The 71,574-nt window shown below is 45.0% G+C and overlaps 3 protein-coding genes across 4 annotated transcripts in view; all 3 read right to left on the bottom strand.

Moving 5' to 3' along the window:
* BUB3 (BUB3 mitotic checkpoint protein) overlaps window positions 1-11,754 on the bottom strand; it is a 15,492-nt gene extending 3,738 nt beyond the window's left edge. For both annotated transcript variants that reach the window (XM_081193134.1, XM_081193133.1), the window contains exons 1-5: window positions 11,602-11,754; window positions 8,292-8,486; window positions 6,863-6,932; window positions 4,717-4,868; window positions 1,279-1,437 (exon numbers count right to left, since the gene is read on the bottom strand). In XM_081193134.1, coding sequence (XP_081049260.1) covers window positions 1,279-1,437; window positions 4,717-4,868; window positions 6,863-6,932; window positions 8,292-8,486 — 576 coding nt within the window. In that variant the 5' untranslated portion in view covers window positions 11,602-11,754. The remainder of the gene's footprint in view (window positions 1-1,278; window positions 1,438-4,716; window positions 4,869-6,862; window positions 6,933-8,291; window positions 8,487-11,601) is intronic.
* Window positions 11,755-16,064: 4,310 nt separating this feature from the next.
* HMX2 (H6 family homeobox 2) lies at window positions 16,065-49,525 on the bottom strand. Its single transcript, XM_081192111.1, has 3 exons — window positions 49,309-49,525; window positions 18,365-18,657; window positions 16,065-17,103 (listed from the first exon to the last, which is right to left on the bottom strand). The coding sequence occupies exons 1-3, from the start codon at window positions 49,452-49,454 to the stop codon at window positions 16,559-16,561; spliced, it is 984 nt and encodes a 327-aa protein (XP_081048237.1). The 5' UTR covers window positions 49,455-49,525; the 3' UTR covers window positions 16,065-16,558.
* Window positions 49,458-52,628, bottom strand: HMX3 (H6 family homeobox 3). The gene is made up of 2 exons (XM_081192110.1): window positions 51,689-52,628; window positions 49,458-50,211 (listed from the first exon to the last, which is right to left on the bottom strand). Exons 1-2 carry the CDS (start codon window positions 52,041-52,043, stop codon window positions 49,553-49,555), a joined length of 1,014 nt encoding a protein of 337 aa, XP_081048236.1. The 5' UTR covers window positions 52,044-52,628; the 3' UTR covers window positions 49,458-49,552.
* Window positions 52,629-71,574: the final 18,946 nt, after the last annotated feature.

Genomic DNA, 71,574 nt, shown 5'->3' with positions numbered 1-71,574 from the left:
GATGACTGAGCATAGGGTTTTGTCTTTTCTTTATGAACTGCTCTATGTCGATGAAACATTTATAAGATGTGTACATCTTATGTACACATGTCACATTTAACTACTGAGAGGCACAGGTGCACTCTGAGTCCTAAAGGTTTGTAAAAATGTCTGAGAAGATTCCAAAGGGAATTATAGATTATTCTCTTAGCATTGTGTCCTGATAAAGAATGTTGCATTCCAGTTCTGACATTAACTCTAAACAGGGCACACACTAATGCCTTTTAGAAAGTGAGAACAGATTCCAAATGAGACCTCATTGGAGGAACCATTTTGATTATAAATAACATCTAACAAAATTCGCTTTCATTTAATGCCTCCTCTGCATAAGACAACTCTATATCTGCTAGGTATATCTTGCTATCTGACATCAATAAAAGTCTGTTAGGCTTTTCCTTTATATTTTTCCCACCTCAAGAAGAGCAGAAAATAATGGCTAAACACTACATTGAACCCCAGAGAAGGGAATGATGAGAGAAACAAAGACACTCTTGTTCTTCTGTTAATTCTCTTTGTAGCTTTGATAGATCCAGGAAAGAGCCATGCCCAGCACAGAAAATGACTCCTAAGCAAATAGTTTTTTATCTAAATCCTGTAACAGTATTTCCCAGAACACTAATTTTCTTGGCGCATGGCATTTATGCCAGTCTACTGCTCCTGCATAATTCAGAGCTCTGTGATAATTTTAGAATTAAATACAATATTAAAGTTCCTCTAGTTTCCAACTCCATTAACAGCTTCAAAACCTTAGGAAAGCACAGCAAATAGATCATTTGTTTTAGAGATAGCAATAAAATTAGCAAGATTCAAAATAAACTTTTTGAGTCAAGATAATCATAAATATCAAAAGCTGGTATAATTGAGACTATTTTTCTACAAACTTTCATTTGACAAGCCACTCTGAGCCCGGCCTTGGCTGGGCAGGGCGGGGTATAAATAATAATAATAATAATTATTATTACAGTGGTGCCTCGCAAGACGAAATTAATCCGTTCCGCGAGTCTCTTCGTCTTGCGAAGCATGGCTATTAGCGGCTTAGCGGCTATTAACGGCTTTAAGAAAAAGGAAACAAACTTGCAAGAACTCGCAAGACGTTTCGTCTTGCGAAGCAAGCCCATAGGGAAATTCGTCTTGCGGAACGACTCAAAAAACGGAAAACTCTTTCGTCTTGCGCGTTTTTCGTCTTGCGAGGTACCACTGTATTATGATGATGATGATGATGAAGCACAATTTAAATACCTGTTTGTTAGGGAATGCTCTGATGCAACGTGTCTGATATTTAAGACTTGATTCTCTTCTTTGTTGAACATAGCCCATGTTTCGCAAGTCCCACACCAAAACTCTCCGACCAGCTGTTCCCACTATCAATCTATCACCAGACACAGACAATGTATACACCTTGGAAAAAAGTTATAAAGTGGCATTACATTTTCCACATTCAGTACTAGGATTTCTACTTTAGCAGCATAAAGGTAGAAGGAAAAGATTACCTGTTCCATTAACATGTTCAATGACAAAAGATTTTTAAAAGTAGAAGTCTAGCAGACTTAACTCTCCATGAAACACTAAAATGCATTCTACATGGACTATACAAGATTACCCATGTTAGAATACCAAAATTTTACATACTAAGCCTTGCTATAGAGATGCAATTTTTCTTGTTTGTCCTCCTTATATCTGTCTTGTTCCTGCTAAGAGTTCTCCATCCTCAAAGGGAGACCATTGTTTTCCCAACCAACCTACAAACCTAAAAAGCTAATTCTACCCTTTAAGTTATAACAATGTCCTTGCCAATTCATCTAACCCCAGCTTTCACAAATCCTCAGGAACTATAGTTAGCACAAACTATGGATTGCATATACATTTATAATCATAGTTGTGGTTTGGAGCTAACCATTGTTAGTACATACACACAAATAATTTTTAAAAACCCAGGTGCCTATGTAATGTTTTTAGGCTCTGAAAGCAAAAAGTGAATTTTAAATTATTTAAATAAAATGTGGGGTGGGAAGGGGAAGATCCATCTGCAAGAAGTAAGGTGAGATAGTGCTCAAGCTCACAGATTGCTCTCAATCTCTTATCCATGGTTAACAGATCAAGCATCATTACATCTGTGTCATGATTACATAAATAATTTTAAAGAAAGTTTGTCTATTGTTTCAGAAAACAATAACCTACCTGTCAATTACACACAGAGAGAAAAATTTGCTGGCAGGAACATCAAAAAATATATTACACTGAACACTCAACTCATTATTTACTCTTGCCATTTCAGCATGCATAACTAACCACTAAAAAAAATTTAATGGTTGTGATAAACAAGAAAATGTTGCTTAAATCAGTTTAAACTAAAAACAAAAGTTGTTTAACTAAGCAATGAATCTGTTATCAGGTAAAACTCTTTCAAGTAACAGCTACTAGTTACATATTAGATATTTCAACTTTACCTTTCTAAAAAGATACATACTATACATGCTTTCATTCCATATGCTTAACATGTGGTAGATCTGGTATCTAATTACAGATCCTTCATTTATACTAGGACTAACAGAATGTAAACAGAATGCACGGGCTACCGATTAGTTTCCAGGCCCAGGCCCAATTCAAAGTGCTGGTTTTAACCTTAAACGGCTCAGGACTGCAATACCTCAAGGACCGCCTCTTTCCATATGAACCTACCCAGACCCTGAGATCATCTTCTGAGGCCTTTCTTCATGTGCCTTCTCCTAGAGGTCCAGAGGGTGGCAACACAAGAATGAGCATTCTCTGCAGTGGCTCCCTGTCTGTGGAATGTTCTCCCCAGGGAAACTCGCCTGACACCTTCATTATACACTTTTAGGCGCCAAGCAAAAACATTCCTTTTTAACCAGGCCTTTGGTTGATTTGATTGACATCCTATGTCCTTTTAAAATGTGGGTTGGGTTGTTTTTATTTTGATTATATATTTTGTGGTTTTATATTTTGATTTTGTTCTGTGAACTGCCCTGAGAGCTCTGGGTATAGGGCGGTATATAAATTTAATGAATTACTTTATTTATTTATTATTATTATTATTATTATTATTATTATTATTATTATTATTATTGATGATGAATTGTCAATGGCTCAAACAACAGTGACACAAAGCAAATTACTATACAAGAATGCATACAGTATAAAATGTGATAACACAAAAGCAATGTTATAGAAAAATATATACAGGAAAAACTGCATCAGGAGTTTTAACTACCTTAAATCTTCTTTACAGACTGGTGTCATACCTGTGAAGTATTCTTTACAGCACCCCATAGCCATAAATCAAATGAAACCAATATCATGAAATAGGCTAGGTATACACATTTATCAGAGATACTATTTAAAAAAGTGACATAATGAACCTTGCTATACCAATAAGAAGTTTGATTCAGTGTGACTGTCTATTATATGGCATTCTGCGAGCAATTCATCACAGTTTTCTACATGCTACATGCAACCATAAATCACAAGTAAAAAACAACATTTTTATCCTGATCAAAGATCTCGCCAATAGATTCAGATTATGTAGTGCCCACATTACTGGGCTATTTAGACATGATGTGGTCTAGACTGACAGCTCACCATTGTGATTAGAAAGTATCTGAAGTAGTGACAAAAACTATTTGCATGTATCTGCCTATGAAAATGAAGACTGGCGAGAGATCATAAATAAAAATTTAAATACTGTTAATGCAACTGCTGTTTAGTGAGCTGAAGAAGTTAAAGCCTCATCTCATCCATTTATCAAAACATGCAGCTATTCATACCATAAGGCTGCACTAACATGTTAAAATAAAAGTTACACCGTTCAAGTTACTCTTAAATGCATAACTCAAGGTTTATTGTTGGCCGTAACTTTATCCCATCACTTTGTTTACAGTATTTGTAAGCCAAAGTTACAGCAGGCTGCAAATCAGCTGCTAGGACCTTACTCATGGACCCTGAATAAGAAGCTGAAAGAAATTAAGCTGCAACAATCAAAATTTCCTGTTTACATTGGCATAAATGGATACACCAACAAAGCCCTTCCTATATTAGTGTATTGACACCACAATATAACATAGGCAATACTACCAGCTGGGTTTCTGGAATATACCTTCAGCAAAAGGATCTCCCTATTGTATCCAAGTCTTATCCTGGTTTGTTAATTAACAATGGTTTCTAAAAACCAGTTTACTAAAGATTGAGCAATGGGGAAAAGCAGTTTAGAAACAAAAGAAGACTAAAGCTTTAAACCTTGTCCCTTTGTGGGAGGAGCACACAAGTCTAAGGTTTGTGGGGCTCAAGCCCTTAACAACAAACCATGGTTTTGTGTTATGTCTGAAGAGTGTCATTATATTTTCCTGGTGTAGCTAAGCTTGCATTAATTACTGAGAATAACTACAGAGTTAACTTTGTATTTTTCTGGTATTTAAGTAGTACTTGTTAATCATGCAAAAACTCACTTAAGTCTGTAATTTTACCCTCATTAATAGTGTTTATAAATTTTTAATGCAAACAATGAACTGATCTGAAAGATATTAATACTTTAATTGCTCAAATGTATTCCTTAACCACATAAAAAATGCAAGTCTACTAGAAAAAGAGCCCCATTGAACTTAACAGTGCTTACTTCTGAGTAGGCATGCAAAGTATTGTATTGTAAATTGCTTAAATACAAACCTTTTCAGGCTGAGAAAATGTTCCCGCATTACAAGGTGTTCTCGGATCCCATAACTTGACTGTTTGATCCCAACTTCCTGTTACCATTACATTGACCTCTGGACAATATTCAACACATCGGATAGGAGCATCATGGGTGCCAACAAGATTGTCTGTTTTTTTAAAAAAAGATTAGTAATAATGTGAACACATAGTTGCACTATATTTTTGATAATCAAATTTAATAAAAAGGACAAAACAATATTCATACAGAGTTAACAGGGTCTGATATACCATTCACTAATGTATGTGCATGCTGGGACATCTTTCAAAGGACGCTTGATCCTCTAATCTTCTCAATAGACAGACACTTCTGAAGTGTTAAATGTAGACTAATAGATATCAACTCAGTATTTCAAAGAAGCTTAGGGGGGGTGTTGGTACCCATGCAGAGATTTTCAAATGAACAAAAGAGATTTGTGCACCTAACTCTGTTGGGGTCCTCTGAAAATCCTAGTCATGAATGGTGTGTTTGAAAGATCTAATAGTAGGTGAATGTAGCATGACCACATTAGTTCATGCCTTTGCCACTTGTGAGTAATTAGGCACTTTCAGCAAAACTGTCAATAAACCTTTATTCCACAGCATCATCCATTTTAGCACTGTATCCTGTAGTATTAAACTGTTTTAGAAGCTTTTAAAGTGATGCTGAATACTAATCCTGTAATACTTCAGATTCTTTCTCCAACTTAGAAAATAAATCAGTACTTTTTTTTAATCCTCTAGAATTTATTCTAAATAGCTTTCTCCTCCAAACCCAATTCTCCAGTATCTTTCAAGACATCAAGCAACCATTGCCTGGAAACATCTTATCCATTTACAATGTCACAGCATCTAATTTCATCCTCTACAATGATGAAAAGCAGCTTTCCTGACATTCAGTTACTCTGCTTCCAAACAGCTAGGTGTCTGATCCTATTATCCCTGCATCAACTACAATGACTATTTATCAATATTGTAGGGTATTTGTAAAGGGAGTGGATGTTAAATGTCCTCTTATCAAGTCAGAACGTGCAATCATACTCACACCTTAAAATCTCACTCAACAGATGTCCCCCCAGATTTCTCTACTACCCCCAAAAATATATATAATCACAGTTTAAGGATTTCATATTTAGAATCATAGAATTGTAGAGTTGGATGGGACCACAAGGATCATCTAGTCCAGTGTTTCCCAGCCTTTTGAACTACAATTCCCATCATCCCTGACCACTGGTCTTGCTAGCTAGGGATGATGGGAGTTGTAGTCCAAAAACAGCTGGAGGCCCAAGGTTGGGAAACACTGATCTAGTCCAACCCCCTGCAATGCAGGAATCTTTTGCCCAACATGGGGCTCAAACCCATGACCCTGAGATTAAACGTCTCACAGCTCTACCGACTGAGCTATCCGTTTACAGTATTTTCCCCATTGTCTCTTAAATCAATTCAAGCCCCACACGTTACTCTATGAACTCATAGTTCATATGCACATGTATGCGGAATAATGCCCTTCTGCCAAAATCTCAGGCAAGTCTAAATGACTATAAAAACAAAGTTGGAGCTGTTAAATAGCCCATAAATACATTTCTAAAGGGAAAAGAACAAATGAAACTATCAAGGATAGAAAAAGTACTGCATAGAACTAGGTCATACAAGCAATATTGACAGTTTCGCTTTCTCAACACTCAAGACTAGAACTGTAAATAAAACAAAAAGATTGTTTTTAAATAAAAATGTACCACCCTGCAAATATTTTTAAATACTCAGTTAAAGACAAAACACCACAAGGTTCTTATCATGGAATACTAACTCTTTCCTTAGCCTAAAAATCTGCATTGACTAATAAAGCTTTAAATGCACTAAATAAAATCAAGAGCAACACTATACAGAAATAAATGGAAGTTACAAAAAGTGCAGACATAAAACCAAATGACATAGTAAATATGAACTGTACAGAAAAGAAACACATTTAATTTGCACTTTAATGCTGTCTGTATTTATACTGTAAGAATTCCAGTCATAATACTTTTCTATTTCACGACACTATTTTCAGTGAATTAATCTACTGTTGAAACAATCTATTTTCTCCTACTTCTGCAGATTCTACTATACCTATCAATTAGCTTACCTTGATCAGTGTTCAAGTCATGCATTTTTAACTGCCGATCCAATCCTCCACTCCAGGCATGTGTAGGGTCCTTCAAGAGAAGAAAGTTGTTCACTTATGTTCTACATCTGTACTCAAAGGAACCAACAAATATTTGATAAAGGCATTATTTTTGCTTTAAAAAGTCTTATCCAACACTGTCAGCAAGGGATCAACAAACCATGACCCTTTCAAAGGCATACATATAAGAATTTGGGATGGCGCTGCTCTCCTACTGCCTACATACCCATTTTATTTCCACAAGAGTACAGGGCGACTGAATGACAACAGTAGCACTACCGCCAAAGGTCACCCACAATGGTTACTATAACTGTGGGAAGAATTTGAACCCCACCCCTGTGCAAGGGGCTTCAGCTCCTTCACTGGGGCAAAAGCTACGCACAAAATTATGAAACCGAAGATTAGAAAATAAATTCTGTTATTAAATGTGTTTTACAACGCTAATGTGATATTGCTTCCAAAATAATTAATGTTGATAAAATCCTGCAGCATAACTATTATATAGGAATGAAATAGTGTACTTGACTAGGCAACAAAAAGATCAAAAGACAGTGGATGACATCCAGTGATGTCCACCCAATTGTGCAGCGGACTTCAGCTCATGGAACAAAATGCCCCATTTTTGCATATTATCGCTACCACCACATTCTCTTCCAGTAGATTGGCAGACCCTCCAAAGATGATATTGGAGATATTCAGGGAGCTACAAAGTGGAGGACAAAGCAGAAGTAATGCATGAGCAGAAGACCACTGATACAACACAATTTTACTGGTTTCCCAATTTTCCATACAGGCTTATAATCAAAACACGTAGTTTTAAAAACAGAGCTGTCAATCAATTGAACAATTCTGTTCAGCCATCTGTCTTAACCAATTAAAATTAAATATTAACCTGCTGCACTGGCTTATTACTAAAAACCTCAGTAAGGGTACCTTTAAAAAAATGATAAAGATAACCTCTATTTTTAAATGTTTTCACTGGTTGCTGGAGAGCAAGACTATCTTTAGCATTCTTTTTTTCATTCCCCATTACAACAAAACATCAGGCCCACACAAGCATCAACACAAGCTTAACTTACTTAACTTAAGGCATACTTAACTTAAAGCTCAATCATTAATAAAAGGCCAGGCTAGAGAAGCCCATGTGCAATTCCAAAGTGTTTCTGAGCACAGAAAGGGTGGTGGGTTGCTCCAGAGGGCCTCCCAGTCTTCAAGAGGTAGTTTCTTGTCAGATGGGAGGAGCTGAAAACCCTGTCCGTGCAAAACACTGTGCATGGCACTTTGGAATCCAGCCTAAAGACTTCAGTAACCTACTAATTAAATCAGTTACACCTTGTATCCCCTTCTTATAACTTCAATAGTAAAACACAAAGTAGTAAAAAAGACTTACATAAAAAGCACAGTCAAGTACAGCTCCTGTATGTTGATACTTGAGTCTCATGGTGTTGGCAGGAACATCATACAATCGAACAGAAGTGTCCCAAGATGAAACAAGCAGAAACTGAGATGTGTTAGGACTAAATTTCACTGATGAGATTCCATCTTCCGGTGGTTGGTTCAACTTAAATTCATTTGACCCAGTCATCTGAATAAGATAATACAAAAGTTATGTATAAATTATTATTTTTTTCTATAATATCATTGGTAGATTTTAAAGAGAAATTACAACAACAAGAAAAGCCTGCTGGATGGGCCACTGGCACATCTGGTCCAGAACTCTGTTGTCAATATACAATATGCTGATGACACCCAGCTTTATCTGTTGATAAACAGCCCCTGACTCGGCCCTGGACACACTGAACAGATGTTTGGAAGCTGTGGCTAGATGGCTGCGTGAAAACCAATTGAAGTTAAATCCTTCAAAGATAGAGGTCCTCTGGCAGGGTCAGGACAACATGGGGTTGGTGGGCCAACTCACATCTCTTGCAGGGGCTCAATTAGTGCCAGCGCCTTCCGTCAGGAGTTTGGGTGTAACCTTTGACGCCTCCCTCTCTATGGAGGTGCAGGCTGCAGCTACAGCAAAGGTGGCATTTTTCCACCTTCGCCATGCTAAGCAGCTGGTCCCTTACCTTTCTTGCCCTGATCTAGCCACAGTGATCCAGGTGACGTCACCTCTAGGCTCGATTATTGTAACACGCTCTACGCGGGGCTGCCCTTGAAGCTGACCCAGAAACTCCAGTGGGTGCAGAATGTGAGGCTCCTTATGGAGTCCTTGCCATGGGACCACATTCATCCAGTGCTATACCAGCTGCACTGGCTCCCAGTGGAGTACAGGGTCAGGTTTAAGGTGCTGGTTTTAACCTTTAAAGCCCTATACGGCCTAGGACCCTCGTACTTACAGGACCGCCTCTCCTGGTATGCCCCATGGAGGACCTTACGGTCTGAAAATAATAGTATCTTGGAGGTCCCGGGCCTTGAGGCTAAACTGGCCTTAACCAGGGCCAAGACCTTTTCGGCTTTGGCCCCAGCCTGGTGGAACGCTCTATCGCAGGAGACCAGGACCCTGCGGGACTTGACATCTTTCCACAGGCCCTGCAAGACAGAGCTGTTCCGCCTGGCCTTCGGTCCGGGCACAGTTTGACCCCCCTCTATGGGACCCTGTAAGCTACCTCTTTGGCCCTTTTATTGGCTCATGTGGGACCAACACGGATAACTGGCCCTGATGAATACTTGATGAATACTTGAGGTTTCCAACCCCTATAGTTGTAATTTGTGGGCAGTCATTTAATTTCATCCTGATTCTAATTTTTAAGCTGTATTTTAATCAATTGTCTGATTGTGTTTTAATGTATTTGATATTTGATGTTAGCAGCCCTGATCCCGATCTTGGCCAGGGAGGGCGGGGTATAAATAAAAATCTACTTACTTACTTACAAGTACAGTCATACCTCGGCTCCCGAACGCCTTGGGAGTCAAACATTCTGGCTCCTGAATGATTGAAAACCGGAAGTGAGTGTTCCAGTTTTCAAACGTTCATTTGGAAGCCGAATGTCCAACGGGGCTTCTGCAGCTTCCGATTGGCTGCAGGAGCTTCCTTCAGCCAATCAGAAGCCGCGCTTTGGTTTTTGAACGTTTCGGAAGTCGAATATCTGGCAAATTACTGAGCAGCCTGTAATGTAACATCTTATTTGGAGGGGGGAGGAGAAAAGAAATACCCCCATAACAGTAGAAATGTGGCCCCAAAAGAAAGGTGGGAGAAGCAGAATTAGCAAGTTCTGCTCTTGTGCATTGCTTATGCACAGGCTATTTTGGCTCTGAGAACATCAGTGCCCAGCTATGAGTCGTGAAGGCCGTTCCCTGCAAGGCCATTTGCACCTGGCCTAGGGAGCGGGGCCCAGACTCACCCAGCCCTATCAAAGAGGCTCCTGGTGAGACCAGAGGGACATCGCTATGCCTGACAACAAACCCTAATTATTGATTCTTTTGCCCCATCTTTCTGTGCCTGCCAAACAGCCATATCATGCTTATGATAATATTTTATTCTCTTATTAATTATGCTGTTTTAAATGTGCGTTTTATATTTGACTTCACTTATCAATGATTTTTTTTGTTAACTTTGTGTTAAATATGTATTCTGCAGCTGACCTCCTTTGTAATGTTTTATTCTGAAATCTTTCAGATAATATTTTAGTCTTCTGATGATTATGTTGCTTTGACTGTATACTTTATATTGGACTTTCTTCAGAAATGTTTGATTCTGGATTGTTTTATTGATGTTTTAATATGTTGTAAACCGCTTTGAGATTTTTCTTAAAAATATAAAGCGGCATAGAAATGAAATGAATAATAATCAAATAACAGCATATGGAGAAATCAATGTGCTAGTATAACTGATTCCATATTATACAATGTATCCAATACCCTTGTGGTGGTTCCAACTGCATCTCTTAAAATGTACACCATGGATGTGAGAATTCCCCTCTCACAGAAAAGGAGGTTAAACCACTGCTTGTTTTCCCCTATCAAAGTTCCATGATCATGGGATTACACAAATTCCTGGAGAATATGTCCCTCATAGTCATGGTAGCCATATCAGACCCACCAGCTGAGAGCCTAGGTACCAGTTGCTAGGGAGCAAGAGTCACAGAGGGCCATAGCTGTCAAGTTTTCCCTTTTCTTGCGAGGAATCCTATTCGGAATAAGGGAATTTCCCTTAAAAAGGGGAAAACGTTGACAGCTATGCAGAGTGCTACTGCTTGCAATGGCATCTTGTTATCTTAGAATCCTGCTTCCTACAAGACTGACCACTGGCCTGATCCAGCAAAGCTCTGGTATTGTCTTTTAACTTATCATTTCAACGAGCCTCGGTATTTACAGCACAAAACCTTACCCCATTGTTATTAAATGTTTGACCCCAGAAGCGACGAAGGAACCTCGAGTATTGGGGGAGGGGGAGGATTCTTCTTAGGATGCCCCCTGCTTATTATTCCTTAACCCTATGTTATTCCTTATGAGATGCCTACACCCCCCTCCCCCACCCCAATTTCTCAGAAAGGGAAGAAGGCAGCAAGGGCGCGCGGGAATAGGCGGGGGGTGTAATGGGCGTGGCCTGAAAGGAGGACCCGCAGTTTCACTTCCCTCCGAGGGTTTGGAGAGGCAATGGCCGAGAGGGAGTCCCCCCAGGCCGCGCGAGGGCTCTTCGTCCCAAGGCGGGCGGGGGTGGGGAACGACAACAACAACAACAGGGGCGCCCCTATTACCTTGTCCTCCAGTTTTCCGACGAGGCCTCTCTCTCACACGCAACCAACCGTCTTCCTCCTCTCGCCACACGCGCGCGCCTCGAATACCGAGCCAACTCCCAACAGCCCCAGCTCCGGCGACCGCCTCGGCCGGCGATTGGTTAGTTTAAAATGACTGAACGGCTCGCGTACGGACGTACGCACGCCCGGCATGCTCCGCGAGGCAGCGTTTTGTAGCGTCGACTACAACGCCCAGCATGCAACGGGCCCCAAGTTACCCTTCCGCTGCTGCCCCCCCCATCTCTGCCTACAGAAGCCCCATCTGCTTCTTTGAGTCTTCCTTCTTTCTTACGTGCCCCTCTCCGGGGCAAACCCTTGCGCTCCTATCGCCACGGGGAGGCCTTTGGCGCTAGAGCCAATTGTGAACACGGCTCTTGAGGCTGGAGAATGAATGGAAGCGGCTGCTCAAGCCGCACCTGTTTGGGCAGAAAGCAGGTCCTTTGTCGCCTTGATAGGGAGATGGCTCCAAATAAGAGCGCTTTGGATCTGGGTCGTGGTCCTACGAGCACAGCAACTCTCATATAGGCCAGTGCTCCGTAGATCTCTCGCTTCCTCCATAAGCCCCCTGGTTTGATCTTCCCGTGTACACACCCGCGTCATCCCTGTATGCGGCAGCCCCGTCCACGACTCCATAGCAGTTGTGTAGCAGAAAACACACCGCTGCAAAACCTGCATCCAGCAGAGTGCCAAAATTTCTCTGCACGGGATTTTTATATATAGGTTGTTTTCAGTTCGACTCCAAATTAAAAAGTTTTGCAGCTTTGGCTTTAAATGTGTACACGTGAGAAAACTGGGGGGAAAGGGGAACCCGAGGCTTTTAAATTTTTTTCATTCCCACTTCTTGATTATTTACATCGCGTTTCCTTATACTCTGGATTTCAACATTTAGACGTGCATGCATCATACACACACACTTTTGTCCATGTGTAACTATCATGATTATATAGATAGAAAGGATTCCTACCGAACTATTGCTGGAACAGTATGTGTATATAAATATCAGCTAAAATATTAGAATTTCATATCTAAAGCCAAGTAAGACACATGTATACCACATGAATTCAGAATACGAGCACTTGACTCTTCTTGCTAGGCTTTCCTGCTGTTCAATGCCTCTCGCTTTGAGGCAGCTTTCGAAATCCCTTCCTAATACCTTGAGTTCTTGGATCCTGACATATTTGCATAATCCTGTGTTCAGGACAAAGGACAATTCGCCTCTGAAAGGAAAGTCCAAGCGGTATCAGATGGAAATTAAACGCGCATGCTCTTAATAGCGAGAGCGATGATCATGAAAAAAATATTGTTGTAATAGCCCTGCCATTGATGCCTCGCGGTTGAATCGACCAGAAGCAGCAAGTTGGGGATAGTTCCCGGATGGAGAAAGAAGATGCTGGGGAGATACTTGACGGCCCAAGGTTAATCAGTCTACCTCGCAGCTAAAGCAGATTGCAATGTATAGATCTCATTGTTTCCCTCCTTTTTAACCTGCTAAATCCTTATGTGTAGTCATGCTTGCAATTAAAGCAGATTAATTCCATCAACCGTTCACAGAAGGATTTCAGGTTAACACACACCACAGTTCAATGCAGGCTGGCTTTAGAAATAAGCCTCACTAAATTCAATGGCGCTTACTCCCAGGTCAGTGGGTATAGGATTGCAACCCTTTAAAAAGTGATGGAAACAACGAGATCTGTGCAATACTAACTCCTGGGGGCCGCTATGTCGTTGACTTAAGCTCGGCCAGAGTTTCCTCTACTATCCTGCGGTGGCTGAACACGCTTCCATAGAAGAGCCAAACTGCCTCTGCCTCTTCGCTGTATCGCCACTGGCCTACAAAACACTTTTTAAATACCTCCTGGTGTGTTGGACCAGTTCCAAGGTTTGCAATAATGCACAGGATTGATTAGCAATACGATTTGCAATGCGAGGATAAGGATTGCATGGAAACACCAAATGCATCCATTGCTCTTCCCAAAACGATTTTTTGTTTTGTTTTGCTTCACTGCGTGCGATTGAGATGGGCGACAGATCTGAGTTATGCAAACCCAATATATGCAAACACCATGCACGTCTGTGATGTTATGTGGGTGACAGAGAGGGGTCATTTAAAATCCAATAAACTTGTACTGAAATTCCACTTTAATTCGAATCATCTGTTTTGGGGTATGTTTTACCGAGAAAGCTGTCTTCGATATTAATGTATAGTGAGGCAAAACCGAAACATTCAAGGAAACTGAAAGTAGTAATAGTCTGAATTCAAGAGGCGGAAAAGATTGGAAGGGCACTGATTCTAAGTACTCCTACTGGAAACAATCCTTGTTGGCAATATGAATAACACTTCATCACCACTGAGAGCCTGAAAAACTTCTTCTTTTTTATTTACTTACAAATATTCGCACACAACCTTGATCATAATGAAAACTTTTTAGAAATATCTCCCGTGCATTACAGTGGAACTTACGCGGTCAAGGATAAATAATGAATTTCCTAGGCTCTATCTAGATATTTTGTTTGTTTAAAATAGAAGGACCAGGTTGCCCTAAATTCATTTGTTTCTGAGATAAAAGGCCCGTGCATGCACTTAATAGGGAATTACCCTCGTTGGCTTTTGAGAAAATGGTTCAGATAAACAATTTCAAAAATATTATTTTCCACGAAAGAGCGTATCCCGAGCTTATTTTTTACACGGGCCATATGGAGCGTTATCCCCCCCACCCAATTCTCCGTTTTAAAACATCGTAAATGTAATTTTAGCTGGATTGTGGTTACTTATTGCATTTTAAATAGTCTTCTCTATAAGATCCTGAGCGAACCAAGGAACAGGTGGCTGTGATAAACCACGTAACGGCGCCTGCAATTTAAATAACACTTGATGAAGTATTTACTTTTTGTTTAAACGATTCGCTTCCTCCTCTCGGCACATCCGAGGCTGCAGGTGTTTTGCAGCGCTGGGGTGAACGCTCAGATCAATCACGGCTTGGTTATAATGTCACATTTCTATTTAAAAAGGAGCTGGCATGAGATCTTGGCATTTAACAGAATACACCTCAAACTAGGAAGAAAGCCCATTTCCGGAAACACTTGTCAGCTCCGATCGCTTAATAAAGGACGTTCATCTTCTTTTCAAATAACTATATACATGAGCCGCTTTGATCCGAATGCGTTTGACATTTGCAAGCTTTTACCCGGATCTGCAGTGTAGAAGCTTATATTTTCCATTCACTTTAATGAGGGGGAGGAGGAAGAGAAAGAGGAACGCGCCCCATCTGTGGTTTTACGATGGAGGGCACAGAAGTAGAAGTGGCGCTGCGGTTAATATCAATGAGCTGGATGCGAATCACGTAGCATGCCTCTAAACAGCGCAGATCCAAAGCCAGTTAAAACGATTTAAGCCAATTGGCACCTTAAGCGGAAAATCGGGCCGCTTTCAATGGATTTTTTTTCCTAAATAAGGATGCAGTCCAATACAGACTTACCTGGGAGTAAGTCTCACTGAACTCAGCGGACCTTTCTTCCGAGTCTCCCTCTTTTTCACCTCAGCAACTACTAAGAGTTTTGGGAGATGTGCTTAGACTCGGGATGGTAGGACAGCGACCCAGGGAACATTTTTGGGGCGGAAGTGAGAAGGGAAGGGAAGTTCCCCTGACGTGAACAGAACCCCCATTACAAATAAAAACCATTAGGATCGGGACTGCCTGCCTCTGCGTTTTACCTGTGTAAATTCAGTAACTACAGCTGGATTTAGTAGTAATGGACTGTGTAGCCTGAACTTTTTTTAAAAAAAAGGTGTGTGGAATATCGGTTCTTGATCGTTTGAGCCCATACAGAAATGGCTGTTTATTAAATAGCCCTAAATGACAATGGTGATCTTAAATAGTCTGAAAGAAGTTTAAAACTTCCTGCATGTCTTTCTCCTGACTTTAATCCTGATCCTAACAGCAGGAGGAAGTAAACCCCACTCTTTTCAGTATGACCTATAAACAACGTGGAATGGCAGCGTTGTCAGCATGGCGAATATATCAATATTTCAGCTTTATTTTGATCAATGCTCCCCGTCTATTCTTGGATTTATTTCGCTGTGACATTAGCCACAGTTTTTGGACAGGAGCGCAGCTGGAGATGAATCGAGGTTTCCTGCGACCTCAACGAGAGAGAAGCCCCCATCGTTGCACGGATGAAACTTTCCTCTTTTTTCAAACTTCCAGCGAGAGGGGCCCAGAGGGCAGAACGCACCCAACTTTTCACACCTAAAACCCAAATACATGTATTTTATTTTATTTTTAGGGGCAGGGAGGTACGCCAACTGAAATACACAAGCAATCTGATCCAAGTTACCAACGATGTTTAAAATGCTTTATTTTCTTTTAAAAATATGTACAGATCTGAAATACACTATTATTATTATTATTATTTATTTCCCGCAGATAGAATTAATACTCAGGGCAAAAAGGAACGGTGGGGGCGGGCGAGGGGAGACTCGAAAATGGCTGGCCACTCCAGCGCCCTGTTTTTATCCTACCTGCGCGCACACGCAGACAGAGCCGCGCGGTTCTTTCTAAAGGTGAGTTGATGTGTTGGGTTTCCTGTTCTGCTCGAGGTCGGAAAGTCACTTTGTTATTATGTCAGAAAAGGACACACTAAAGAAAATGGGTTATGGAGGGGGCTCGAGGGAGAGAGGGCTGGAAGTGACACACTCTCTAGGGCCGTCTAGAAAACAAGCAGAACAAAACTAACCCAGAGAGGATTCCCATAAATAAAATGGCCTGGGTTTCCCCCCCCCCTTAAAAAAAAATAATTATCATAATAATGAATACACATGGTGTATTTCTTAACAATGCAAGAAGCACATTTCTCCTTTCCTATGAATAACAGGCGGGCGGGTGAAGAAAAGGTCGTGGGTGGAGACGGCGGCGTCAGTTCAATAGTCGATCTTGTTGTAGAGATTATAAAGAGGTAAGGCCGACAAATTGCTGCCTGGGTAGTATAAGGGAGCCGGGAAGGCGATGGATCTGGGAACCGGCACTCTGAGGAGGGAGTTGTCTCTGAAAACCAGGGGCATCCCCACGAGAGTCTGGGCTGAGGCGTGGGCCATGTTGGCCGCCTCCAGTTCCGCCGAGAGTTGCCGTTTCCATTTGTTTCTGCGGTTCTGAAACCAGGTTTTCACCTGGGTCTCTGTCAGCTGCAAGCTGGAGGCCAGGCAGGCGCGCTCCGAGCTGCTCAGGTAGCGCTTCATGTCGAAGGTGGACTCCAGCTGGTAGACCTGGCTCCGCGAGAAAACCGTGCGCGTCTTCTTCTTGGCCGAGCTCGCCTGCCGCTCCGCGCCGTCCCGCTGCCGCTCCGACGAAGCCGGCGAGCCCGGCCCGAAGTGCTTCTCTTTCTCTTCCTTGAAGTCCGGCTGGGACGGAGAAAGGAAAGGCGGCGTCCGGTCGGAACTGATCCCCGAGCCGTTCCCCTTCGGGTTGCCTTGGAGGGAGAAATTAAAAAAAGGAAGGGGGGTGGAGATGCCTTTCGGATCAGATTGGCATGGCCATGTGTCCCTCCCCACAAATACACACAGACACCACAACCCACCGACACCAATATACGAATCCCACCAAACACTAAACCCAGGGAGTCGATTACTGCTTGTTCCAGAGCTCCAGTTCTTCAATATCTTCCTAAGAAAATATTTATCATCATTCTATAAACGAATTGCAACTGGAATTTATGAAGTCCTTTCAAGGTCAGGCAAAAACTTCAATGCACCTCACAGGAGAGCAGTCCTCCTTCTCATCGGTGCTGCGCTCACGAGTAAGTCTCTTTTCTAGTGCAGCCTTTACAATCCAGTTCATTCTCGGTTATAATTCTAAAAGCGCAACCTCATACTCGCCACCTCAAAACTAAGCCCCGCTGAGTTTAATGGGATTTACTCCCAGGTAAATTATTCTATTTAGGATTGCAGCTTAAAGCTGCCACCGTATTCATACTTTCTTTTTTGGGGGGTGGGGGGAGTTTCTGTAAGCGCCACCGAATTCAATCTGAATTCTTGGTCAACGCGGTGCAAGGGTGTGCCCGTGTTTTCAAATACGACCCCTTTCCTGCTGAATCGAGAGAACTTGACTTTTTATATCTTAACATTTCATACATTATGTATTCCGGAATCCTGCGAAAAACCTCCGGCTTCTCTTGCCTTTTTGTTGGGGTGAGAGCGGGGGGGGGGGGGAGAGATCACCGTTATCCATCATAATAAAAAAGTGATCTCCCCAAAGACTGGACGGAAAAGGCATGATAAGATAATAACATGTCTCTTAAAAACGAAAGGGTCCCTTAATCTGTATGACATCCGAATTTAGCACGCACAAAAGGAAACAAATACAGATTTTAAAAACAACCAAAACAAATAGCATTGAGAGAGCTTGAAAACTGCACCCTATACATTGGCAGAAAAGCTCAAACCGCTGTTCGCCGGGCTTCCCACAACCTATTCCATCCCTGATGTCATCTAGGTTAATTTCGCCCCCTAAAAGCCCGGCGATCAGAAAGACTGCTGTTCAAATAAAACAGTGGTTACTTGCAAAGCTGTTTTTTTCAACACACACACACACACAACACGCTGCATTCTTCCTAATAACACGGTCCGCCAATATAATAAGATGCACCTACATATCATCCTTCCTAATTAGGAAGTAAAGGAGGGTTGGAATGGTTTTTCTTTTCTTTTCCTCCCCCTTGGTCCAGTACTTACTGAGACACGTGAAACTGATGGGTTGGTGGTGTTTGTGGCACGTTTCTTTAGGACCATGCGAGTCGGGGCAGAAGCAAGCGGGGTGTTTCCAGCTCTCATCCGGCTCCTCTTCTTCGGAGGATATGGAGAGGCTCCTCTTCCTGCTCGGCCAAGCGGAGGCGGAGGCTGCCTGCTTGGAGCTGGGCTCCCTGCCTCCTTCCGAGGTGCCGCTGCCTAGGATGGACTGGATGGTGAAACTGGAGAGCGGAGGTGCTGCGGGACAACACTTGCTCGGGTCTTCTTTGTTGCTCATCCTGGGCTCATAAGAAACAAGAGAACAGCTCTCGCTTTAGAGGCGCGCTGGGGACAGGGGGTCTCGTCGGAGGGTGCGGGGGCTGCCTGGGGGGCTTGGCTACCTCGCCTGCCTTTGGGGGGACCAGTTTGGGGGGGTGTTTTTGGCGTGCCTTGGCAGGTTTTCCCTGAGCTTGCCGAGCCTGAATGCATGCTCCTTTCTCTCTCAGATCTCTATTGATCTCCAGGCGGCGGAGTGGCGTGGCTTCATTTGCATGGAGGTTACATCCGCCTCGGCCAATCACAGGCAGCCAGGCTGCCCCGGAAAGTTTCAAAATTCTAGAACGCTGTCAGCCGCCGACTTTGCAGGGCCACCGAAACCGACGTGATCGGATTGCCCCTTCTCGTCGAAACAGACAAAAAGGAAGCGGACCAGATTATTATTATTATTATTATTATTATTATTATTATTATTATTATTATTATTATTATTATTATACCCACGGTCTAGTCGGGGCTAAAAGTCCGCAGAGCTTTGATGTGTGTCCAATCCACCCTTCCAGCGCTGGCCCTTATCATTTATAACCCTTTAGGGTAAATCGAAGTTGCCTCAGTTTGTTGCCTTAAATAACGAAATGAGGCTTTAGGTGATCACACCGTTTAGCAATCTGATATGGGCGTTTGATTCGCGCCAACATTTTGCCAAGGTGTTAAGTAGCTGACATTGCCTGTATAAAATAAGTCCTGAGATCGGAGGTTGGGTTCTGAAGCACACTTGAATAATCTGAAACCAGCAGGGTTGACTTTCAGAGTCCTAAACTATTCCCAGTGGTTCAGGAAGTGGTTAAGCAACTCTACCTTAGACGTCTCCTCTCCTACCAATAGGAGAGACAGAAGGGGGAAAGACGACGTTCCTAGTATATGGCTAATTGGGCTAGTACATAATATGTGTTTCCTAAAACAAAGTATTCTCCTCATGCAACAGTCCTCAGAGATTATATATATATAATACACGCACACACGCCCCGCTGCACTTGTGTATTTGTGTTCTCCATTCATTTCCAGTCTGGCTCTGCAAGCATTTGGGGCTCAGGCGGAAGGCTAAGAGGCTTGGCATTAAACAGCTTATGGAAAGAGATCTGGTATTTAAACCAGAAGGGCAGCATTCTAGCAACGGATCCTTGGCGCTTTCATTATCTTCACTTTTTATCCCCCGCGCAGCCCCCGAAAAACCTTGTCTAGCAATGTCAATCGGGGAAGAAGAAGCGGGGGAGACACCCATGCATGGATGAAAGCCAATGTTTTCGCTTTGCTGTTTAAACCCTCAGCCCAACGGGACGGTCACTCATCTGCATCCCTTGGGAGAAGGGGGGCAGGAGGGTGGGGTGGGGGGGACAGCCGGAGCCCCTGCTTTTCCACGGATGGGAGATTGCAAGCGAAATGAAAAGACTGCGCGCATTCAAGTTGTCTGGCGCCAAGCTGCCCAGGCAAGGAGCGCGCAGCAAAGCCGGCGGGGGCGCGGGGGGGGAGAGAGACCGCTTGCAATACAAGCTGAGAAATACCTTCCCATTCCCAAACTCATGCAGGTACATCCCTAATCTTCCCCATGGGATGTAATCCATCCCGATGGCGCAGGGTATATATAGATATATACGACGTATGTAACAATATGCAATTATTTAGGCTTTCTGAGAGGATTGACATAAATGCCTTCCAATGATTGTAATACAATCGCCCCGCTTCCTCTGGGCTTGTACAGCTTTGATCGCACTCAAAAAGTGGGTGGAGGGGTGGGGGAGGGGGAGGGAGAGAATCGTTCTCTCCAAAAGTTTTCAGAAACTTTCCTTTGGAGGGGGGGGCGGGCTGAGGAAAAAAACAGAAACGAAACGAGAGTCGTCCACTGTTTGCTGGGACAGTCATCCAATCGCATTGGGAAGGCACGTGAAGGCAGGTGTCTTAATGAAAAGAGCACGTCCATAATGCAACATTTGCCTGTTTTAATGATTTACGCAAGACGCCGCCGTGGAGCAAGAGCCGGTTGTCTGCTTCCCGTGCTTTATCTGCGTGAGATTCACCAGCTCAGGAGGAAGAAGCGAGCAAAAGCGATGTCAATGTTGCCAGTAGTTGAAAGGGCCATTTACGGTATATTTTCGGTGAAGCAGATCCAAAGCGGTTGGTTCCCGAATGCCCCAGCCACCGTCTTCATCTTCGAACCGCTTATTCCTCAAGTTCCCTGCTTGGGGATTGTCAAACATAATGTGAAAACAGCACTGCCGTTCCTTTTTATTTTATTTGGAAAAGTGGGTCCTGCAACAAAGTGTTGCAAATGTATTCTCACCTCCGAAGGGCAAGTGCTTCTGTTCAGACTGCCAGCCAGCCAGCGGAGCCCTTCACCAGGAGGCCGTTTCAGTTCTCCCTATCTGAACCCATTTGCGCGCCCGCGTGCGTCTTTTCCTCCGTTTGCATCTGACTCAACATTTCGTGACTCCGGAACATGTTGAGACTTGTAGTTTTGAAGGGGGTACATCTATCAACTATCTCCCGCAAGGCTGCCCCGGTTCCCGGAGCATGAGGGCACGTCTCTGATTCTCAGTGTCCATTGTTGGCCCCTTTTGCCCTCGCCACCCGCGTTCGCTCTTAGAGGAAGTTTTGCTATTCTTTTGGAACGTACCAGGACAGAGTGAGAAGGAAGGAAGATTACTGAGTTTGGTGTGGAACGTGATTTATAGTAGCCACGGATTCAGTTCGGCAGGATTCGAACCGCATCACCTGCAACAGCGAAGCGGGGCAAATTTCGATCTGCTGAATTTTGAAACCGTGCTGCATAACAGAATGGGTTTTACAATGAGTAAATAATGAGCGCACGAACAGTTACTATTCACCACATGAAATCCCCAAAGTTGGGGGGAAACGATATTCCCTTTCAAACAGGTTTACTGGATTGCACGTGGGTCAGAAGGCGGAAGGTCTGGGTTCAAATCCCTCTCTGCATAAGCTTTGCATATTGGAAGCGATGACCAAGTTTTTTCAGTGCTCATTGTCTAAATAAGCGGTATTGGGGGTTATGGACACACTCCAGACTGTGGAAGTCCTTGCTATCAATTCCAGTTGTGTGTGGGTTATTTATGATTACAGAGTGACGATAGGTCACTCTTCACATGCTCAAAGGCACTGTTTCAAGACTAGGCACTGTCAACAGATTTTGGGGATAATCTCAACATTTTACATTCATAAGTACTGCAGAAGGTCCATATTTATGGTTTATGTGCAATGTAAGATAGAATTACATTCAGGATGGTTTTACCCCTTCCGACTCCTAACGTTGCTCTGGGGTAGGATATCCTCCCACATTTCTCATTGGGTCATTGTTTGCGTTGGTGACTGGTGCGGTTATGATCCTGACATGTCCGACACATGCTGCTCCATCCCTTTGGAGGCTCCATAATGATCTTTGGGACAACTTAGCCATGTCTACCCAGAAGTAAGTCCCACTGAACTTGAATGGGGCTTACTCCCAGGGGGCTCGGCTCGGCAATCCTCTCTAGACTCAGATCTGCGCCAGGGCTCAGTTCTGAAAAGGTGACGCAGCAACGAATGCAAGGGCGCCTCTGAGCGTGTGCAGTACGCCTTTTGCGTCGCAAGCCCGCGCTTAGCTGGGATCCGAGGAAGTGGAGAAGGGATCCCAGAGCGGAATTCGATTTCCAGCGGGACTGACTCCCACTCCACCGCTGCTGCCACTTCTGCTCTTACAAGATGAGTCCTGGAACAATGGACGCTGACGGTGCGTCAATCCTCCGAGGTTCAAGACTAGGCTTCCGTCATAGTGTCCACCCCTCTTCTGCCCAGACCCAACTCGGAGAAAGGGAGAGAGCAGAGCCCTGGAAGCGTTTTTTGTGTGGCGTGGGAGATGAGACCTGAGAGTCAACGTCTTCCCTTCTCCTTCGGCCTCTTTCAGGTCTGGGTTCCCCCTCTTCCCCCCAATGGGCTTTCTTAATGGGCTGATTATCCCCTTCCTCTCTCTCCCCCAAAATACATAATGAGAGATAAAAGCAAGATTCCGATCAATACAGACAAATGTCAAGACGTTTCCAAATGACATTTTCATTAACTCCCAGCCCCCGTGTTAGGCCTCGGCATATTGAATCAAGTGCTTATAAAATAATTAGGGATAGCGAGATGACGAGCGAGCCGCGGCACGATCATTCACTCCCCTTAACTACTTTGGATAGACTCATTAAGGGGCTAATTGATTAGGGAAAGTGGCCCGGCTCCTCCCCTCCTCGTGCGGGGCAGGTGCTGTCCTGGTTTACCGCATTAACCTTTTCAGTGCTTTTCAACAGGCTCCAGACACATTACAAATGGTCAGCTTTAATCATGATGTCAGCTCATTAACCCGGAAAGACCCCGCACTGAAACACAATGTAAGGGATCGTCCTTCACTCAGCTCCGCAGCCGGCCCAGGCTGCTCCCCAGGGGCGCCGACTTATAAAAAATATTGGGGGGGCCCATACCAGGGTCCTGCCGCTGGTTCGCTCGGGTAGCCGGGAGAACGCAGTTCGAGGTGGCGGTGTTGGGGAGAGACCCTCGCTCAGGGCGCCACGAGACTTGGCGGCCGGCGGCCTATCTGGCGGGTTTTGGAGCGTATTTCGGCGGAGCGATTGGGGAGGAGGGGGCTTGTTGCCGGATTCTTCAGCTGAGCCGGAGATCCGCTGCTGGGGGTCCCTGGGCCGAGTTGTGAGCACGGCCTGCTGAAGGGAGATCCAGCCGATTGCGCGACGGGGACGGCCGGGGCTCTCCGGCTAGGGCGCGCGGCTGGCTGGCTGGCGAGGGAGCAGGTGGGGAGGAGGCGGGGGTCCTCACTCTCTTAGGAAACGCACCCGCGCGCCCGATTGCCACGAAGTCCGAAGGGTGCGTGTGTGGAATTAAAAAGCAAAAACGAGATACGGGCAGGGCAGGCAAAGAGTTTTCTGCAAGAGGATGGAGGGCAGGTTGAAGAGAAAATCACTCAGGATGAGACAGTCAAATCAGCCATGATAAAATGGGCTCAGGATATTGGGTATAACATCATGTTTGAGGACTGGGAAAGGTTATGGACCACCGGAATGAAATTCACGGCATGTAATGCCTTGAAGGAAAATATTATGAAAATGATTTATAGGTGGTACATGACCCCAGTCAAGCTTGCAAAAATATATCACCTGTCTGATAATAAATGTTGGAAATGTAAGGAGGCTGAAGGGACATTCTTTCACCTCTGGTGGACTTGTCCAAAAGTGAAGACCTTCTGGGAAATGATCTATAATGAGTTAAAAAAGGTATTTAAGTATACCTTTCCCAAGAAACCAGAGGCCTTCCTCTTGGGCATTGTTGGCCAGAAAGTGTTAAAGAAGGATAGAACTTTCTTTATGTATGCAACTACAGCAGCAAGAATACTTATCGCAAAATATTGGAAGACACAAGATTTGCCCACACTGGAAGAGTGGCAGACGCAATTGATGGACTACATGGAACTGGCTGAAATGACTGGCAGAATCCGAGATTTGGGAGAAGAAACAACGGAAGAGGACTGGAAAAAATTTAAGGACTATTTACAAAACCAATATAAGTTGTATGAATGTTAAAAATTTACACGATTCGGAAACTATAGCTTCAGCAATTAGATTTGGGAAACAGGAAATTATATTTTAAGTAAGAAAAGGTCAAAATCTAAGGTAATACTATGTTTAATTTAAGATATAAGTAACTGATGAAAAGTATGTTAAATTTAGAGGTATAGTATTTGAAAAGTACAAAATAAGGTACGAAACAAGGTAATAATTTGCTGATATCTTTATTATAAAGAATGCAGGGTAAGGGAGATGCGAGGAAGTCCAGTTAGTTATATAAAAAATGTGTTGAATGGTTGGTTTTCTTTTCTTCTTTTTCTTTTTTTCTTTTTCTTGTTCTTTTACTTTTTTCTTCAGTGTATGTTTCTAACTTTGTATTTGAAAACTTAATAAAATATTTATAAAAAAAAAGAGAGAGAAAATCCTTTCGCTTTTCTGGGGCGCAGGGAAGTCTCAGAGCCGGAGGTTGGGGAAGGGACCCCCTTTGCTCTGCCCTCTTCTCCCGTCTTAGATTCGCATGGGGGTCCCCGCCCGAGCTTGCCTGGCCACCGGGCCACACAAGGGCCGCGCTCTACGCGGCACACCTTGCTAGCCGCGCAGCTGTCCTCCGCGGCTGCGGAGCGGCCCTGCGCCGGTGCCCAGCCCCTCTGGGCGCCCGCTGCGCTGCCAATGACAAGCGGGCGACGTCGCGGGCGGGGAAGGCGTCGCTTTCTTTCCCGATCCTGCATCCTCCCAGTCTTCCAGCCCTTTTTTGGGTTGGAAGCTCGTCTCGTTCGCCCTTCTCCTTTCTTCACCCTGCGCGCAATTTTCCTCCCTCGTCTCCCTCCTCATTTCTCCTTCCTTCCTGACTGACTGACTGACGGGCTTGGGCTCGGGCTCGGGCTCCGGGTAGGGCTCGGGCTCGGGCTCCGGGTCGGGCTCGGGCTCAGGCTCAGGCTCGGGCTCGGGCAGCCACAGCGTCGGCGGTGTTGGCGATCGGCGGCGCGGGGGGGGATGGCCCTCCCGGGGGAGCCGGCGCTGCTCAATGGGGTTGCCAAGGAGACAGGCCGGCCGCCCCCCTCCCCCGGCCCGGCGCCCCCCGCCGCGCCGGTGCCCGTTATCGAGCTGGTGCGCGCCGGGCGCCCTATAAAAGCCACGGACGCGCCCACCGCCGCCCGAGATTATTGGGGGGGCTGAGCCCCCCCAAACGAATTTTTGAGGGGGCTCGGGCCCCCTCAAGCCCCATGGAGTCGGCGCCTATGCTGCTCCCTCCAAAGCCTGCCCGGAGAGAAGGGGCCGGGAAGAGAGAGAGAGAGAGAGAGAGAGAGAGAGAGAGAGAGAGAGAGAGAGAGAGAGAGAGAGAGAGAGAGAGAGAGAGAGAGAGCCGCTTCTCTCCAGCTCCTTTGCAGAACAAGCCTCCCGGTTTTGTGACATCACACTATCTTAGGCCATCGATCCGGAATAATTTACCAACCTGCATGCCTTATCCGCTGTCACTAAACGCGCATTATGTAGACAGATGCGTAAAGTGGGAGACCTTTCTATGGACAATATCACCCTTTACAGCCATTCATTGGATTAAAGGTTGCCACGTTGTGTTCTCTCTCTCTCTCTCTCTCTCTCTCTCTCTCTCTCTCTCTCTCTCTCTCTCTCTGTCTGTCTCACATACACAAGCCTATAAAGCTGTATAATAGGTAGCAGTTTTACAGGTGAAGCTCCCACCTACTTAACGTGCCTGCAACCATAAACCAGGATTGCTCAGCAGTAAGACCCATTGAATACAGCAGGACTTTATTCTGAGTAAACATGCATAGGCTTTGCGCTGTACATTTCAGCCTCCTTTGCTGCTCTTAAAGGCATAGAAACCCAGCCAGGGGAAAAAATTGGCAAGTCTTTGCCGGCTTATAAATATAACTGGGTGGATAGCAGGATTTGCTCTAATTGTGAGTTTCCCAATGTGAGGGAGGACTAAAGTGTACTTGGGCACATCTACCACTAACCCTCCTGTTCCAGAACCAGATTTGATAAGGAGCAAATAATTAAAAGGTCCGAATAGTCAATAATCACCCACTGGGCCTTTTGCTGGCAGTCACCTATACAGATTAGAATCTCCACTGGATTTAAGGAGCAGAGGGATATGCCATTATTTACCTTGCCTGCAAGCAAAGACAGAAATAGGACCTGGAAGACTAGTGGCACCTAACAGGGCTAGTTCAGTAGTAACTCAAGGGCCTTAAGGAAGAAGTAAGTGATCTGGGGCATGTGTATCCCCTGTCTTGAGGCTGCAGATGGAATATCCCTTTCCAACCCAAACCAGTGCAAAAACTGAGTTGTCAACCTTAAACCAAAAGAGATTCTACCAGCTGCTCTTGTCCCTCTGCCCTGAGACAGATTGTTATCCTGCACAGATTGTTAATAGCTATGTTCTCAGATTTTTCTTTGAAAATGTGCTAGGATGATTCTGCTCTCTTAGTATCATGTTTGCATGCTGAAGTTCTCTATGCAATCCTGTGCAGACTTAACACAAGAGTAAATCCCACTGAATACTGAATTCAAGGTACTGATGTTGACTTATAAAGACCATAACGACTTTGTGCCCAAAGACTTAAAAGAGTGTGTCTTCATGCTAACTGGGGCCCTCAGCTCTGCAAAAGAAGATTTTATCATGGCATCGCTGACGAGTGTTGGACTGGTGGCTGGAGTTGGGACTATCTTCGTGGTGGTCCATGTTTGTGGAACTCCCTTCCCTTAGAAGTGTGTCAACCATCCTCATTGTGAAGTGCTTGCCATCAGTTCAAGACACATTTATTTATTCCACCAGGCATTTGAGGCAGGTGGATATTTCTACTGGGGCACATGTACTCATGGTTACTGCTGTACTGGTATGATGAGTTACAAATTTGGGTCCAAAAACATGTGTTCTTGAAGTCTGATAGTGTCTCTTGCTTGCCTAGATAGAGGCTTAATTAGGTGTGAAAATGTGTAGAATCCAGCCAACTCATTGTTCCATCTACTTTGCCTCTGGACCCACTTACTCCTATACTGTGGTCCTCAGGCTGAAAGAGTTTCCCTACTTGTGTTCTACATGTTTTAACAAATGTTTTTTTAATCATGCTTTTCCCATTTACTTGAGAAACAAGTAAGATTGACAAACCCATAATTTTCTAGGGTGGGTATTTGTCCAACATATTTTGCAATAAAGACTAATGTAGATAACTAACTATCCTGCCTTGCAATCTCCCTGTACTTCTAAAGTGACCCTTTCACGCCTTTGTCATATAATGGTCCTACCTTATCCTGTTTCCTATTACTAATGTAAAAAAGAAAAGGGGTGGGAAGCTCATTTGTAAGGGGCAGTATCCATTACACTTATTCCATCAGTGCAAGGATTTACATTTGCACAACAGAACTTCCTCCCACTCACATGCCCCACAGACTCCCCAAATCTGCTCCAGAGGATTAGGAGAACCCAGAAAAACAGAATAAGGGAGCATGCAGGAGAGCAAAAAAAATCCCAGTGTGCAAGCATGAATCCTTGCACTGACGGAACAAGTTCCTTTGCACAGCTCTGGCTATAACTCATTATGTTTGGCGACATCCATCTCATTTTTTGTTCTGCAGGCTCTTTGTTTATGTGTGTACAGTAAGCCCACAACATGCACAGGGGTTACAATTTGGGGATGACGCCTAAAACCATAACTGTGTATAGTCAAAAGACACTTGAGGCAGTGGAATGTGAAATCGCCAAAATCATTTTCTCTGGATGCCCACCCCCTTTTTACTTTAAAACAAAAACAACAAAAAACTAAGTGCGTAAAGCTGAAGGGGCATAAGTTAAATAAGTGTAAGTTGTAGGCTTACTACATTATCTTATTATTGAGAGTTTGTGCTCCTTCCAATTCTTCTCATCTGGGAAAAAATTCCCTTAAAAAAAAAAAGAAAACCTTCTTGCCTCTCAACGTTTCCATGGCCCTCCTTATTAACAGCATTGACATCCTAATGATCTTAGGTTGCCATCCTATGCACATTTATCTGGGAGTAAGTCCTATTGATGTCCCAGGGGTTGAGAACATAGGATTGCACTTTTAGTCTGTGCTATACATTGTGCCTGAGCTTCTGTTTTAGTGGTTTTAAATAACCTTCAAGCTTCCTGAAGGGATTTGACCCTGCTGACCCTCCCTTTCAAATTCCTTTTAATGAATCCCCTCATTTCCTCTTTTGAAATGAAATGTGACTGTGTTGGACTTTGTGGGCAAGTTTCCACTCCTGTATATGTTGCATTTAATAGCACTGTGGTCACCGTTCCCAAATGGCTTGACAATACTTCTATCAAATCCTGGAAACCACTCAGGATTCACTTCTTTCTTCATCATAACCCAATTATTCATTTCCCTAGTTAATGTGAGGGTAGATGAAATCACTCATTAGTACAATTTTCCCCCACCTCTGGTTGCCTTCTTGGTTTCTTTCTTAAATTTCAAGATAACCCTTAGAGTAGATAACCCCTTATTACACGTATTTTCCCCACCACATGGTTCGCTGGTGGGGATTAAAGTTCCTCAAGATTATTTCTAGCTTGTTAAGAGTCTATGCTAGGTTCAAGAACCTATTTGGGCTTGTGAGCACATCTGCAAACTGGAGACATTGTCTTGGGCTATACACACACTTGCAAACACACAGCAAACAACCACCCACCACAAGCAACCCTGATTGACTACAACAGAATACTTGTTTCAAGCCTATTTTCATCAGGGGAAGGGGACTCTGTTAGCAGCACAGAAGGCCACTGTGGGTGCACGTGTATCCACAGGCATAACATTGTGGATTCTTGCTCTAGCCTCTATTTGAACTTTAAGGCAACAGCACCTCCAACATGTTCTTCCCTTCCCTTTCCATAGGAGCCAATTCCTAGGGGTCAAGGCTGAGCCCTCACAAAAGTTGATGGGCGTTGCCATTCAAATAATGTCCATACACCGTGTCATGAGATTGATTATGCAGGGCAGGGCTTACTGCCCCCCAAATATTTTATTCAAGTTGAACCCCTGTTTCTTTCTATATATGCTGTATCAGAATACAGTACAATGATAGCCCACTGATTTCCAGTTCTGCGCCATTTTTCTGATATGTGCATGTTCTGTTGGGAGGTGTCATTATTCAATAGCAAAGCACATACTCGCTCTACAATGCAGAACACTATCCGATTCAATCCCCAGAGTTCCCAGTTCCAGAATTTCAGAGAAAAGGAAAGACCTTCTCCTGAAGCCATAGAAAGCTATCCTATGAGAAAAGTCCTCAGTTCCAGACTGCCTTTGGCCTCTGCTGCCTGGGAGGAAAAGTTGGCACCTCTGAAAATTGAGGGGGTGAGGTGTATTTTCATAGTTCAGTGATACAGACCATAATCAGCACACAGGAAGTCTCAGGGTCACTTCATGCCCTATCCCAACCAAGATTATTCTGTTCAGGGCCAGGCTACCATTAGGTAGATGGAACGGCTTCAGACAGTTGGTTTTCAATGTCATGAAAGGGCAGCAAATTGTTAATTATGTATTATTGGTATGTTTACTGCCAGGGAACAGGAGAGATGTGTCTGGGATTTTCTGTCTGAGAGGCTGTAACAAACTTTATCTTCTGATATAGATCAACAGTGTCTTCTGATCAGACCACTCCTCTGGTCTGCAACAGACAGATTTCCTGTCTTTTATTTCCCAATAAGGTTTCCAAGGTTGTTGTTGTTTTTTAATGGGCCAGCTAGTCAGAACTGTCTCTAGCCCTTTTGTAATGTAAGCTCAGGGTCATTAGGGCAGCGCAGTTAGCCTTTAAATAAATTTTTGACAGGCCCAGATATCACAAAACAGCCTCCCTCTGTCAGAGGCAGGCCGCTTCTGGTCTCTACTTTTCATAAACAAGTGAAGCTTTGTTTTTATCATTTTGCCCTGCTGATTTAGAACCATGTATTCCGCAATGAACTCTGCACATGCTCTGAATTACAAGTCTGGGGAAGCACATAAAATTCAAGCTAGCTAAGTTAGATTGGCTTTTTGATTTCATTTAAAGTCTCTGTGTGTGATTTGTTGCCTTCCTGTTCCTTTTTTATTCCTGTTTTCCCTTTCCCCCAATAAAAATCTTTTTAAAAATATACTTCAACATTTGGCTTCCTTGGCTTTAAAAGCAATTCTCTGGTATTTCTCACTAGGATCTTCCCCACATGATAGACTGCACAGGGGTTAAGCTACCCCTTATGTTCTAAGGGCATTTCACAAGGTTTTGCTCAGGCCTGTGTGCTTTGGGCTTAGTGGAAATAAATCCAAAGCCCCTCTCTTTATTTTTTCCTGGAGCTGGGCTGAAAAGAGAAGTCCTTGGCAGAAGGCCTCAGAAGCTTCCTAAACAGCTAAACAGACCAGACTTTTCCTACTGGTGGCCCCCCTTTTATATAAGGTCTCCCCCCATACATAATTTTGATACGCTGCCTTAAGTCAGGTTGAATGTCCTGACACATTCAAGCCCTTAGGGTATGTTAGAAGGGTTCAGCCTAACTGGTAGAACTCTATCAATTATTTTTTTTGGGGGGAGGGGGGACAACCCTTATATCAAAGCAGGGTCCACCAGAATGGCTCCCTGTTTCTTGGTGCAGCCTCCTCCGGCCAGTGCTGCATGGAATTCTGTCTTCTTCCTCCTCCTTGGTCCCATAACACCTTTAGATTTCAAAAGGGACATATTTTTTTCTGCGACATTATGCCTCTCCATCTTCTTTGCAACAACCCAAATCTCCTGTTTGTCAATAGATTTGCATCTAGTTTGCCAGCCACCAGGCTGGTTTGCAGAAGCTAATCTAGGAATTTCTTTTCTGGTACAGTTCTGCAGCTTGTATTTTCCCTCCATATCTCTCTGGTACCCTAGATCTATGACAATAATAGGCTCGATAGGGTGAAGAACCTTTGGCTAACAGGCCAATCTGCAGGTGAGCAGAGGGCTCAATCCTGCTTGGTGCTGCTAGCGAAGCATGTTCTTTCCACCCTCACCTCAAGGTCAACATTTACAGATGGCGAGACCACCCATGATCAGTCTGGTTGGATGAATGGTTTGACTCAGTGCAAAGCAGTGAGACTCCTGATCCACCTACCTCAGTACTGTCAGCATGGACAGGCAGTGGCATTCCAGGCAGCGGTCTCTCTGGGCCCTGCTTTGTGATGCTAAGGATTGAACCCAGGACCACTTGTATGCAATGTGTGTGCTCTGTCACTGAGCAGCAAACAACTGGTATTATCTCACCCTGTGCAGGTGTCAGTGGAGTCTCGTCCATTCTATTCCACAATCTTGTGGGTGGGTGGGGGAGTTGTAGAGTAAGCTGGGGGTGGGCCTAAGGTTCTCCCATAGCTCTGGAAGTGTATAGGGCCCTGTGTTAACAGTCCTCTTGCAGTTTTAAGACTACCTGATTCAGGCTGCAATCCTAGTCATATTGCAGAGCGATCCTCATTGAATTCAGTGCAACGGTCCATGTGCAATTATTGTGGCATGAATTCGCACTAGAAATTGTGACAGCAGGGACCCCTTTTGGAACAAGGCGGAACATTTAAATGATATACAGTCGTACCTTGGTTGTCGAATGCCCTGGAACTCATACGTTTTGGCTCCCGAACGCTGCAAACCCAGAAGTGACTGTTCCAATTTGCGAACGTTCTTCCGCAGCTTTTGATTCACTGCAGGAGCTTCCTGCAGCCAATCAGAAGCCGTGATTTGGTTTTCAAACGTTTTGGAAGTCAAATGGACTTTTGGACAGATTCCATTCGACTTCCAATATCTAAGTGTCCACTGTTTCTTTGCAGAGGAGGAGGATAGGGAGAGAACCAGAACAAGTGGAGGGTGCACAACTTTTCTCTTACTAGGGGGGCAGCTGTGGCATCAGGGATCCCTTCTGAACCAGATGTTTTCCACAATTACAGGTACTAAGTGTAAAACAGTGGTGCCTAAGTGTCCACAAGACTTTTGCAAGGGAGGAGGATGCGGAGAAAACCTGAACTTCGACATGCCTCCTTGACCTCCAATTGGCCACACCCTATCAGACATTACTGCAATCAAACCAGCAGTTCATGTTTTGCCAATAGGCACATGAAGGGGCTGTGAGTCACAGAGCTTTCCTATAAAATTTGCTAGAGAGAACTCTGTGAGATCACTTCTTTGGTCTGCCTTGGCAGGAAGCTGTAACTACTGCCTGGGCAGTCTCTTCTTTCTTCATCATGCTTCCAAGCTGACCATACGTGCGTGTCTGAGTTCTGCAGTTCAGACACCATTTCTGAGCTAACATTTTGTGCTTTTGTAACTTACATAGTAGTTATAAACCTGTCTTCATTTTGCTACTGGAATCGCTGCTTCAATTACATATGTAAGTAAATGCTGCTTTTATTTCTTCACAACACAATATGTGTGTGATTGTTGTTTTTAAAGAGGGGGAAAAGGAAACTCCAGTCTGCCTTAAAGCATCCTGGATTATTGCTTATGCAGGGTTCAAACTGCAGAGGATGGTACTTTGTTGATCTCATTCACATGAGCAAGGAAAGATAAACAATATATCCGCTCCTAGTGTCTAAATCCACTCCTACAAATGTGACTTCTTAGTAGCCTCACTAGGTCTATGGGACACCAGCCACCACTGGGACTCCTGTGGATCCAGGAAAGGAAAGGGGCAAACAGATGCTGATAGACCCTCCCTCCCTCCATTTCTAGGGATGTGTTTCTTTACACTAGACTTTCCCATTCAGCTGAAGCTGAGCATAATGACCTAGAACCCATAACTTTTTTAGGCTGTGAGGAACAGCTGCAAGCTCAAGAGACTGCAAGCCTGATACTCACTACTTGCTGGTGCTTGCTTCTGCATAAACCTGGCTCTGACTGTCCTGCAAAAGTCTCTCCTTACCAGAAGATCAGACCCTTCTCTTAATCCTACCACCCTCCCAGGCACACTTGGTGGGGATGCAGGACATGGCCTTCTTGGTGGCTGCTCCCAGACTTTGGAATTCCCTTCCTAGAGAAATGGACTGGCTCCTTCCTTGTTGTCCTTCAACTGGTAGGTGAAGACTTTCTCATTCCAACATGCTTTTGGGAACTGACAGCTTCTGATGAAAAGGCCTGGTGACATGCTGCTTTTTACTGTAATCGTATAGTTTTAATTATTGTTTTCAGTGGTTCTTATTTTTATCTGTAAGCCACATTCAGTCTTGTCAGGGGAAAGGGTAGTAAGTAAGTAAGTAAATAAATAAATAAATAAATAAGGCAAGCAGGCAGGCAGGCCTGGGAGGGAGCCAGCCAGTCCATTGGCTCCTTCTGATTTGCTGAGTTAAAGTGAGGCATATGCTCCTGCAGGTCAGGAAAAGCCCTGGGTGAAATGGTGATATATTGGGCCTGGCGAAGAGGTGGAGGAGAATTTACAACCAGGGCAGACAGGGCGTGAAATCTGCCCTGTCAGAGCTAAATGGGTGCATTTTATACACACCCGTTTCGGCCTAAAGTTGTTAAATGGCCACATCTGTCAGGAAGGGGGAGGCGGGGAGAAAGGAGAGAGGGAACAGCAGATATTACAATCGAAGAGGCTTTTGTTGACGTCCCTGAACGGACACCTAGAAAGCCTCATCTTCACCCAACAACCATTTTACTATATGGATTTTTATTTTTTTTTGCTTTGTTTTGTTTTGGGGGTCGCCTTTGCTTTCCACCCCCAGAGCGGAAGCATCTCCTGCAGCCTTTTGACGAGGACTCTCCACTGATCAATAGCAGGAGCCAAAGCCATAGGAGCAAGATGATGACACTGAGGCTTATGGCTCTGTGAATTGTGATTTCCCTGGAGGCCCGAGTGCCTCCTTCTTTCCCTCAGCTCTGGGGCAGCAGTGGCTAGGGGCTTCTGAGCAGAGGGGTTCCGGGGCTCATGCTTGTCTGCTTAATGGTCAAAAGTCTGTCTGCACCCAAACAGTGGGGCTGGGGAGGGTGTTCAGGATGAGCACGAGGATTGATTTCACACATTACAGAACTTAGCATGGGGGGGGGGGACATTCCCTGGTGGGCTGGGAGACTTCTTTCCCCCTGCCTTTGTCCTGTGGTAGCACATGGCTTCCCCAAAAGAATCATGGGAATGGTAGTTTACCCCTCACAGAACTACAGCTCCCAGCACCCTTAACAAACTGCTGGCCCCATTCTTGTAGGGATGTGCACAGAAACTAGGAGATATTACAATTCCTTACATACGTTTGTGAATTTAGCAAAGTACACCCCTTTTGCGACTACAGCCTTTTTGACGAATCTGTCCAGAATGTGTGGGTACAGCCTCGATTTTCCTGGTGTTCGCCCCTTTTATCCCCCTCAAAACAATCATAGAACAAAAACAGTCTTCTCAGAATAAAATAGAGTTTCCTCACAGTTCACATACAGTAGCAATCTAGAGGGAGGCTTAGGTTGTAGTTACGTGTGGGTGGGTGATGGAGTCTGAATCTTTTGACCTCAAATTCAACAAGTCACTCCAACTCTGTAGCGATGCAGTAGTAGTAGATGCATGATGGTGGTTAGCAAGCAAGATGGACTAAGAGATAGAGATGGGGACATAACCAGCCCTTTTATAAAAATTATGCCCATCTCTACCTGGCCGCACTCAGGGGGAGGTGGCTCCTACAGGGCTGACAGGAAGTCCTCTCTATTGCATCTACATTTTGCTGAGTGCCCATTCTAGCCAACAGGAAATGTTGGACTTGGCTGCTCTTTCAGGATACCCCACAATTCTTGGGGCAAAGTTGTGTGCCTCAAATGTATGGCGTGCTGCATTTCCCAGAATCCTTTCCTGGTTTGGTTGTTTGGTCTCCCTCTCAGGTCTGAAGAAGGCACAGGATGCTACAGGCATGCTAAAACTAAACGCAACGGGGCCGTGGGGGCAAATCTTTAGGGCAGACGTCCAGGGACCAGGGTCCCACTCAGCAGAGCGAGCAAGAGCGCCCCCTAACGCAGCATCGCTGACTTACCATATTTTAAAGTAAGGGAGTATAATGCGCATTACATACTAATTGAAGCGTGTGTGTGTTCTATAAGACTATTAATGGCCGAACAGCACCACAGCCTAGAATGAAAAGGAGCTCTAGAACGTTAAAGGCTGTTTCTTGTCTTAGTCCCCCACCCGCATCTAACTTAAGCCCGTGTGAGTATATTCCAGGTTTCCATAGACCCCTTTTCCAGCTCTTAAAACGCACACACATGCACACTAAACAGGAAGCAACTAACAAAGGAAGAACCCCCCCCCCAAGGCAGAAGGGGACACTTAGGAGTCGAGATCTGCAGATTAGACGCAGGTTCAGTTCTTCAAGTGGCCCCGAGCAAGCTTTCAAAGGTTCCCTAATAAAAATTGATCTCCCCAGCTTTTGCGGCGCTTGGAAAATAGGCTTGTTGAGAGCCTGTAATATCCAGAGCAGCCCCCCCCCCTTTGAAATGACAGATGAAGTCATAAACAAGTTTGATCTCCGAATCAAGCTTCGATAAATATTAAACACAGTCTCCCCCCCCCCGCGCCCCTCTTTTTGCCACGTGTGGATTATGATATATGGAGCGTCCAAACTTTAAAATAAGGAAATACCAGAGAAAATGATCTCAATAAATTTTCTAAGTATAAACGTTGATTATGTTTCGATTTTCATTCAAGAGGCTATGCTGCCCGTTTTTTGGTGCAAATGACATCTCGCAATAGGCTTGTGCGGGGAGCGAGGGGGGGGGAGAGGGATGGGTGAAGCGAGGAAGGCTCCCTATTTTGAAAAGAGAGAGGTAGGCGGGGGGGAGAGAGAGCGAGAGAGCGAAAACAGGAGAGCGAGCAGGAGGGGGGAAGAGAGAGAGAGAGAGAGAGAGAGAGAGAGAGAGAGAGAGAGAGAGAGAGAGAGAGAGAGAGCCTTAGCGGTGTACAATTTATGTAATCTGTGGCTAGAAAATGAATTGTGTAATTTATTGGAAAACAGAAAAGTCAGGCAGATTGGATCAGCATAGCCTATCCGAGGCTCCCCTATCCATCAAGTTCCAATTAACAACCTAACCAGAGAGCTTTAATGTGTTTCCAATCTAGTGGCCTGATAGACTCATCAATTCCTCGGGGAGAAATTAAGAAAATCGACCGCCCCTTGGCGTTGTAGTGTCATTCCTTTCTGCAACTATATGTCAAATTAAAAACACAATTAAAATTTAAACTGTTTCAATCAGAGGGTGCTCCGCAACCTATGTTTCACTTAATAGAACTTTGATGAAAATCTGATGCTTCCACTCCATCATGAAAGCGACTCGAGTTTAGGAGAGCGAGAGATCCCTCAGATTTATTTTAAATAGGAGGCTGGAGCAGAGACCAGGCGACCCAACCTGAGCGATATAAGCGAGCAGAGGACGACGCAGCGCACAGCGACGCTGGCGAAGGGCGCCCTCGCTTATTTGCCCCCCTCCCACTCGCGATCCTGCCATTTTCGACTGTGGATTACCTAAGCCCGCAATAACGACGCTGCGCGGGTGCGCTCCCAGTTGTAGCTGGACTAGCTCACGTCCTCCCTGACCATTGGTCATGCTGGTTGGAACCAATGAGAGTTGGAGCCCGTACAACAGAGGACCACGCTTTCCCATCCCTAAGCTACAGCGAGACACTTTGAATCCGATCAGGGATGACAACTTGCATAAAATATTGGGGGGGGGGGCAGGTAAGCGCCGCTCGCATTATTGCTCACATGACGCGGCACACACACCACCTGAATGGCAATGTGTAAGTGCGTAAACCGACTGCGCAGTGTTGTATTGACCTTCCTATATAAGGCTGAATCTAATACGGATTTACTAAACCCCGTTGAGTTCAATGGGGATTAGTTCGGAGCAGAAATGGATAGGATAGCACTGCTGCGCAACAGACCCAAAAGCAAGCTATGACTGTCTCCATCCGCCTTTTCCAGCTTTTCAGTCCAGTTATCTTTTATCAACAATCCACATGAAATCGACATTACTCTGCTTCCCTAATCTCGATTTTTGTTGAGGGGCAAAGAGCAGAGGTTCAAGTTTGGCCAGATGCAAAAGAATCTGGGTTGAGACAAACAGGCGATCCAGTCATTTCTCGTCATATACGGTGCCCAAATGCTATCACAAAGATGAGGGGGGGGGGCTTTGTACTTTTAATAGCTACACCTGCTGAAATTCCCTCTTCTACACAACTATTAAAGGTGTAGGAGCCCCTGTCTTGTTTTGCGTCTGGCCACTTTCAGCCATTCTCATGGAGACAACCTTTAGTCTGGGCCAAAGAACAGACAGATCGCCTATTTGGGGGACGATCATTTTAAAAGCATCGCTCGGATCCAAAGGTCTTTTTATTACAACGCCCTCAGCACTTAAACTATTTTTTCCCTCCCGCACGGCTTCCACAGCTTCTATTCCAGTCCTATTAACATTCACATTTTAAGATCCATAATTAATGGAGCCATCGATTAATCGCCCCTATTTTCAGTTTCATCCCCATTTTTCTCCTCCGACCTCCCCCCGCCCCCCGCACTCGTCTCAATGAGGTTAAAAGCACAGAAATAGAGGGAACGGTTTCTGTTGGGGACAAAGGGGAATTGCCAGAGATGGATCGGGAAGAAACTGGACTGAGTCGCACCACTCAGGGAGGGAAGAATTTGAAATCTCCCCGCACCACCTTAAAGGGACACGTTTCTATTTGGCATCATCCCCAAAGGTTTGCCAAGCCCCAGTCAAGCAAGACATCTATGCGTGCCTCTTCATAGCATCTATTCCAGACGAGGTCTTTTCAAAAGCCAGCTGAGAGCTTGCTTGGAGAGCCGGGTTCGAGGATCCAGAGAGCAGCAGAACTAAAAAGGGTCGTTTCTTTTCCTCGCACTTTTCCTGCTTTCTGCTCAAATTAGCCACATTACCCGATGCGGCGCCCTCCCCATATATTATTGGACTACAATTCCCACCATCCCTGACCATTGAGCAGCATTGGGAGAGCGCCGCGTTAGCTACCTCTGCAATAGCCCAGTTGGTTAGAGTGTGGCGCTGATAATGCCAAAGTTATGGATTTGATCCCCTATGGGTACATATTCCTGCATTGCATGGGGGTTGGACTAGATCAGGGTTTCCCAGACTTGGGTCTCCAGTTGTTGATTTTTTGTACTACAACGCCCATCATCCGTTGCCAGCAAGACCAATGGTCAGGGATGATGGGAACCGTAGTCCAAAAGCAGCTGGAGACTCAGGTTTGGGAAACCGTGAACTAGATAATCCACGGGGTCCCTTTCCAACTCTATAAATCTGTTACTAGGCTGATAAACCGTGGCTGCCTATAGTCTCCCAGAGGCCATTCTTCTGTACTTCTATTAAAGTGGCAGGAATTCTGCCCTCGTTTGCGTCTGGACACCCCAACAATAAATCCCATGCCATAGGCCTGGGATAGACATCCTGCAGATGCTGTTGGACCCTAACTCCCTAGTCAGCATGGGCAATAGTCAGGGATGATGGGAGATGTAGTCCAGCAACATCTGCAAGCCAGGCAGCACGTTGGCTACCCTTGCCATAGGCTATAACCCTATCTAGACACTTATTTGGTGATATTTACTTCGGAATAAACATGCGTAGGGGTGCACTGCTCACTATTAATTCGTGAAAAGGGTACTTTCCTCTGTCTTCCCGGACCACCTGTAATTTCGTTTAAGCGGCCATAGATCCGTGAGAAAGCATCAGCTTTATAAGCAAAAGATCAGTCTCTGGCATCCCCAGATATGGCTGGGACAACTTTCAGTCTGCAATCCTGGAGAGTAGCTACCAGTCATCTATACCAGTGATGGAGAACCTATGCGGCTCCCCACTTACTTTCTTTGCTGTACTCCAATTCCCCTCACCCCTTGCTATTGCTGGGGTTGATGGGAGCTGAGTCCAAAGCCCTGGGTTCCACCCCTTGGTGTAGACGTGATGGGGGGGGGGGAACCGTCTTCAACTCGAGGGTCCCATTCTGTCTCAGGCAGCGTTTCAGGGGCCACATGTTGGTGGCGGCAGCCGTAGCTATAAGTAAAAGTGACTCTTTTCAGTAGGCTGTTTTCGAGCCACGCAAAACCCAGAGATCGCTACCCTCCCCGTCTCTCCTCCTAGGCAGCCAAGAGGCACAATCGCAGTTGAAAGCAACATCTCATGGCCTGGGGAGAGTTCTGGAGGGCCTCATTCGCCTAGGTGCCTGGGATTCCCCACTAGATTGATCTGACTGGACACAAGGCCTTCTCCTTTGTTCCCGTTCACACCATTCATAACCTTACATTTATTGGGGTTGCACTATTATGTGTCCTTACCCAACAGTAGATCCCACTGAATATAGGAAAAGCCTAGGCTCGCAAGGCCTCCCCAAGGCTCGGAAGGCGCTCTACTCCAGGCGCTTGGAAAGGTCAGTTGCTCTGTTCTGTGCTTTTTCCAGTGCTTAGGATATACAGTGGTACCTCGGGTTACAGACGCTTCAGGTTACAGACTCCGCTAACCCAGAAATAGTACCTCGGGTTAAGAACTTTGCTTCAGGATGAGAACAAAAATTGTGCTCGGGTGGCGCACCAGCAGCGGGAGGCCCCATTAGCTAAAGTGGTGCTTCAGGTTAAGAACAGTTTCAGGTTAAGAAGGGACCTCCGGAACGAATTAAGTTCTTAACCCGAGGTACCACTGTACTTTTCCCCCGAGAGGAGGCGACCACAACCCTACACTATTTCTCAGAGATCAGGCTTATATCATGGCCTCGCCTTCGACCTAGAGACGCTTGCAGGGACCAAGCACTTTCGTGCCCGCTGCAGAATTCTGCCTGACTCGAAAACCCACGCGCTTTTACGCCGACAGAAGTGTCAGAAAAGCTGCCTCCCCACCCACCAAATTATGAAGAACAAAACGCAAGCCTGGTTCATCTGGCTCTGATCTTAAAGTGATCTTAAAGTGGCCAGGAGCGAGAGAAGACCATCGTTTTCATATTGGAGATGACAGAAACCCATTCCTTCATCTTGTCTTTGGAAACAGAAAATCTATGCACCCTCCCCGTCCCAAGCACTCGATGTGTGGCAATCGGTGCTTCCGATGTCAGGTCTATATGCTTTGGATCAGAGGTTTTGGTTTCCGTCGTGCGCTTCTGGTGAGATGCCAGCTCCATTTTCTGATGGATTTCGTTTCCAAACAAGAAGCGCCTTTACGCATTTTACACATTGCTCGTTACGAGAATGTCTGTTGTTATTACGCACATTTCAAACCGGCTTCCAGATTGCTCAGGGCAGCGGCTCCTCTCCCCCACCCCTTTTATTTTTGATTGGTTCAAGGTCATCCAATGAGGTTCGTGACTGAATGGGGATTTGAACTTCTGGCCTCCCTGCTTTAACCACTGCACTACTTTGCTCTTAATTCAGAGATGTGCGTTTTATACTGCGATCTTGGGGGCGAGGCGGGGAGAGGAGGTGTCATAATTCTGAATGCTGCCCCACTTTCTTTAACGCTCCCTGCATTTACTAAACTAGCACATTAGTGAGTGGTCTGCCAAACCCTTCTCTTTGATGAACTAGTTTTCTACTAGTTTTCTCTCCAGGAAGCAATAAAAATTATAACCCCCCCCCCATTTGTTATCTAAAGGTGTACAGATCACAACTCAGGAACTCTAATTCACTGCCACTTTATTCTGCATAACTAGTTGAGCAGCCTAAGATCAGAGGATGACAAACAGATCCAAAACACCTCACGCTGTAGTCAGGCTCACGCCTCTCAATGGAATTTCCAAGTAGGCCAACTCCAGATTAAGAATTCCAGCCAAATCCAGATCCACGGCATCAAGAGGGATTTTGCCATTACCATCTCTACACTGTTGCAGAACTTACATTTCATCTTAAAAGGAGTGAGGGCATTCTTCTTCGCATTGGGCCAACACCATGCAAACTCAGGAGTTCAAAGGAATTTGTGTCTTTGCCGGAATTAACTAAGGGAGACAAAAGTTGTAGACGCCTGCGAGAATCACTGAAAACTCCTTATTAAATACATTATTGAAAACTGGTGTCTAGCCACATTTATTTAAATAAATGGTATTTGGTTAGTCTGATTCATGAAGCAAACACTTTCTGGAGAAGGTTGCAAACAGCTGCCAAGCCATTGATCCCACTGAAATCAATGGGACTGGGGTATCCAAGTGGCGCCCTCCAGACAGGTGTGCCAACTTGAATAAAATGGGGGGGCAGGTAAGCCTCACCCTGCATGGTGCACACACACCATTTGAATAGCAATCTCCACCAACTTTTGGGGTCAAGCCCCCTCAAATATTTTATTGGGCAGAGGGGCTGAAAGGACCTTGCCCCCTAGGAATTGGCTCCTATGCCTCCAGATATTGCTGGACACCAACTCCCACCGTGCCTAACCACCAGCCATGCTGGTTGGGGTTGATGGGAGTTGTAATCCACAACACTTGGAAGGCATTGAAAGTGTTAGCACACAACTCAACTTGCTTAGGGATTTGCATGGGGTTGAAGCAGACAGAAAAGGGAGCCTCCAAATTTCTAAACTGTCTCATTGTCCTTTGATCTCTGTGCTGACCTTTTCTTTGATGGTAGAATGATATTCTCAGGTTGCAGCTATCTCTTCCTGCCTCCTTCACATTTTCTCTTGAACCCTCTTGGAGAGAGGTCATATTTTGACGTATCTCTGCTGGGTGCAAGGAGCAAGGTGGCTCCCTTGCACCTCCCAACTTAATTAGTTAGAACTGGAACTCCTTTCTATACAACTTGTATTTTCTGTAATAAGCTTAAGTTTTCATGTTTGTCCACACCAAGTGTCTCTGTGTGCTATTGCAGCCACTTTCCCCAGCAAAGGGTTCAGCTCACTTTGCAAAGTAAAACAACAGAGGGCCCCACATTGGCTACCCCTGTCATAGGGTTTCATCCTTATTCATACCCCCTAATCTTAGGAGGGACCATAAAAGTCACCTAGCTCAACCCCCTGCTTAAAATGCAGGATCTGCAATGCAGCAGGCAACTATGGTATCCCTGACAAACAGCCACCCAGCCTCTGCCTAAAATCCTCCAGTGAAGAGCTAACAAGCTGACCAGATTTAAGAGAGAGAGAAGGGGGTCCGCAGGCATCAGTAGATGAAACTGCAAGGGGCACCCGTGGCACTCCAGAGGTTGCTGAACTCCCAACTCCCATCATCCCCAGATATTGTAACCAATGGCTAGGGATGATGGGAACTGCAGTCTGGCAACCTCTGAATGACCACAAGTCCCCTGCCTCTGGCTTACTTTAAGATCAAGGATGAAGTTATGATCAATCTCCCTCCAGCAACCTCATGATTCAACAACAACAACATTAGCAGTGGTTTTAGAGTAAAAAAATAAAATAGATTCAAGTCTTCATTTTCTGCCCTCAAAGCAGGTAAGTCCCTTCAGTTTTACAGATAGAGGGGCAAAAATGACAGATAAGGAGAAATGACACCTTTCTCTCTTTCCCCTTGGCTCCCACAATAAATATTTGAATGAAATGCAGGATGGGGCACACCCAGATGCAAACCCAAAACTCTAATCACTGGAACACACTGCATGTGCTGCATTGGGAGAATATTGCTAAAATGCAGCAGTTAACAGCCCAGCCTTGTGCTACCTTTACTCCAAAATGAGTCCTCCTGAGTTCAGTGGGGCCTATTCTTGTAGAACTTCAGCCTTAGTAGAGCAAGGGAAGTAATATGGGACAAGGACTACAGTCAAGGGTAGGCAACGAATTCTATGATTAAGGACACCCAACAGTGTAATCCTAAGCAGGCTTGCTAGGGAGTAAGCTTCAGAGTGCTTCACAAGACTAAAACTTAGATCTGCATTTCAGGTGTCCCTGTAATGACTATTCTCTAGGCCAGTGGTGGGCAGAAATGTGGAGCTACTGATAGATCTCTGGGTGATTTGAAGTAGATAAGCAAGGATTCCTCAGGGGCGATTATTTAAACAATGGCAGCAACCAAATGCTATCTCCTCCCTAAATAACCCAGCTGAAATGAAAAGGGGGAGAGAGGATTTGAGTGTGGAAGGTCTGGGGCACTATTCGGTTTTTACACTCAGAATCCTTTTCTGGGTTCAGAATTCTTTCAATCTAAAGGAATGACTTTTGCGCCAGGCTCCGGTGGGTGGATTTCATGATTCTATTTTAAAGCGAAACCACAACCCAAAGCAGATCCCGCCAAGCCTGAAGTCTGTTCAGCCCTGCTCTGGGCTCTGAACCTCATGCCTGTCCCACCTCAGAGCTCTGCCACGGAACGCCTATATATCCTGCGCCCTCCCCACCCCACCCCGCTGCTCATTGCCAAGTTAGCAAGGATGTAAGGGGAGAAAAGGAGGGTTGCTTAATCAGATTGAGCCCTGAAAGGATAATTTGCCTGTTTGCGAGCATCCCAAGGTCATCAACACTGACGAAAAGAGCACACAGGAACAATAGATTCATTTGAAACAATATTTTACAGACGTTTGGCGATCAATATGAGCTGCTGTATTATGCCAGGCCAATCTGTTAATGCTCTTAATGGGCTTCTCATTCCGTTTGCACACACTATGCTAAGTCGATAGAGCAAAGTGATTGTTACAGAGACACTTGCAGCAGATTCCGGGGCGGAGGGAGGCAGGCGGAGGTTGAGGGAGGAACCCACCCCCGTTTTGAATTTCCAGCAGATTATTATTATTTTTTACTCCCCTCTCCGATCTCACAGTATGCATAGCTAGGTTTATTTGGCCAACTTTCTTTCCTTTTTCAAACTGATCCTACCTTCTCCCCTCTCCGCCCAGCGTCCTTCTCTCGTTACTTTCCGGGTCCAAGGACGAGGTAGAAACTTTTTTTAAAAAAGGTACGTGTAAAATACCCCTTCCCCACAGAGCAAGATGTTTTAATCGAATTACCTCTTTCAATTCTTCAGCTAAACTCTACAGAGCTGCTGGCTGCTGGAGGCGGCGTGTGCTCTGCGTTTTAATCTCCGCCAAGTCTGCTGAATTCTTCCCCCGCCAGATCTGACGTCCCGAGGAAGTTTTATATCTTGGTGCCTGCTGTTGCCTATACACAGCAAGCCTCTATTTACTCCTAAATAAAAGAAATACATGTATGTTGCTAATACAAACATCCGAGCGAGTCCTGTTCACTGGAGCTTTAAAGAAAGGAATGGGGGGGGGGGAGAGAGGAGAGACAGAAGGGAACAGGGGAAGATAAAGTAGACTCTCCCTCTCTTGCATGACAAACAAAGGCAGAGATTTGTCAGAGTCCAATTTCGGCAATAAAGAGAAGTGGCGGTGGAGTGGCTGCAGATTAAGAAATGGCAGCAACTGCCTTTGAATTGAGACCAAACAGGCTTGCCTTGGTGGTTTCCAAGAGATTTGTTTGGAACCATTATTATTATTTAAATAAAAGGTACAACAATCCATTGGGGTTGAGTGGCTACTTCCACCTATTGTTTTTTTACAAGAGAAATAAGCCCTTTTTACTGTCCACTATAAAGGAGCCCCAGTTCAACGCACGCGTTGCATATAAAACGTTTGACATTTCCAAGCACAGCCTATGTGATCTCAGGTCAGAGGCTCGGGGAAGGCCTGTTCCTTGCGCCTTGGCTAGGGATGGCCAAGTGCGGGCCTAGAAAGAGAGGGTGAGCAAGGGCTCTTACTTAACCGCCAGATCAAAACCCTGGTCCTTCAACAGCCCAGAGCACTCCGGCAAACTTTGCAGACCGAAGCAAGTTTGTCTATGGGCGCGCGCCGGACTTCTCCACGCAAACGCCTACAGCTGGCGCGCAATGACGCGCAGGAATTGCTCTTGGGTGGCCGTTTCCCACTTGCTACTAAAACATCTCCGGCTTGATGAAATGTGGATGCTTTTATTTTTTCAAGCAAGACTTGGAGGAGTCCATCCTGGATCTATTCTTCTCCTTTTTAAAAAAGTGGGTCCTTGGACCTTGATTTCAGTGAGCTCCAGATTGCGTTTGAAGGGAGCTGAAATTATACTTAAGCAAGGGCCTCGGGGAGAGAGAGAGAGAAGGGGGCAGATCAACAGACCTGAAGAAGTTGAGCTTCCCTTCCAGCGGGTTCCTTCAGAGGGTTGGAGGAAGGAGAAGCCCCTGCTTGGGGTCCTTCAGAGAGAATGGACCTCAGGTCAACAAGAGGCGTAGGGGCGCCCAAGACCTGTCCACTCATCCATTTCCTCACTGCGCACCGGAGTTTGATTTTGAAGTCAGCGGCTTGAGGGGACTACAGGTTTCTGCATTGGGTGCGTTGGTCTTATGAAGGAGAAATTTGGGGTCATTAAGTGGGCTGCGGATCAGGACTTGCTCCCTACCAACTGACTGTCTAGCTAGCCAAAGGTTCCTAATCGCAGTGTCTGAGGACACCTCGCGTTAAATCGCAGCAGCTTTCGTCAAACTGGTGCCCTCCAGCTGCTGTTGGGCTACAACGCACCATGAGCACCAGCCGAAACTGCTGGGAGTTGTACTCCAAAATCTCTGGTTGGCCCCTGTGGGAATAGGATGCTGGACTAGACAGGTCATTGGTCTGATGCAGAAGGCTCTCCTTACGTTCTTAAAAAGAGTCTGCTGGATCAGACCAGCATCCTGCTCTCACACTGGCGAACCTGCGTTGTACAACCCCCACAGCCCTATGGGGGGGGCATGTTGTAGAAGGCTGCGTTATAAGGCCTTGACGCCTGGACACATAGGCTAGTGGGGAAACCCTCGCGTCTCAGCCAATAGATATGGACTCTGTTGCAATTTTGAACCGGAACGCTTTGGCAGAGAGGGGAGGGGGAATTGGAGGCAACAGAAGCAGGTGTAACATATAAAAGAAAGATAAAGAAATAAGGTGGGGGGGGGGCAACAAGCTGCGCTCGCCTCCAACTGGTCCTTTCTCGATTGAGTAAAGACAGGGTGAGCCAGGAACCGTTTTCTAGGCACTAACCACAAATAGAGAAGTTATTTTTCTCGGCGTTTGATAACATTGCGGCAGGGTGTTCGCCAATGGAAAGAGATATTTGCTGTTGCAACAGGGCTTTTTAATGGATTGCTAGTGGCTTGGCCCAAAGTTAGTATTGCAAACAGCCCAAAGGCATCAGCTTGTTTGCAGGTGACACAAGGAAGATCGTATTTTGACTCTACATTTCTGTTTATTTTCCATTTATCACACAGGCCAAGAGGTTTTAATCCCAAACGAAAGGAAAATAAATGGTTATCTCTTCTCCTTCCTTCTTGTTTCTTTCTTTTCTGGTGAAACCTTGCCTCAACTGTATACATACATACACACAGAGAATTATTCACGACAGTTTTCTATAAACGGAAAACGATATTATCTCTCAAAGCGGGCCCCAAAGATCTATTGAAGAGCACACGCCCTGTACCAATTGAGCTCAAGAGATGGAACAAAGAAAACAAAAATCGCCCAGAAAAATATTATCTGGGTAAGTTTTCTCTGGAGTGAATAACAACAGAACCATGACCTTTTCTCTCTCTCTCTCTCTCTCTCTCTCTCTCTCTCTCTCTCTCTCTCTCTCTCTCTCTCCCTCCCTCCCTCCCTCCCTCCCTCCCTCCCTCCCTCCCTCCCTTGGATGGACTGCTGAAGAGCAAATTCATTAAAAAGCTGTAGTAAGCATCAATGATTTTCATTCTCTCGGAGTTGAATGGAAAGCTCCAGCAGCCTGATTTGTCCCTTAGAAACATTTTACATTGGCAAACCGGAGTGAAATCGGATTCAAAGTGGGACTAGGAAGGGGCTTCCATTAGGGTATAAGGTGCCTTGAATCAGCCCCAGAGTGTTGCGGCTTTGGAGCAGTTCTGCAGCAGAGATACACTCGGATTGGAAATCTAATCCCGGCCCCCGTGCGCTTGGAGAGTTCCAGGCACACCAGAAAGGCTCCAGAGTCGGAGTCTCTCCAAAAGTAAAAAAGGACCAAGCGCGCGTCTTTCCCGATTAGAAGTTTCTGTCAACCAATCTGATGCTGGCGAAGGCTCAGGGTTCTGAGTTCGAATGCTGAGCTGCAGGAGAGGAGGAGACCACGCGGCGACTCACAGTTGGAACAAGCGGCGTGCGCTGCCCACTTCAGCGCGCAAAAAGGCTGTGCAAATCAATCCTCCCCTCTGCTTGCCTTTCTCCGTCTCTAGCTGTGACGCTAGGGGTTTTTTAACCCGTTGCTCGCGGCGTGTGAAGCCATCAGCCTGCTATCTACTGCAGAACGCTCCAGAGAGAGAGGAGAAGGGCCGAAACCAGACGTAGAGCGCATAGGTTCTTGCAAGCACAAGAGTCTCCCCTATTTATTTATTTTTTAACGACTTCGCTGTAGGACAAAGATCCCTCTCCCCACCCTCCCAGCTCCACAACCCACCGATCTATTCTCATCCTTAAACAAAAAAATCCCCCTTTGCTCTGATTCTCAGTTTTATCCCGGTCTCCTGATTCTTTCTCCTACCGAAAGCGACGAGGTCTGTAAATTTAGCCAAAATGCGTCGTTTTGTTTGTGAATGGATCATCTGGAGCAGAAACGTTTACCTGAGACCGCACGTAGGACTTCGAAGGCGCAGCCGATTATCCATAAAACGCCCCTAAAACGCCTGCTAGTCTCAGCAACAGGCCTTTTCGACTTATGTGGAGGGTTTTTGTTTTTTTTAAACTGCTTTAGAAAAAGTCTCCTCTGCGCAGGCAAACCTAGCCGGCTCGTTCCCTCCACCCCGCCTTTTTTTTTTTTTTTGGAAGAACAAAGACTCCTCTGTCTACCTCTGCAGGTTCAGCGATCCCTTGGAGTTGGAGAGGCGGGCTTGCCTGCGTCCCACTAGTGAGACGGTTTAGGACACCTGTTATCTCTCCTTTCCCAAAGTCCCCTCCTTCCGTTTCTAAAATAATCAAGCAAAACACCACCATCGTCACCAGTAATGAACAGGTTTTCTTTATTTGTTTCAGCCCGCCCCTCCCTCCAATCACGACACTGAATTCTTATAACAATATTTTCTTCTTCTTCTTTAAATTTTAAAAATAGGACTGATCCCTGCTAGAGAGGGAGAAGGTGGGGAGGGAAATAAATCTGGGGAGGCCCGAAAATAATTTGTCAGACAACAGGTGAGAAAGACTGACACGAAAGAATTCGAGATTCCACCCCATTCAGGCGAAACCCCCCCACGCGCCCTCCTTGAAACTGACAAGAAAGCTGTACAGAATAGCAAATAAGTTACAATTCGTCTTTAAAGAGACTGATTGTCCATCACTTAAAGCGCCCGACACCCTCGACCTCTTGTGAAGTTTGGAGTTCAGGAGCAGCTGCCTTTCGTCCGCCCCCCCCTTTTTGTCTCCCACGATATATTTGTGCACTTCTCCCCCCCAAACCCCGACATTTCCTCACCTACAACTCCCCCCCCCACAAAAAATACACCCTATAGTGCTTTCAGAATCGTACGATATTGCACAGGTCAGCGGTATAAACCAGAGGAGCTGCTGCTTTGAAGAAGAAACGGGGACCGGGGAAGGCAAAGAACTACAGCTCTCCACAACATCTTTTTTATTATGATTATCATGATTATTATTCTGGAAAGAAAGAAAGAACTAAAGATATACGCACCCGGAACAGGGAATAAAATAAGGAGTGTCATAAATAATCAAGTCAAAAATGGTTCACGGTGACGCTTGCCGCGTTTCTCCTTAGAGATCCAGAGAACTGGAGACTCGGGCAGTTAGGACCAACAGATCCTTTCAAAAGTGGACCAGGGCCATAAGGCCAGGAGGCTTCCAAGCAACATAGCACCCCCTCCTCTCCCCGCCAGCATTTGGCACCATCTGGACACGTGATTTCTCCCCACCACCACCAATGCACGAGGGTGATCTCCTTTTGCGCAACGCTTCTCCATATTTTTTTTTAAATAGCCAAATCCATCTTAAAGCAGAGCAAAGCCAAGCGCTCTCATCAGCCCCCACTCTCTACTTCTACAGAGCCCGGGTTGTAGTTCTGTGGTGGTCTCACCACGACTGTTCTGTCCTCCTCCTGAACAACCCAAAAGTAGAAGGAGCGAACCGCGAAGGAGAACAGTCTCTCCACGCCGGGCGTTGCGCAGAGCATCCGGGCGCTACTTACACAGCCAAATCTTTGCTTGGTTCCTGCTGGTCCTTGGTGATGGGGGGCGACACTTCGTCCCGGAGGCCTGGGCTGCGAGAGGCAAGAGAGGGTGGCTGTCCCTCAACGCGGTTCTTAAAGAAGCCACCCTCCTTCCATCCATTCATGACCCCTTCTCATGCCTTTCTTCCCTCCCTCCCTCCCTGCTCCATTCTCCTCCTGCCTCCCTGACTCGTCCCCTGTCTGTCTGAGCTAGGCCCAGTTCTCAGACGGGCCGCAGGAGCGGCACGGAGGTGACCACGGGGTGCGAGTAGTAGACGGGGTGGGGGAAGGTGAGCAGGGGCTGGCTGACAGGCGCGCTGGCCGCCGTCGGGCCGCCTCCGCCCGCCCCGCTGCCCCCGCCGTCGGCGCCGGCGCCGGCGCTCTCGTGGTACAGGATGGGCACCCGGACAATGCGCTGCGCCGCGGCATGGCTGAGGTTGGCCGCCTCCAGCTCGGCGGCCAGCTGCCGCTTCCACTTGTTGCGCCGGTTCTGGAACCAGATCTTGACCTGAGTCTCGGTGAGGTGGAGCGAGGCGGCCAGGCCGGCGCGCTCGGAGCTGCTCAGGTAGCGCTTCATGTCGAAGGTGGACTCCAGCTGGAAGACCTGGCTGCGCGAGAAGACGGTGCGAGTCTTCTTCTTGCGGCAAGGCTTCTTCTCCGGGCTGCCCGCCTCCGACTCGCGCTTTGGCCAGTCCTCGGCACCGCTCTCCTCCTTCTTCACCTCCTCCGAGTCGCTCTCCTCCAAGATGATCTCGTCGGGGCTCTTGGAGTCCAGCTCCTTCGCCTCTCGCTCGGCCTTCAGCAAGGGCTCGTCCGGGGAGTCCCTGTCTGTGCCCACCGAGGCCGGCGAGGAGTCTCTGAGGAAGGCTTTGTCCACGGAAACTGCAGAGGAACAGCAAGACACACGCACACAAAGAGCAAAAGTCAAGATCCGAGCAGCTAGCGAGGCTCGACTGTCAAGCTCTCTCTCTCTCTCCTCCCTGCTGAGCGGAGTGGAGCTCACTCCCTGGAAAGCGGGCTTGTGACTGAACTCACGAGGGAGTAAGCCTAGTGGGACACAGCTGGGGCTTACTTCCGAGGAAACGCACCTAGGAGGACGCTGGGATGCTGCCTCTTCGGGGTGACTCTGCAGAGACACTTCCGAGAAATAGACCTGGCACGTTTGATTCAGTTAATAGGACTTCTCTGCTCGGTAAAGGAAAACATGCGTATGATGGCAGTTCTGAGAACAGAATGATTAGAGTAGATCCATTGAGATGAATGGCCATAACTAAGTTAGGCCCATTAGTTTCAATGGGTCTGTTCTGAGTAGGACAACAAGGAAATCTGCAATACGTGTATGCTTGGGAAGAAGTCATTTTTATTCCTCTTAGGACACTTCTCTTAGGACTAAGCCCCATTGAGCACTGTGGAACTTCCTCCTGCCCTCCACCCAGCAGCCTTGCCTCCCTCCTCTTCCTGCAATGGGCTGGAGAGCAAGTCCCATTTAGCTGTATGGAGCTGACTTTCAAGTTCTGAGTTTTAAAGGATTGCAGCTGTGGGCTCCTCCACCGAAAGGCTGCGATCCTAACTGCTCCTAACTTGAGCATGAGCACCGTGGAAGTCAATGAACTTCCTGAAATGGCCTTTTCCTTGCTTCTCAGGCACATCCCCACCGTTAGCTGATAGGCTGATTTACTTGTGAGTAAGCCTCGTCGGATCCTAGCTACACTTCTTTGGAAGCAAGTCCTGTGGGGGATTTCATGGGACTTCCTTCCAAGAAAGTGTGGTTGGGACGAGAGACGGAACCAGAGAGAAGATATTTAGATACAGTATGATAAATGCCTCTTGTTTCTGAATAAATCCCGTGGAAATTAGAGTGGCACCAAACTTGGAGGGGAGAGGAGAGTAACAGATGGGTCGCAAAGAGGGATGAAAGTGGGGGACTCCGTTCAGTGCATATAGTTTCTTGGTGAGGAAACGAAAGCCAACCTTTGATCTCCACAAAACTAAATAAATGTTCTTCTGGCGAGTGCCTACAAGTCAGTGATGACTAAGGAAACATCGCTACTTCTCACTGATACGGGAAACCCTAGCTCACACCTGGAAGGCTTTATTTGCCCCGGGGGAGAGCTTGTTTGGGAGAAGAAGGGGAGACCTGGCTGACCCTGGAGAGCAGAGACCACCGAGGAAAACCACAACGGAGCAATGGAGATGGAGTCCAATCATCTTGGTGACAAAGACTTGGGCTTCCTTCAGGAAGAGACCTGGACCCTTTTGGCTCGTATGGGTTACTGAAATGGATGGGTGGGTGGGGGGCTGAATAGACTGGGGAGGGGAAGAGGAAGAGAGATGGAGAGAGGACTTTGATCTCCAGTACCTTCTGGCCTAGGCAGGTGGCCTCCGGCGGGCGTCAAACTGTAAGGATACCACCAGGCAGGGGACCTCTCCAGGTAGTGAGCAGGCAAAGCAAATCTCTGCGCCGGGATCTCGAATCTCGGGAAGGCGAGGTCACCCATCTGCGACAGGGCGAAGCCGGCCCCCTCCAGAGCCCCCTTGGCCGCCGGAGGGAAGAGCGCCCGGGGCTGCTTAGGAGACGCCTTGGGGTGGTCCCCATTGAGCAAGTTCTTGATGGAGAACGGCGACTCCTTGGGTTGCGACGACGGAGGGGGCTGCTGCTGCGGCGGCGGCGGCTGCGCTTGGCTGCCGGGGGCGTCCTGTCCGGTCTCGGGCATCCTTCCCACGTTGCCCACGTCCGCGGGACGGCGTTCACACTGCACTCCGGAGTGGCTCCGAGTTGGCCGATGGCATGGGGGAAGGACGGCAGGGGGAAGGAAGGGGAGAGGGGTGAAGTGGAGGTGGGGGCCGCACGACACCCGGACGAGTCCCGGTCCTCCAGCCAGGCAGGCAGCGAGACTTGGAAGTCCGTGGGGGCCGCTTCTCCTCCTCTTCCTCTTCCTCCTCCTCCTGCCGGTGCTGCTGCTGCGGCTTCTCCTGCGTCAACCCGGCGCCGAATGCTAACGCGGAAATCCAAATGTCAACCCCAGCGGGGTGGCGCTGGGCGGCGGCAGCGGCGCTGGGGCGCGGAGCGTGGCAAGCGGCCTCGGGCCGGGCAAGGCGTCGGCGGCGTCGGCTGGGCCCCCGGACTCCCCCAGTGCCACTAGGCAGGGCAAAGCAGAGTGAGTGAGGGAGAAGAGGGAGAGAAGCGAGAGGCAGGCGGCGCGCACCCCCCTCCCTCGCCTCTCCCCGCCGCCTCCGCCGCCGCCCCGTCCATCTCTCGCTGCCTCCACGCCCCCCTTCGATTTGGTCCTTTGGCTCCAGGCTACGAGAGCTCGCCTCTTATTGGCTTTATATAGTCCAATTAGGCAGCAAATGAGGACAGGGCTATTAGCACAAAAGGGTATTGGCTCGGTTGAAAAACCGCCGCGCCGAGGAAGGGGCGACGAGGACGCACAAAGTGAGGACCCCCCTGCAACACACACACACACACACACACACACACACACACTGCTCACTCTGTACAAACTCCCCTACCAATGACCCTCCGGAAGAAAGATCAGGAGGAGGGTCGCACGCCAAACCTGCCAGCCAGCCTGGACACCTCCTCTGCGCTATGGGGTTAGGGGTGGGGCAGGAGGCAGCGGCAGGGATTTTCCTTGGGGTTGCTTCCCCAAGGATTGGAGGGCGGGGGGGGGGGAGACTCGGCTGGCCGCCTCCGACACACCGACAGCAGCAGCCAAACCCAGCCTTGCTCTGGTTCGCTTCCCCGGAGCTGCGGGAGCGAATCCCGTTTGCCTAAAACGGGGCAGCCGGCGCTGCCCTTCTCCAGAGCAGCTTCATCCCATCCGGGGTGAGCCCTCGGGGTGGAAAAGTACCCCAACACCATCAGCACCACACCACCGATCCCATCTCCCCCTCCCACAAAAGCTTCGACGTGGGATGTGACCTTTCCCCAGGGGATCCATAGCTCGATCACTTCAAAACCGAAATAAAACCAAAATAAAAAAAATAAAAATGCTGGCCTTTTGGAGAAGGCGCTCGCAATTGACGTGTCAGATTCAAAGCTTCTCCACAGAGCTATTTCCCGAGAGAGAAATAAAGATAAATGGAGAACCGGATCCAAATAGATATAGACTGTTCTCTCTATAGATCAAGACAGATAATTGTTGCCAAACCAAACGTCACCAGCAGCCAAAGACCAGATGAACAGGAACCGGGTGAAAGCAAAGTGTTCCTCGCCACGGACGCCAAAAGGCCACAGATGCACCTATCAATAATAATAATAATAATAATAATAATAATAATAATAATAATATACTCTAGAACTTAAGCCCCATTGGTTCCGGTGAGTCGAATATGTTTAGGAGCGAGGATAAGTTTAAGAGCCTAAAGCTATTGCTCGTTGTGAATATTCTGCGAAGAGGTTTTTCATTCATGTAAAACCGGTCTGTCTCTCATTAGGTTGCTTTCTGCATCCTCTGAACTCTCTCATGTTTAAGCAAAATAGATTTAGGGCAATCCTATTCCTTTGAACTTAGCTGGGTTTGCTTCTGAATATATATTGTAGGATCACCTTGTTAAAGACTGAATATGGTTTCCTAAATATAGGTAATGTAAATTTAAAGCAAGAACGCCGCACAACTATGCTCAGGTAGTTTTGGAGGTTTCACCTAAAAAAAGAGGTTGCCTGCTACTTGCCAAAATGTTGTTTTTTAAAAAAGTGGGACAGAATAAAACATATGTGGAGGACACAGTGCTTTATACATTCACACGCCGGACACACTCTCCTCTAATGCGCCTTGTTTGAATTTATTTTTTCTTTTTTGCAGTTAGGTTTATTGCTTTTTTGGTAAAAAAAAATTCTGGGGGGAACAAATTTGGTAAGAAATGTGAAGGGTGCTTATAACGTAGATCGAACAGAAGCAAATTCCCCCCCCCCCTTTTTAAAAGAAAACCCTGAACTTAAAAATACTTTGGCATCCCTGCACACATCTATTTTTTGCTGTTGACACGAGGAAATGGAAGGAAGCGATCGTGGGAATCTAATCAAAGTCACTACTTTGCAACTGAAAAAAAATCCATTCAGCTACAATAGTTCGTTTTGCTTCCCATATTTTTCCAGATATCCCTGCCACATCCTACCTACCAGTTTTGCAAATTCTTCTTTCTTTCTTTCTTTCTTTCTTTCTTTCTTTCTTTCTTAGTCACGGACCCCTTCCCCATACCCATATTGCCCCTCTACGAATCTTTCCTAAAATTAAAGACACATTTTCCGAATGTTTCACACTATTATTGTTGTTATTATTATTATTATTACTACTACTACTGGGGAAGAGGACAAGCATCATGGGTCACGTCATTGCTTTCAGACAGAAATCCGCGTTAAAACTTTATCGACACACCGCTTGGCTTATCTGAGATGCCTTCAAAAAAACCGGGCAAACATGAAGATGCTGCCGAGGTGCCTCTAAGGAGAAACAAACCACCCTGGGTGAAATCAAGCTTTTGACCAGTGTCACATCTGGGTCTCGCAGAAAATGAAAATTGGTCTTTATAGACTTCGAAGATGAGCTGTGAAATATATCTAGACGCACATCCACTCACCGAGAGCATTATAGTTGGCTGAAAAGATATGAAAAATGTAATGAAATAGAAGTTCCTATTAATGTCATTGCTGGGAGAAGGAGGTGGCTGTTGTTGTTCCTCCCACTCACCCCCTTTTTGTTTGTTTGCTTATGTAACTCGGCAAAGTCACAGGCCGTGGAAGTCGGTAGCTGTATGAATAACCACAGGACAGATCAGAATAGATCTCTTTATAAGTCCGATTTGCCTAAGTTGCTGCTGCTTCTGAGAAATCGTGGCTCTCTCTTCCTCTTATCGAGATCGTTCTCAAATGAAAGTCACGTAAGACATGGATTTCCCCCACCGCCACCCTCCCCAAAACCCATTGCCGCTATAGTGTAGTCTTGGTGTAGTCAAGATGTAATTATTGGCATGGTCTTCATGATCGGCGATCAAAAAGAAAAGCAGATGCCTATCACTAGTTTGACTGCCTCAGTTCTATATATATCGGATATACATTGTTTTGAATGGCGTTGCCACCAGCACTTTGTGGAGCGCGCGTGTGCGTTGGGGGAATTAATTACGTGGAGCAACCAAAATAATCCGCTTGCACTCTTCCCGGCTCCGGTTTTCCCCTTAGCAAAACTAAAGGGCATAGCGCCCTCTGTTGGACTTCCCTGTGATAAGGAACCGTGGTTTCTGCTTTATTCTACGCGGCCGTTCAGGAGTCTTCTGGGGTCCAACTGCTGTGCGTGTGACTGTGTCCATTTTCCAACGAGATCCAGAAAGAAGAGACCCGTGGCATCCTAAAGACGAACAGTTTTATTGTGACATAAGACTTTTGTGGATTAGTACCCACTTCAAGAGGTGCTTGAATTAAGTTCATGCTTCCAGAGGCTGTGCTTACGCTATTGCAAAACCTCCAGAGTCCTGCAGCACCTTAATTAAAGAGAAGTCGTTCACCCAAGTCTACACCATTATAAATTTGCTGGTCTTTAAGGTGCTACAGGATTCTTCCTTAGGAAATGAGGCAGGCCCTAGTCCATCAAACTTTTCGCCAGAATAAATCTGTCTTCTTCTTTTTTAAGGTGGCTGCTGTGCAAGCTGGTCCTACTATTAGGCAGAGTGGGGCAGCTGCCTTAGGCGGCAGAAGCTGAGGGTGGGCGGTAACAGTGGACCAACCCTATCCCCTGAGTGTCCCAAGCTTGAGTCTAAGCAAGTGTGTTGCCTCAAAGTTGAAATCAGATTCAGCTGCCCCCCCGTTGTATTTTTTATATGGAAGTGGGAAGGATACCAAGGCAGCAAAATGTCTTGGCCCAGCCCTGCTGCTTTAACTAACTGTGCAATCCTACACATGCATACTTAGAAGGAAGCCTGACTCAGTTACTCCTAGTAGATTGAAACTTAACATGCTTACATTCCCTCTGGAATACATGAATTTAGGCTTTTTACCCACTCCTATTTATTCTACATCCAATGCTGGTTTGGCAAACAGTACACACATGACTTTATGTGTATGTCCTGTTGTTTCTTACGAAATGTTGTTGTGATCCCCCCCCACTCAGTTTTGACCTGAATTGAGAAACAGAACAACCCAGCTGTGTCTAAACCAGTCATGTGTACACAACCTTAGTATGATACAAATGGCAAATGAACCAACCCAGGGATCTTGTATAGGCAGGCCATTTGCCATCTATTGTTGGACTACAACTCTGATCAACCCCAACCAAGAGATAGGGATGATGGGAGCTGTAGTCCAAAATAGCCACAGGGAGCCACTTTGGCTGTCTCTGATGAACATCACAAGAAGTTCTTGTCTGGATATACTGCTTTTAACAGTATTTTGGCTTACTGGGTCTTAAACTCAAAGGAAATAAATATATTTGAAGGCCCTGCATTTGATGCCAAGGGAGAAAGAGACAAAGATCAAGTGATCCCGCCTTCTGTCTGGAAGGACCAGCTTCTCCTTATGCAATATTGATGGCTGAATGGAAGTGTTTCTATTTCTGGGTCCTGCGAAGAAGAACTAGTGACGTCTCTTGGCTTGCATTCCAGGGCACAGTTCAGCTGCTCAAACACCATTCACCTCAATGGGATTTCAGCATCCCTATTTCAGCAGTAACTGTGCCTCGAACACGTTTCCTGGACTGAGCGACGCACAGCTCAATGGACCTTCAGGAGGAACAGAGCAATTTTTGCCAGTCTGAAATACACGGCAAGTTTAACAATGTACACCAAACAAACTATTAATTTCTTTTAGCTCTCTCTCTCTGTGTATTGGGGAAGGAAGCACTGAAAACACGTGGTTACATATTTTACAATATAACTAAGTGAACTGGGATTATTTACCACACAGTGTGCAGTATATATTCCTTTCTGTACTTTTCTGCTGTGTCCTTTCTCTCCCCATGAGAACCTAAGAGAAGCAATCTGGATCAGGCCAGTGACCCATCTAGTCCACTATCCTGTCCTCACAGTGGCCAACCAGAAGCCTGGGGAAAGCATGCAAGCAAGACCATAGTGCAACAACCCTCTCCACTCCTGTGGTTTCCAGCAAATGATATTCTCTGGCTATCTGACTACCCAGAGATAGAACATAGCCATCAGGGTTAATAGCCAATGATAGCCTTATCCTCCATGGATTTGTCTAAGCTCCTTTAAAGACACCCAAGTTGGTTGCCATCGCTACCTCTTGTGGGAACAAATTCCACAGCTTGACTATGTGAAGTACTTTCCCCACCTTTGTCTTCCAACGTTCAGTTTCATTGGATGTCCCCAAATTCTAGTGTTATGAGAGAGGAAGAAAAACTTTCCTGTCTCTGCTTTCTCCACACCAGGCTTAATTTTAAACATCTCTGTCATGCCTCATCTCACTTGTCTTTTCTCTGAACCTTTCCTCATGTGGGAGTTGCTCTGTTTCTGTGATCATTTTGGACTTTCTCCTTCGTGTGCTGCCTTTTTGGGCTGTAAGTCTCCAGGCAGGGTCCATTCCCCTCAGTTAGAGCTGGAACCTGATTGCAGAAGTTTCAAATGGGTTGAGTCAATTACTAGATTTGTTCAAGTTGCATAGATTTGTATATAGGCAAACACGATGGCTTGAATTCTAAGTTAAGGTATCCCAATATTTTGCACCTCTTCCACTTTCCCCCAACTTACTTGAACAGCTCCCTCTTTGCCCTCTAGTGTGGCACCATCGCTAGAAGGTTTCAGTACTCAGGAAAACAAGAAGGACAGTGTCATGCCAGAGGGACTAAAGGCACCTTTGCAAATAAGCTGGAGGCATTTTAGACTTTTAGATGACATCTGAAGGCAGCCCTGTTTAGGGAAGCTTTTAATGTTTGGTGCATTACTTTATTTTAATATTGTGTTGGAAGCCACTCAGAGTGGCTGGGGAAACCCAGCCAGATGGGTGGGATATAAATTTTTTATTATTATTATTATTATTATTATTATTATTATTATTACATCCCATATTTTGACACATAGTATGCATTCACATGTAGAGGAATCCATTTAATGCTGCACACCTATGTCCAATCCCTTGTGCCCAGTGATAGTTATTCCAGAATAACAGGCCTCCTTGGTTATACATTTACATTCACCAACATATATATAATTTCCACTTTATATTGTCAGTGAAAGCGTGGGAAGAAAAACCTACCTCTTTACCATACTTTAACTGACTTAATTGTAACAACTGCAAGATGGTTAAAGGCTGTTAAGTGATCTTGAGTATCTATGCAACCTTAAGGAGAGTGCCTGAGGTGGAGGAGAAGATAGATGCGATTTCACCTGGCCAAGAAAATGGCATGACTGAGTACCGAGTGAGATAAACATCTATGGAAATATAGACCAGCCAGTGCTGCCAGTTAGATCCACAACCCACTTAAGCTGAGGCTCTTGGATTTCAGTGAAACCAATGAGACAAAGCAGACTTCAATTTGAGTAGATCAGCTGCCTTGGGCGGCTTTCCGAAGTCAGAGGACACACCGCAGTTTACAAACTCTCAGACAGGATGGTATTTCTCTAACTTAAAAGTGAACTGTGAAACCTTCTCTATTATCTTGCTTTAAAGGCACATTAGATGAGAGAGTGTTTTCATTTTGTTTTGATTAGCATGCAATGATTTTTTGAAAAAAAAAGTATGGGCAATATTTGGAAATTGTTAAGAACATAAAACATTATTATTATTATTATTATTATTATTATTATTATTATTATTATTATTATTATTATCAAGGCCTGGTCTGGTTCCAAATCACTACTTTGATGGAGAAACCAGAACCAGTGAACTTTATGCCATCATTTCATAAGGAGACCATTGTGGTGGAATATGCACCCCAAAATGTTTGCAGGCACAAATAGTACTGAAACAGAATCATGCAAAGCCACCCCAATACCATCATGAGCACAAACCATCATAAATGTGCAATAGAAGGAACATCTAGAGAAGGCCCCAAGCTAGGTTTGAGTCTAGTGGCAGAAAGGAGGTGCGTATAAATGCAGTAAAGTGCTTCTCCTTGGGAGTAAAGGATCAACAATAATAAATGGAACGACTAACAAATTGCTGACCCTTCATGACACCCAGAATAATCTGCCTCAGGTTGAAGGATGGGAAAGGTGTGGTTTCCCAGCTATTGATGGACTCCAGCTTCCATCAACCCCATCCAGAAAGGAAGACAGGAGTTGTAGTGCAATAATACCTGGAGCTCCACTGGTTCCCCATGACTCTTTGACATAAGGATAGAGTCAGGCCTGATGTTTACCCAAATAGGTGGCTTTGGGCATGCCCAGTGAAAGCATTGACACTTTCTTCCTCCTTGAACAGCAGTCCCATCACACGATGCTTTTGAAAGTACCTTCAGAGGCATGTCATGGAACATTGATTATGGGACATGTTCCCTAAACCCCCCCCCCTTGGATATGTGAAATTTATGTGTGCAAGGTTTGTAGATGGTAGGTTGGGTATTGTTTTGTGGAAAGAGAGGAGAAAAGGACAGGTACATTGTTTCCCCACATGTTTGTCTGCAGATTATTCCTATCTGGTCAGTGCAAGCTGTTTGCTTTTACTTTAAAAATGGATGTCATAAGTCCATTCAAATATGCAAAACACCGAATTTCTAAAAGTTCCAGTAGTGAGTTGCTGGACCCTAAAATGTAGACATTTTCAAGCAAAGCTACTACTACTATACAGAATCCCTATACAACAGAAGGTTAACAAAATGAGAGGACTGACATACTGCGAGTTAAAATGTTACTATATATACAGCATATATAGTTAACTGGGAAATGGTGGCCCTGGAAATCTTTACTATTTTGTGGGGGGAGGCAAATGATAAGACCCCAGGCTTCATATACATATTTCACCTGAATGCTCCAATCCAATCCCAAATATATCCACTCAGGAATAATTTACATTTGTTTAAATAATTTAGATTTCTTAGTAAGTATGTTTAGGATTCCAGTGTTATTTAAAATTCTAGTTTAATATTTTATCCAGTCCATTTTTTATTTACTTACATACTCTCCAGGTGCTGCTAAAAATGCAAGCCACTTTCCCCTCTGAACAGAGGGAAATTATGGGAAGCCTTCCTAATCTATTTTATACAAGTTGTGAATGTTTGCCTTTAACAGCTTCATGATGGAAATTCACCACGGGGAAACTTTTCCCAGCTTGAAGATGCTGTGATGGAAAGCTTCAGCTATTGATTTTCCTACTTTTTATGCAGTTGGGAAACGTACAAAGTCCCTGGCAGGAAAACAACAATTGTGGCCTGCAACCATCATCCCACTCACCCACCTCAAACCTTGCAGAACTAAATTTTATATACCCAAGAGGACTTGTTTTGGGTGGGGTATGTTCCCCAGTGTCTCCTCACATGCCGCTGAAGATACTTGCAAAAGCAGCATGTGATGGGATTGCTGTTTGAATAAAAAAAGACACCAAGTTGCATCATAAATACAGTGGTGCCTCGCAAGACGAAAAGAATTCGTTCTGCGAGTCTTTTCGTCTTGCGATGTTTTTTGTCTTGTGAAGCACTGTCCGTCACAACTGCGCCTCTTCAAGCGGCTTTAAAAAAAAAGCGCAAGACGTTTTCGTCTTGCGAAGCAAGCCCATAGGGAAATTTGTCTAGCGAAGCAACGCAAAACCGAAAAACCCTTTCGTCTAGCGAGTTTTTCGTCTTGCGAGGCATTCGTCTTGCGGGGCACCACTGTATATTGTTGCGCAAAGCAATCTAGATGATTCAAGTAAGCAAGCCAAACAACACACAGCAGAATATCATTAACAGAATACTTTTATTAACTGTCTTCCCTTTCTATACCATCTTTCTTCCACCATGGATCCCAAGGTGTCATACAGGTGATTCCCATTCAGGTACAGATCAGATCCATACCTGTTTAGTGTCACCAAAGTAGTGGCTTTGAGCACCTTCAAACCATACCTTGGGTGAGGTGGCTGAAGAGGAGGTATTAAACCCAGAAAAGTGGTGTCAAGGTGAAGCTGAGAAGCCTAAAGAAGGAACAGAGATGTATTTAAAGAGTGTGAGGAATCCACACATGCAATCATGATCATTAGGGTGTGTGCTATACCAGTTAGATGGTTTAAATTGTGTTTGAAAACAAAGCCAGATGCATATTAATCCAGTGCCACTCAGGGACTGGTTACAAATATATATGCACTCATTCATACAGTTAAATTTCTCCTAAATCATTTGATTTAAGTGATATCTGGATCTGAATGTTTCATTTCATGCTATTACCGAAAGAGTTTATTGTGGGTATAAGAAATCCACAGTTGTTTACACATGTAACTCAATATTAAGCATTGCAAAGCAGTGCATATTTGGCAAATGGAGTGAAGTGCTTGGTTCTGTATTTTCATGATTTGGATTTAGGGTTGTTGAATTGAGCTGGATCAAATGTCTCCAGATTTTCTCATCTAACAGGGAGCTGTCTAGCACTGTGATTTTTTAAAGCCATCCATTGAATCACAGCTGTGAAGCAAACTCCTGCCTACCAGGGTCATCCTGAAGATTTATGACACTCCCTGAAAGACTTGGGGTCTATAAAGCTATGAATGGATTACACTAATAACATTGATCATATATTTTTCAATTGAGATAACTTTTTTTAGAACACAGTGAGTAATAGAAGACACCAGAATGAGGACTACTTACACAGAATGCTGCAATAAATATTGCTGAGGTACCTTGTATTGCCAAGTTGTGTGCATTAGATGGCTGTACCAGTAAAGGAGATTAGAGAAAAGTCATACATCTATTTTACAGTGGAAGAGTCTTGCTCATCTGTATGACGTCTGCGAGATCTGAAGTGTGGCATGTGGCTTTATCAAATGAATTCAATACCAATTAATGCTTTATAAATAAAGGGAATAAAGAAAATAATATTTCCCATGATGACTGGAGTAAAAAACAACAACAATTACTACTGCATATATACATATCTTCTCCTACTCTTAATTCGTTGGTAACTATTACTCATGTAGGGCACAATCCAACAAAAGTTAATCATGACTAAGACATCAATTCTAGGCAGGTTTATTCAGGAGCAAGTCACATAAAGTGTGTCTTACTCTCAGGCAAGTGGATTGAGGATTTCAGGTTGAATTCCTTGGATTTGAATTGAGCTTAGCTAGCAACTACATTTTGTCAGGGCTAATTACATTCACCCCTCCTGTTGGAGGCCAGTGCAGAGCTGCATATGTGGACAGGATTCTCATAACACATTGTAGAGCCCTCTCCATTATCCCCTTCTTCTTCCAGGTGTGTAGCAAGTCATCTCACCTTTATTTGGAATGGGAGGGAGAGGATTCAGCAGCCACTCTCCTTCTCAGCTCTTCAGTGGACAGGCTATGTGAGCTCCTAGCCCCCAGGTGCTCCCATGGGAGGACACAGAACATGGGCGGAGAACTTGTGGTCCTTCAGGTGGTGGTCACCCATGACCATTGGCCTTGCTGGCTGGGTCTGATGGGAATTGGAGCCCAGCAATATCTGGAGGGCCTATGGGTTCCCCACCCCTAGAATAGAACACACTTCAGATTTAATGTCCCTTTAAAATTAATGGCATTTTAAAACCATTGCAACTAACTCTCATTTCAAGGATGGGATGGTTATGTTTGGCTGAATTATGCTGCACTGCACACATCCAGGAAATTGCCTTTGTTACAGAACGGCTCTCCCATTCCACAATGGTGTGCTGAAAGTGACAGAACAGCAACAGATCGAATCTGCATTAAAAAAAAAATCCTCTAAGCTTTCACATGAGATCATGGTGTGTCTATGTGTATTTAAGGAATACTTGTTGCCATCCTGCTGAGTCATCCTGGAGCAGATCTTCAACACACATTCATTAGCATCATTCCCACATGCATCAATAATATTTGTTCCCTAATTAGTGTTTGTAGAACTGCACATAACATTGGATTTAAACAAGAATTATTTTATTACTATTTTACAACCCATAATTAATTGGATAATGTTCACAAGGATCAATTGTGTAAATGCGCTGTTTGGGATAGTTTCTTCTGCTGATTTAGTGTTGACTGATCCCTTTACTGTACTGGGAAAGGATTTCTCTGTGTCTGAAAGGGTTTCTCTATGGCTGTGTCTGAAACTGGTCTGTGTGCCTGTCATTAGGTGGCCAAGTGGGGATATTAAGTGATGATACCAAGAAAGCTTGGAGGGCATAATGAAGGTGTCACCTCCCAGAAGACCCTGTTCCTTGTTCCTATCATTCTATCTTCAGAGAAGGAGGGATAGAGCAGACTCTCCCTTATGGAAGGAGTTAATTGTAGCTTAACCGAACCAATGGGTTCTCCAGTAAGTTTGAACAGAAGGGTGGACCAAAGATTGTTACCAACATATTTAGAAGGTACTAATTCCACATTAATACTCTACCTATGGTCTCTGAGATTATAGTAGTAGAAGTATGGTTTATGGTCCCAGCTGTGATGCTTTATGTCAGAAGTCTATAACCTTTTTGGCTTGAGGGTACACCTGGAAATCTAAAAAAAAACCCCAAACTGCTGTGGGCACCACAAAGAACCAATTTCACAGAAGACAAAATGATGATGCTCAGCCCCTCACTAGTCTCCTCGAACAGGCAAAGCACATACATTCCTAAAACCAAATAAAACATAGCCCCAAATACCTGACAATGTTTGCAACCCCCCCCCCGAGATTTCTTCCCGCTTGAACAACATCAATTAAACAAGACTAAAATAAAAATAAAAATAAAAAGACAGGGGCAGGGAACCTGAGGGTACCATACTGGAGACCCCATTTCCATGGAAGCCACAGTCCTATGTAAAGTCCAGATATAAAACTTTGGAAATGTGTGAAATTATAAATGGGAAATTATAAAATTAATTTTTATTAAATCCCCTTCCCTGCCCACTGGAAGCCCTACACATATCTCCTTGTTTTCAAATATTTTAATTGAAGTTTCCCACTCTTACAAGTTTTGACTCTATAGCAGGGATGGGGAACCGCAGGTCTGGGGGTCAAATGTGGTCCTCTGTCCTCCTCTGTCTGACTCTCAGAACTCTTAGAACTCTCTCCAGGTCACACCTCTCAATGGTCTTCTTCTATACCCTCCCCATGTGCTTTTTGTGTATAGAAATGTAGCCTTCTGTACAAAAGTAAGAGTAACAATTGATGCTCTGTCCAGTGTTGCCTTTGGCTCCACCCACTACTGAAATGTGGCACCCCCACCCCCAGCCTGGCTTTCCATGAGGAAGCGCAACTCTCAGGGTTAAAAAAGCTCCCCACCTACTGCTCTATATTATAGGGTCTACAGCAACGAGAACTAGAGGCACTTTTAAGTTTAAAAGTGGATCTCCCTCGAATTCTAGAGTAGTTATCGGATCCTGAGCTAGAAAGCTTGATACCATGTGTCAAGAAGCAAACATGGTCACAAGGCTTCTAGAGCTGTGGAGAGAAAAATAATATATGATAATTATTAGGTTGCAAAATGCCAGGGCCCTTTCACATGATGCTGAACCTGCTCACATTCCACTGAAATTGAGTAGAATTGCAACACCAAACTTTCCAACTTTGCCCTTTAAGTCTCTTTCTAAGGGTGGGGAAGGTGCTGAAATCTTTTACAGCTCTGCCTGGTGTATTAAAAAAGGAGAATTGCTATAATCCATACTCAACCACCTGTGTAGGAGAGACCCAGACAAATATAGATTATTCACATGTAAACCAATAAGAAGAAAATAGAACCAATATGTGTGTGTACAGCAGCTAAATTATCTACAGTTTTAAGAGTTCCTAAATAATCATTGATTTCAAAGTGGTTACGGTCCATTGAGCCAAAAATCAGTTTCTTAAAAGGGCTCTCATATCTGATTTATATCACATACCTTAGTAATGCCAAAGGAGCTGCTGAATTTAAGATTAAAGGATGCCCCTGGATAAATGGAATCAGTTGCATCAAGGCTTCGATTTGCAAATCCGAAATACTACCGTTATGTATGTGCAGGTGAAATAAAGTGAAGATACAAGTAGTGTGCAATCGCCACCATACAGACTCCAAAGAAACAAACTGAACTGAATAGCTTCTTGCAGTAACATTTACAGTGTGCTGTTGCCTCATCAGTCTTGGCTAAATGAGGTTGCAAGGGAGGCTATGAAAGAGCACCTACTTCACAATAAAACAAACAAGAATGGCTTAGCTTTGGTTTTCAGTACCATGGACAGCGACCAGGTCACTCTACTAATCCCAGAACGGTCCTTTGGCTGGTTTACTTCGAAGATTTCTGAGATACATCAAAGGGAATAAGCAAAAATCTCCAGACCAAAGTAAACTCTTTATGCAATGCAGGCCTTCTCCTCACACTCCACAGTAATGTCATTATTCTACATATATGGATGTCAGGTTAGAATGCAATATAGGGGAAACATAATTTTGTTGTTGCTGTTGTTGTTTGGCTGGTGACCACAATAAAATATCCATATATTATGAGCTGCAGTATCACGTCCACCATGTGTTTCTCTATGCGCGAGAGAGCATTATATTGTTTCTGTCATTTGGGGGCAAAACCAAAGAATTAGAAATATGTCAGGATTATAAATCTCAACAGGAATGGTGGAATTAAGCTTAACAGATATGGGTATAAATTTTAAGACTACAGAGTTAAAAACAAGATATTGTGGTCAATTGTGCCTTCAGAAACATCTCCCTAAAGTTCAATAGAATTACAACTTCATTTGATTTTGTATCAGAGAATTGGATAAGACAACATGAATGCTGTATTTCTGCCCCAAAGTGTTGCCTCACTTCCTTGTTAGTTCTCAGATTAGTCTTTCTTGTAGTCTTTTGAGCAAGCATAGGTAAACTTTGGCCCTCCAGATGTTTGGGACTACAATTCCCATCATCCCTAGTTAACAGGACCAGTGGTCAGGGATGATGGGAATTGTAGTCTCAAATATCTGGAGGGCCGGAGTTTGCCTATGCCTGCTTTTTAGGTTTATAAAAACTGATACGGCATATGAAATATTGAGGAAGTGGAAAATACACTAGCAATATTAATTGTTTCATAAATACTGCCAGGTAAGATATGCTATTTTATTCTCTTTTTCAAACTGTGTTATTGAAAAACCAATAACTTGCCATTTGATTATACTTTTCTTGGCATACAGACTAGATATATAGCAGAAAGTGAACTAATAAAAGAGTAAAGCATTCTATTCATTCAACTTTCAGTTATGGCCTCTTTTTTTAAAAAAGAACATATTTAGAATGTTAGTTTCTTATTTTTTTTAAAAAAAAGCTGCAACACTAATGAGTTGCAAAGATGTCCAGGGATGCTAGGTGACATCATCTTAATTCATATTTAAATGGAACATTGACATTATGGCAAATCAGGAGTAAGTCACCCCCATGACAACCAGCATTCTCCAACTATTACTGGTAGCTCAGATATGCTTATGTCTATTCTCTCAAGATCTAAAACATGACAGACAATATCATACCTCTATATGGCTACCTGGCTTGAAGGCTGGAGAGATGGATCAGCTAGCCCTCCATTTAAATCAATGGTAGATATAAGTGCACATGGATATAAACTGCAGTTAAGCAGCAACATAGCTGCCTGTGCCAACATCATATTTTCCAGATGGCACATGAAGTAAATATGGCAACCAGATTTCCCCTTTCCTGTTGGATCATATACATAGATATGTTGCCCCATACCTAGAAAGAAGACTCAGGGCAACTTTTTATGTGGCAACAAGGGTAGATTAATTAATGATTACTATATCTATGTTTTTATCTGTCCTTATTTTATCTGTAAGCTGTCTTGAGTTTCTGTCAGGGGAAAATTCATTATATAAATAATGACAATGATACAAAACAAATTGGAGGATCTGCAATTAGCCAAATAAATATGCGCAGGCAGGGGGGATCAATGGAAATATGAGAGTGAAGTATCCCTCCCCCTGGCCAAGTAAACTAGCAGGTGATTTGCCTCTCAGCTGAGGACTGAAGAAAACTCCCTCTTTGTTAAGTGAGCACTGGGTAAATGAAGCTTAGCTGGTGTACCCAAGTCCTGCTGGCTGTGCAGGCCTGGCCCTAAGGGCACCAAGCCTGTGAGGATGACCAGGTGAAGAGGGATGGAGTCAGCCTTAAATAGCTGGCTAACCCTCCCTGCTCACTGGCCACTCAGGCCACATGTGATCCACTTATCCCCCTCTAAGAAGAAGGAATCAACCTGAGTCTCTTTCTTCTAGGAGAGGTGGGGCAAAGTTGCTCCTGCCAAGAATGAGAACACAATTTCTTGAGCTTTTGAAGGCTAAATATAAAAATACTGATGTTCCCACAGTGCCCAAGTACATTTAAATCAAAAATTTAACATCATCTTGTCCATTAAAGTAATTTCTATTAAAGAAGGAAGAAATATGACGTTGTAAAAGGAAAGCTTCTGAACATGCAACAGTTAGCCAAGGAAGAGAAGAAAAGTGGCTATTATTTAAAATTCATAGAGATGGTGATAAGATTGATCTGTTCCGTTTGCATAAAGAGCACTCCGGTGCAACCTTTTAAGTTAGTTTCAAGAATTGAAACAATTGTGGAAACTCCAAAATTGTGTGAGCTTCTTGGGTACACTTTTCCTGATTGTGCATTCAAGGTCCTGAATAGTTGGAAATTGTCACAAATTGCCTTATTCTTCACTCTGATCCTGACTTCCAGCTACGTCGATTAAATCTTGGAAAGGTAAAATAAGCAACTAGTTTGGGACAACCCAATTAAGCACTTATCAGGCTCAAGTATCAAAGGGGCGGTCTCTATCCTTTACCAGAAATAAACCATTGTTTTAATAGTTACAGCTTCCAAAAAGAATCATGGGTATAGTTTGGTGAGTGTGCTGAGATGTCCCAAGTTTCTGCTCTTCCCCCCTCCATAAAGTTCCCTGCAATGACAAATCCGTTGGAGACTACAAAGCAAGAGAAGGTGTGGTTAACCTGTGTGGTGGCTAACCTTTGATCCTCCAGTTGTCCCTGGACTACAGCTCCCATCATTTCTGACCATTGGCCATTTTGACTGGGGCTGATGGAAGCGAGAGTCTAACAACATTTGGAGGGCCACAGGTTAGCTACTCTGGTGTTGGAACATTTCCAGTGATTTCAAGCACCATGAAAATGTCCAGACTGGTACCATACAAATTAAGAAAAGGATCCTGAGGGCAGAATTAAGAAACAAACAGGGATTTCTCATTAAAACAATGTTGCATCCTATTTCTTGAATTAGTATACTTGTTGTTGGTATCTGTCTGCCTCAGGAGACAATGAAAGTGTGCACCTTTGGGCGTGAAGTCAAACTGTTGGAAGGTTGCAGTACCTGCTGTGGCTTCAGAGACTGATGTGGAATAGACATGTGTGGTTCCAGCTGGGGCAGATGAAGTTCTCTGGTTGTGCTGTTGCAGATGCACCATGACATATCTCCTCTCTGTGCTCTTCCCAGTGGTCATTCTTCTGGTCACTGCTATGGGTTGACCAAGGGCTGCCCCGCTTAAGCCATAGCTGACCAGTGAGACACAATGATCTCTCCCACCAATGAAGACAACCTGTAGTACTTGTACCTTACGCCAATCAGGTTGAACTTATAACTTGTAGCTGGTGCCTCCCACATAGTTTTTGCTGTATTTGCAGTGACCTCCACAGGGTGCAAGCCTGAGCAGTGTGTATGGAGATCCTGGGCTGCCCAGATGACAAGACTCCCCTCTTGGTGTGGTTCAAAGCAAAGCAATACATCTGGCGCCAGCTGGGCTGCAGGAGTTGGCAGAAGGAGGCATACAAGACACCATCCAACTGCCTTAGGGATTCCACTCTGGATTTGTGTAGGGTTTAATCCTTAGCCTTTTCTTCTCTGGGAGATATTTCACAAAGCAGCGGGTACAAATTGTTCCTCAGGGTTTACTCCCAAAGGATTTCTCACAAATTAGTTTAACTGCAAGACAGCAGATGTTTAGGATTAAAGTTTCCTTTTTCCTAGATGGGCTACCTTGCCAGGTTGGTGAGCCCCATCTGCCCCTGCATTCCAAGATAACACAGATTTCAACTAACTGTAACTTAGTTTAGATCACAATTATTTCTTAAAATCACAGCAGCTGAAAGCCTCTAATCAAATCTGAGACTGTTAAAGAAGGCTACAGTTCTATGCATGTTAACAATGGAATATATTTAATTGAACTCAGTGGGGCTTACTTCAGAGTAGACTTGCTTTGGCTGCACATGGTTTTAACCTGTAATGGTTTTTTTCTTATTTTTTTCTCCATGCCAGTCTCATTTTCTAGTATGAAAAGCTTCCTCCATTTACAACATCTACTTGCCCTTCATCATTGCACAGAGGCCACCATTTTACATTTGCACTCTTACATTTTCCAGGGCAGCAGATTGTTATGTCACTGAGCACGATTATGAGTCGGTGTGTGTCAAAGGCTTATGAGTCAGTATGTGTCACAATTACCCTCAAAATAAGCGGAGATGGGCTATAGGCAAAGAAATTGCTTATGCAAATAGAATTATTCTCACTAATGATCAACATCATGAGAGAAGATATTACAATGAAGCTAAGCTTCATTTTTAAAATGTTGCCTAAGTACTAGAGATCTTCCCGGTGCTCATTTTCCCCTTTAAACTCTGTCATTTGTACAGCCTATTAACCTTTAACTTTATGACTATCCGAACATGAAATACTGGCAGCATTTAAGCCTGAGCATACTGGAACCAAACCTTCTTACTTGGCAAAGAAGGTGAAGCACATTCCTTTAAATCAGTCATTTTTAATATCAAGCACATGCACACACACGAGCATTAAGGAGATTATTTTTAGACTTGTATAGGGGGATGTTATTTATAATAAATGTTGCTGTGATTCAAGCCTTTCTCCAGTATATTTAAGTACATAATCTCCATTTCCATTGTAATTAAGGGTTCCCCACTGTTCTCTTGCAGCCTTATAAATATTAAACATAGTACAGCTTTACTTATCTGAATTGCCTGCGGGAGGTTAGAAAAACAATAATCAGAAGTTTGAATAAACAAGAGTTCTATTTACGCATGGTGACATTGACCTTGACTTACACAGTGGACCCACAGTGAATTTGAAACACCCAGAATTGAAATTACTGAAGTTTCACATGTGAGAGTGTAGTGCTTCTCTTTGGCTTACCAAAACTAAATAGTTTGATCCAGGGTGCTAGTAGAGTTTTCTGAAGAAGAGACTGTGTACAACTTCACCAGCCCAGGATCACTTAACCAGCCATTTTTACCAAAGTTGTAAGTAACAGCAAGGATATCCTTTCCCCACTCCTATATAACAAGGATATTGACTGTGCTTCATGTGGCAATAGAGATGGTGACATTTGGTGATAAAGATCACATCCAAGATCTTTGATGGTCTAGCAATGATTTAAAGCTGTTTTGTGATATTAGTTGAAATAACAGAGTACTTGCATCTACTGAGTGAAGTATTGAAGTCAACAGTGCAGAAAGCTCCAGTCTTCTAGATCTTCACTGGTTCACTATCTCTTGTGAACCAAATCAGAGGCAGCCTTACAAAGACTTTGCGTTTTCCACCAAGCAACTTAACTCTGTGAGCTTGTCTACACAGTTTAATGAATTCTGTATATTCTAATCAATATGATGACTGTTTACAAACTTTTCTGATTGGCAGGCAGAAAGAACACTTGCTGTATCACAGCCACAACAATGTTGTCACTTGACTGAGAAGTTGTTTTACACAAGCTGCTGTATCTAACATATTACAGTGGTACCTGGGGTTACAGACACTTCAGGTTACAGATGCTTCAGGTTACAGACTCTGCTAACCCAGAAATAGTACCTCAGGTTAAGAACTTTGCTTCAGGACGAGAACAGAAATCATGTTCTGGTGGAGCTGCGGCAGCAGGAGGCCCCATTACCTAAAGTGGTACCTCAGGTTAAGAACAGTTTCAGGTTAAGAATGGACCTCCAGAATGAATTAAGTTCTTAACCCAAGGTACCACTGTATATCAAAAAAATTTGGAAACCAGAGTCCAGCGTAGAGAAATTACACCTAACACAGCATTAGTTTGGAACTTGATGGTTGCCAGGATTAGTTGTCATGTGTGTAGTAGGATCTCCAACACAGTGCCAGTGGGCACTGGTGTGCCTGGCAGTACCTCCTATGTCACCCATG

Source organism: Podarcis bocagei (assembly GCF_964188305.1).
Source record: "Podarcis bocagei genome assembly, chromosome: 4".
Classification (NCBI taxonomy): domain Eukaryota; kingdom Metazoa; phylum Chordata; class Lepidosauria; order Squamata; family Lacertidae; genus Podarcis; species Podarcis bocagei.
Note: the sequence above shows the minus strand (reverse complement) of the source record. Positions and strands in the feature narration are given on the sequence as shown.

What these genes read in the sequence shown, in the direction of transcription:
- HMX2 (XM_081192111.1), bottom strand. Translation starts at nt 49,454, where the DNA reads ATGAATGGATGGAAGGAGGGTGGCTTCTTTAAGAACCGCGTTGAGGGA. An exon ending in CCAAGCAAAGATTTGGCTGT is followed by an intron (nt 18,658 to 49,308) that starts GTAAGTAGCGCC and finishes TTATGAGCCCAG; the next exon opens with GATGAGCAACAAAGAAGACC. An exon ending in CATCAGTTTCACGTGTCTCA is followed by an intron (nt 17,104 to 18,364) that starts GTAAGTACTGGA and finishes TCTCCCTCCAAG; the next exon opens with GCAACCCGAAGGGGAACGGC.
- HMX3 (XM_081192110.1), bottom strand. Translation starts at nt 52,043, where the DNA reads ATGCCCGAGACCGGACAGGACGCCCCCGGCAGCCAAGCGCAGCCGCCG. An exon ending in CCACCTGCCTAGGCCAGAAG is followed by an intron (nt 50,212 to 51,688) that starts GTACTGGAGATC and finishes GTTCCTCTGCAG; the next exon opens with TTTCCGTGGACAAAGCCTTC.